The 72089-nt window shown below is 42.0% G+C and overlaps 1 long non-coding RNA gene and 5 gene segments (V, D, J or C); all 6 read left to right on the top strand.

The window, feature by feature from the left end:
• Nucleotides 1-26218: 26218 nt before the first annotated feature.
• Nucleotides 26219-27403, top strand: LOC134292375 (Ig heavy chain V region 914-like). The segment is given in 1 exon segment: nt 26219-27403. A coding segment is annotated over 1 exon segment (408 nt).
• A 1483-nt stretch (nt 27404-28886) lies between these two features.
• On the top strand, nt 28887-29919 carry LOC134299850 (Ig heavy chain V region-like). The segment is given in 2 exon segments: nt 28887-29214; nt 29331-29919. Coding segments are annotated over 2 exon segments (573 nt in total).
• An 8932-nt stretch (nt 29920-38851) lies between these two features.
• On the top strand, nt 38852-39656 carry LOC103280734 (Ig heavy chain V region 914-like). The segment is given in 2 exon segments: nt 38852-38972; nt 39212-39656. Coding segments are annotated over 2 exon segments (363 nt in total).
• Nucleotides 39657-42169: 2513 nt separating this feature from the next.
• LOC107983544 (immunoglobulin heavy variable 3-23-like) lies at nt 42170-45977 on the top strand. The segment is given in 3 exon segments: nt 42170-42474; nt 42659-43059; nt 45521-45977. Coding segments are annotated over 3 exon segments (684 nt in total).
• Nucleotides 45978-52608: 6631 nt separating this feature from the next.
• LOC103281845 (uncharacterized) lies at nt 52609-53733 on the top strand. Its single transcript, XR_010007090.1, has 2 exons — nt 52609-52986; nt 53269-53733. It is a non-coding gene; the product is annotated as an uncharacterized LOC103281845 (long non-coding RNA).
• Nucleotides 53734-57103: 3370 nt separating this feature from the next.
• Nucleotides 57104-57907, top strand: LOC100554593 (Ig heavy chain V region 1B43-like). The segment is given in 2 exon segments: nt 57104-57160; nt 57453-57907. Coding segments are annotated over 2 exon segments (489 nt in total).
• The last annotated feature ends 14182 nt before the right edge of the window (nt 57908-72089 follow it).

Below are 72089 nucleotides of genomic sequence, written 5' to 3'. Positions count from 1 at the left end.
TCCCCCAGCTTCACCATCTGGGAACGGCCCTCCAGGAAGGACCGAAGCCATAGCAAAACCGTGCCACCGAGTCCCATCCCGGCGAGCCTCCCCAGAAGGATACCATGGTCGATGGTATCGAAAGCCGCTGAGATGTCCAAGAGAACCAGCAGGGTCACACTCCCCCTGTCCAGCTCCCTGCGGAGGTCATCCACCAAGGCGACCAAAGCCGTCCCAGGACTGAAGCCAGACTGCGAGCGGTCCAGAAAATCAGTGTCATCGAGGAACTCCTGGAGCTGCGTGGCAACCACCCGCTCCAGAACCTTGCCCAAAAATGGGAGGTTGGAAATTGGTCTGTAGTTGTTACATACAGATGGATCTAAGGAGGTCTTTTTTAATAATGGTTTTACTACCGCCTGCTTAAAGCAGGATGGAACTGACCCCTGAACCAGGGAGGCATTTATAATAGCCACAAACCAATCCAACAACCCATCTTTGGCCAGCTTAACCAGCCAAGAAGGACAAGGATCCAGAGCGCAAGTGGTCGCCCTCACAGACCCAAGAATCCCCTCCACGTCATCAGGAAGGACAAGCTGGAAAGAATCCCATAAGATCGAACAGACAGGTACCTCGATTACCTCCGCTGGGACTACAGTTAAGCTGGAGTCCAACTCACGACGTATCTGAGCAACTTTGCCTGCAAAATGGTGCGCGAAATCGCTGCACCGAGTTGCCAAGTCACCAGGAAGCCCCTGGGTCTCAGGAGGCCACAGGAGCTCCCCAACAACTCGGAACAACTCCGATGGCCTGTTGGCTGCAGATGCTATGCGGGCAGTCGTGAAAGCTTTCCTGGCTGCTCGCAGAGCCACGGAGTAAGCCTTAATAGCGGCTTTAGCCCGTGCTTGGTCAGACACATCCCGAGATTTCCTCCAGATGCACTCTAGTCCCCTCCTCGCACGCTTCATCACAGCCAGCTCCTCAGTGAACCAAGGAGTCGACGTGACTCTACACAGCGAAAGGGGACGTTCGGGAGCGATCGTGTCAAGTGCCCTTGCCAACTCGCTGTTATAACGATCAGCCAGGACATCAACAGGATCGCCAGTCTCCAGAACAGGAAGATCCCCAAGAGACCTCAGGAGTCCATCCAGATCCATCAGCCTCCTGGGGCGGACCATCTTAATGGGTCCACCACCCCTGCGGAGGTTAGAAGCCACGGCGAAACTTAAACAGATCAGATGATGGTCAGACCATGACAATGGAAGAATATTTTGCTCTTCCACTCTGACTGTCCCACCGTACACAATAAAGACCAGGTCCAACGTGTGTCCCGCCTGATGTGTGGGCCCAGATATAACTTGAGTCAGCCCCATGGTCGTCATGGCAACCATGAAATCCTGAGCTGCACCTGTCAAAGTGGTCTCGGCATGAATGTTAAAGTCCCCCAAAACTATGAGTTGTTGGGAGACCAGGGCCGAATTGGAGACCACTTCTGCTAGCTCGGACAGAGCGACTGCTGGGTCGCAGGTTGGACGGTACACCAGCAGAATCCCCAAGCTGTCTCGGGCTCCCACCTTCAGGAAGACACACTCAAACCTCGAAGACTGCGGAACGGCGCATCTGATCAGGGCGATGGACTGCCGAAAGATCCCTGCGACTCCTCCTCCCCGCCCCCCAACCCTGGCCTGCTGATGCACCCCGAAACCTGGTGGACACAGATGGGTGAGATTCACACCACCCTGCTTGTCCAACCACGTCTTGGTGATGCACGCCAGATCCACCCCCTCATCCAGGATCAAATCCTGGATAACAGCTGTTTTACCGTTGACGGATCTGGCGTTCAAAAGCAGGACCTTAAGGCTGGGAGGTCTGTCCTGAAGACTACCACACCTATTCCTCTCCAGGGTCGCAAAAACTCTGTTGTGCTTCTCCCTGGGTCGAAAGTGACCGTTCTTCCTTCTCCCCCAAACCACCTCAATGAGACCCTGCCCGTGGAAACCCTCTTCCCCGTGGAGAGTTGACTGATTGAGGTTGCCCTTTAAAGGGGATAGTCAGCTGTCCTGAGATAGGAAATCACCAGCAATACTTGATTGTTTAAAGGAGGAGCCTATCTCCGCTGGTGTAAGAGGAAAGGAGTCATCTAACATATCATCATCTAGCGTGGGAAGGGGGCTAGGCACGAATGATGTCTGAGAGCGGGACTGAGAGGTAGAATAGACATGGCCTAAAATTGGGGGATCTTGTATACCAAGATTCAGCCTGATGTCCAAGGGCGAATCAATGGGTCTACTAATACACATGTGGTGCTGACCCAATCAAATCCAGTGTTGAAAAAAACCCATAAGCTGAACTATGCAACCAGTGGATTTGCTCTCGGCTACAGAATGCTGTGGGTCAGAAAAAAACCAGGCAAAGTATTAGAATGACTTGTTCGGTATCATAGGTCTGAGAGCAACCACGATTCCCCTCTAAGTATGGCACCAACTTCTATCTGCAAATAAACAACCTCTAAATAGAAGACACTGCAATCTATTATTGTGCACTGTACATAGTGAGAGGGATCCCAGAACACCTCAGACAAAATCTGTTGGCTGTTTGCACTGAGAAAAAGTCACCAAAGGGGGAAGAGGAAATCCACAAATGAGAGACTTTTAAGGAAGAAGAGATATACCAGTTATTCCCAAAGTGGGCGCTACCGCCCCCGGTGGGTGCTGCAGCAATCCAGGGGAGCGGTGTTAGCCACAGGTACATATATCTTTCTGTTTAATTGCTATTAAAATTTGTAAAAAAAAAATTAATTTCCAGGGCGCTGAGTAATATTTTTTCTGGAAAGGGGGCGATAGGCCAAATATGTTTGGGAACCACTGAGGTATACCAAAGGAGGGAAAGATTCATCCCTTTTATTCATCTTTTTACACTTTGCTTCAGGAGTTCATGTGGAAGACATTTGGGCTGAAATTATGGAACAAAATAAAAAAGAGGTCATTATAAACCCTTCTGAGAAATAAACAGAAGTAATGCAACAGGGGAAATAGTGGGAAGATTTTGCCTACTGGCGATGGAACCAAGCAGTCTGAGATGGAGGCAAATAATGGTATACAGTGTTCTCTCACTTATCGCTGGGGTTAGGTTCCAGGGCCACCCGCAATAAGTGAAAATCTGCGAAGTAGGGATGCTATATTTATTTTAATATTTATACATTATTTTAGTAGTTATACACTATTTTAAGTCTTTATCAACCAATTGTGTGTTGATAAATCACCTCCTTCTCCTCCTGTTGCTGCTGGGGTCCTTTTCTCTCCCTTTGGCTTCTCCTTCCTCCCTTCCTTAGGCTGTAAAATGTATTTTTTATGATTTATAATAATCTTTTAGAGTTTATTGAAAAACCGCAAAACAGCGAATTCGAGAAAAGTGAACTGCGAAGTAGTGAGGCAACACTGTATCAAGAATCTATTTTAGAAGCATTTAAATACTTAAATATTTTCCTCCTTCCAAATGAAGAACCTCTTATATTAAATTAGATCATTCCGAATCATCTTACTCCAAATCAATCTAGTCACAGGAAGGAATCATGTGGTACCCCATATAATATTGAAATGTAAGATTAGGGTGTATCTAAATTGACCACTTAATCCACAACCAGTCTGGAGCAGTAATAGCCTAAGGTGTGGGACTGTTCCAGACTTCACTCAAACTCCAAAACATTCCCTGTCTTTCGTTAGCATGGGGTTGAACATTTTAGTCCAATTTACCCCGTGAGAAGGACCAGAAGTCTCTAGGCTTCATGGAGACATCCAGAACTGACCTCTCAGCCACAGTCTGTTATTGAATCCATGTAAAAAAGCCCTTACCAGCCTAACCAATCTTGGGCAATGCTATGAGTAAGGAGGCGAAAGAAGAGGAAATTGCAACCCTTATGAAGTAGAGTCCATGCAAATCAACCAGACTGTTGCATCTACTAAAGCCTGATTTTATGTCAACATGTCGAATCTCTACTCACAGCCTTCTAAAGTTAGGAGAGGTCCCTCCAACACTCAAAATAACTCAGCTACATCTATCACAACCAAAGACATGATTCTCTGGTTGAAACTTCTGACTTTATTTGAAGCTTTCTTTGGTAATGTTTTTCTCACGAGGCACATCTACTTTTTTGCACTTTCCTGTACAGATTGCTCATGTTTGTTTGTTGTTTACAGGGTGTCTTTCACAGGTCTCGCTGGCAGAAAAGGGAAGAGAAGGCATTATCACCCCTGGAACTTCCCTTCGCCTTTCCTGCAAAGCCTCTGGATTCACTTTCACTGATTATGAAATGTATTGGTTCCGCCAGGCTAGAGGGAAAGGCCTGGAGTGGGTAGCTAAAGTTAGCAAACCTACAGGAAGTAGCCAGTGGTATAACTCCAAGGTCATGGGAAGGTTCACCATCTCTAGGGATAATCCCCAGACTTTAGTTAATCTTCAGATGAACAGTTTGAAGCCTGAAGACTCCGGCATGTATTATTGCACAAGAGGCACAGTGGTATGTGGTTTGTACAAAAACATCAGAGGTCCAATTGGAACAAATAAGAGCATTCCTCTGCTGCAGTTTTTGCAGCTGTGATTGGGCTACCACAGAATATGGGTGGTTACCATACAGGAGGAGAACATGGGAAGAAGGAGATCGGCCTACTGGCATTTCTTTTTCTCCTTCCATTTCTCTCTCTCCCTCTGAAATATAGATATCCAAGAGCTGCTAAGAATCCTCACAAACTATTTTTTTTATTTTTCACAGCATTTTAATTACATTTTAACAGAAACATGTGCACACACAAAAATCAATAGCAATACCTAACACATAAGTAAATTACACAGTAGTTTGAAATAAAGCTTTTCGTTTGTTCTACGAATTCAGAAAAAGTAGATGTTCCCCAGAGCTATCAGAGATTGCTAAAAATAAATGCATATTGAAAAATAATCTACACTTTTCCAGAGGCTATGGGTCCATCTACAATGTAGAATTAATACAATTTGATAATGTGTTATCTGTCATGGCTCAGTACTATGAAATCATGGGCAATTTGGTAAGGAGCTAGGACTCTTTGATAGAGAAGCATAAGGACCATGTAAAGCCACAATTCCATAGCATTAAGCCATTACGGTTAAAGTGGAGTTAAACTGGACTAATTCTAAAGTGTAGATGCTCACCCGGGTCCCAGAGGAAGGCAATAACAGAAAGAAATGTGGAAAGATTGCTGTATATCAGAAATGACTTGAAAGTACACAAAAAGAAAGGGTGTCCTATTGTGGGTTAGTTGAAGTACTTTGTCTACAACTTGCTTCCTTTTTCTTTTTAAGGTATTCCAAGGAATTTGACAACACTTCAAAATGATGCTGGAATTAATACATAGATGCATAATGCACAACAGATTCTGTGGCTCTGATTCTTTTGCAATATTCAGAATGAAGAAAAATAAATTTTCCATGCCATAAATCTGTTCCATGTATGGAATCAACATAGGAATGCAGAAATTTTATTCCATCACAAAGAACTTTATTTTTGAATCTTCTTTCCTGTCCAATATGAGCAACTGAGCATTCCCATCTTATTCACCTTGAAAAATATTGTTTATAATTTGACTTTCTGCAAATTGTGCAAATGTAGAAAATACTCAATTGTAAATGGCCTCTGTTGCTTTTTTATGGTTGAGGATATGCAAATATACAAATGACGTCCTGTTCAGATCAGTGATATACTGTCCCAGTCCCAACTACAACCATATACATAAGATTGGTGATAGTCTGTGATCATTTTGGCTTCATCTCTTTCACAGAAGAACAAGAAATGTTCCATTGGATCCATCTCCTTGTTTTTTTAACAGTTTGCCATGGTAGTATTTGCTTTTTCAAATAAAGAAAAGTGTGATGTTTTCAAGTGCCTGAAAATTCAAGCTTGTTTTTCCCTTCCAGATGCGCAGTCAGAGATCCGTCTGGAAGAGTCTGGAGGGGGTTTGAAGAAACCTGGGGGCTCTGCCCACCTTTCCTGTCGAACCACTGGGTTCCCCTTCAGCAGCTATTGGATGGAGTGGGTGAGACAAGGTCCTGGGAAGGGCCTGGAATGGGTCGCACGGATGCATCCAACAGATTCAGCCTACATTTACTACTCAAATGCAGTGAGAGGCCGCTTCATCATCTCCCGGGATAATACAAACAGTTTACTGTATCTGCAAATGAACAGCCTGAAACCTGAAGACACTGCTGTGTACTATTGTGCAAGGGACACAGTGAGAAAAGGGGATGTGGAACCAAGTAAAAACCTTCCTTCCAGTGCACAGTCATTCTACTTTGATTCCTCCCTGTTGTGTCTGAAGAAAGGAGTTGTTTCTCAGTAGGGATGTATACACAGAATGATCTGGCATGGCTATGCTCCATTAAGCCCAGCTGGTGCATCTTGACCTGGAGGTCCTTGGCCCCAATTTGTTGTGAGGAGATACCAACATCAAGGGTGTTCTAACAGTTTAATCCCAAGGGTTTGCAAGAGTTCTCCTCTCGTAGCCTCAATTCTGTTGGTTTGTTTGGTTGGTAGCATGTTGCATGTTGCAAGTAGCTTCTGGTTGTGAGAGAATCAGCTGTCTATAAAGACGTTGCCCAGGGGATGCCCGGATATGTCGCAATCCTGCGGGGAGACTTCTCTCATGTCCCCCTGTCATGGCATTGACATCTCCAGCCCAACCCCTGTTCAGATATCAGCCAGCACGCCAATACCTTAAATCAAAAGATAGTTCTCTAAGATCTACAGAAATACTCACAGGAACACCACAGCAAACAAGGGTCCAAAAGTGGCAGGCTAAAACCCAAAACGTCAATCAGTGGTTGATGAGAAACTCCCTCCCGGGCACACAGAAGACTAGATAACTTGGAAGGCACTGTAGAGACTGAGCTCTGGCACCACAAGATGCAGAGCCATCCTTAAGAAATGGGGCTGCAATGTAGAGTCCATGGCATGCGAGTGTAGAGAAGAGCAAACCACAGACCACATATTACAATGCAGCCTGAGCCCTGCCACATGCACAATGGAAGACCTTCTTATAGCAACACCAGAGGCACTCCAAGTGGCCAGGTACTGGTCAAAGGACATTTATGTAATATAATGCCAAGTTTTTTAATTTTGTATTTTCAAATACATTACAATTTGTACCCCCGGTTAGCTTTTGTCATGATGAACAAAATAGCTTCATTTCCAGAGCAACTCTTTCATAAGAGAGGCAAAGGTTAGTAAAGCTGACAGAAAAAAATCTCAATCAAGAAGATTCTGAACCAGTGCCCTCCTTAAAAAAGGTTGCATGAAGGGGGCAGGCTGGTATCCATTAAAAAAATTGTCTAGCAATCTTGTCTTTTTCTTCATTTTCTCATTTTATGAAAAGATGAGAAAGTAATTGAGAAATCATGGGAGAAGTTTGCATTGTGTTATAGTTTAGGGTAAGGACTATGGAAATCTCAGCCAGAGAGGTCTTCAGCTTTCCTAAATTACGAGGGCTATTCACAAAGTAAATAGCCCGCTAAATTCTGCTGCTTGCATTCTCAACCCTTCTCGCAGCTGCACAGTGTCGCCAAAACGCTGCATTGCTAGCCACGCCCCCATTGTTGGAAACAAGTGGATGAGAATGCAAGCAGCAGAATTTAGTGGGGAAGGAGTTGCAAAGCTCATTCATCGCTATGGTAAGTGCCTAGATTTGAATGATGACTACATGAGATGTGGTATTTGGGTGTGACTTTCAATTGCATATGGTAAATGTTTTCTCCTATACTTTGCTCATTTTTAATTCCAAAATGTAACCTACTTTGTGGATAGCCCTCGTACATTTCCCAGAATTCTGCAGGTGGCAGCCACACAGTAGGAAATAACATTCTTTACTTGCTTCATGGCTGCAAGGCCAGGCACATATCATATCAAAGCAGCCTATGAAGCATGTATCTACAAGAATATCCTTTTAGACAAAGCCAGCTGGCTCTATTCACATGAGGCTTCCCATGCTGGCAAATGTAAATGGGGAAGCCACACGCACCACGCATGCTCCTCGCTTTTCCCTGTGTGATTGCCCTCCCGGCAGGCAATGTAAGGGGAGGCAAGGTATGGGTCACCGGATTCCCCACGTCTCGCGGCAAAGAGGAGCACTGCCAGTCATGAGGAGCACTGCCAGTCATGTGAAGTGAAGTTGTTAGGAGACCACAATCAAAACACAAGTCATCAGTGTGATGCAGCATTACAGTATCAAGACTGAGAGAAGTCATAATTTCTCTCTCTTCTCCTTTAGTCAGAGCTCGCCTGGAATAATGTGTCTAGATCTTAGCATGACAATTCAGGGAAGATGTTAACAAACCTGAATGTGTCAGAAGAAGGGGCTCAGAATGGTCAAAGATCTGGAAGCCAAGCCCAATAAGGAACATCTGGGAAAGCGTGGGGTATTTAGCTTGGATAATAGATGTTTGAGAGAGGTCATGAAAGCTATATATATATATATTACCTTTCCTGGTCTATAGAGCAGTAGAGACTTCCTTAATATGACATTTATATATATATATATATATATATATATATATATATATGACATTTATTAATATGACATATATATATAGCAGGAGGACATTTTTGCTCCCTGGCTTCAGGTAGGATTTGGCTAAGATTTGGCTAAAATTTTAAACTGAGTTTGGGCTTGGCTCCTGTGGTCAAAGTCTAACTGTTGTGTGACTGTTGTGTTGAAAGAGAGCCAGGTACTTAAGTTGATTGACAGCAGGCATTGTCCCCTGTTAATTGAGTTTCTGGGAAAGCTTTATTTGCCAGTGTGAGTTTCTGCCAGAGCCTGATCCCAGAAGGGCAGTTGGTTCTCGCAGAAGCAGAGGAAGCAGGAGGACATTTTTGCTCCCTGGCTTCAGGTAGGATTTGGCTAAGATTTGGCTAAAATTTTAAACTGAGTTTGGGCTTGGCTCCTGTGGTCAAAGTCTAACTGTTGTGTGACTGTTGTGTTGAAAGAGAGCCAGGTACTTAAGTTGATTGACAGCAGGCATTGTCCCCTGTTAATTGAGTTTCTGGGAAAGCTTTATTTGCCAGTGTGAGTTTCTGCCAGAGCCTGATCCCAGAAGGGCAGTTGGTTCTCGCAGAAGCAGAGGAAGCAGGAGGACATTTTTGCTCCCTGGCTTCAGGTAGGATTTGGCTAAGATTTGGCTAAAATTTTAAACTGAGTTTGGGCTTGGCTCCTGTGGTCAAAGTCTAACTGTTGTGTGACTGTTGTGTTGAAAGAGAGCCAGGTACTTAAGTTGATTGACAGCAGGCATTGTCCCCTGTTAATTGAGTTTCTGGGAAAGCTTTATTTGCCAGTGTGAGTTTCTGCCAGAGCCTGATCCCAGAAGGGCAGTTGGTTCTCGCAGAAGCAGAGGAAGCAGGAGGACATTTTTGCTCCCTGGCTTCAGGTAGGATTTGGCTAAGATTTGGCTAAAATTTTAAACTGAGTTTGGGCTTGGCTCCTGTGGTCAAAGTCTAACTGTTGTGTGACTGTTGTGTTGAAAGAGAGCCAGGTACTTAAGTTGATTGACAGCAGGCATTGTCCCCTGTTAATTGAGTTTCTGGGAAAGCTTTATTTGCCAGTGTGAGTTTCTGCCAGAGCCTGATCCCAGAAGGGCAGTTGGTTCTCGCAGAAGCAGAGGAAGCAGGAGGACATTTTTGCTCCCTGGCTTCAGGTAGGATTTGGCTAAGATTTGGCTAAAATTTTAAACTGAGTTTGGGCTTGGCTCCTGTGGTCAAAGTCTAACTGTTGTGTGACTGTTGTGTTGAAAGAGAGCCAGGTACTTAAGTTGATTGACAGCAGGCATTGTCCCCTGTTAATTGAGTTTCTGGGAAAGCTTTATTTGCCAGTGTGAGTTTCTGCCAGAGCCTGATCCCAGAAGGGCAGTTGGTTCTCGCAGAAGCAGAGGAAGCAGGAGGACATTTTTGCTCCCTGGCTTCAGGTAGGATTTGGCTAAGATTTGGCTAAAATTTTAAACTGAGTTTGGGCTTGGCTCCTGTGGTCAAAGTCTAACTGTTGTGTGACTGTTGTGTTGAAAGAGAGCCAGGTACTTAAGTTGATTGACAGCAGGCATTGTCCCCTGTTAATTGAGTTTCTGGGAAAGCTTTATTTGCCAGTGTGAGTTTCTGCCAGAGCCTGATCCCAGAAGGGCAGTTGGTTCTCGCAGAAGCAGAGGAAGCAGGAGGACATTTTTGCTCCCTGGCTTCAGGTAGGATTTGGCTAAGATTTGGCTAAAATTTTAAACTGAGTTTGGGCTTGGCTCCTGTGGTCAAAGTCTAACTGTTGTGTGACTGTTGTGTTGAAAGAGAGCCAGGTACTTAAGTTGATTGACAGCAGGCATTGTCCCCTGTTAATTGAGTTTCTGGGAAAGCTTTATTTGCCAGTGTGAGTTTCTGCCAGAGCCTGATCCCAGAAGGGCAGTTGGTTCTCGCAGAAGCAGAGGAAGCAGGAGGACATTTTTGCTCCCTGGCTTCAGGTAGGATTTGGCTAAGATTTGGCTAAAATTTTAAACTGAGTTTGGGCTTGGCTCCTGTGGTCAAAGTCTAACTGTTGTGTGACTGTTGTGTTGAAAGAGAGCCAGGTACTTAAGTTGATTGACAGCAGGCATTGTCCCCTGTTAATTGAGTTTCTGGGAAAGCTTTATTTGCCAGTGTGAGTTTCTGCCAGAGCCTGATCCCAGAAGGGCAGTTGGTTCTCGCAGAAGCAGAGGAAGCAGGAGGACATTTTTGCTCCCTGGCTTCAGGTAGGATTTGGCTAAGATTTGGCTAAAATTTTAAACTGAGTTTGGGCTTGGCTCCTGTGGTCAAAGTCTAACTGTTGTGTGACTGTTGTGTTGAAAGAGAGCCAGGTACTTAAGTTGATTGACAGCAGGCATTGTCCCCTGTTAATTGAGTTTCTGGGAAAGCTTTATTTGCCAGTGTGAGTTTCTGCCAGAGCCTGATCCCAGAAGGGCAGTTGGTTCTCGCAGAAGCAGAGGAAGCAGGAGGACATTTTTGCTCCCTGGCTTCAGGTAGGATTTGGCTAAGATTTGGCTAAAATTTTAAACTGAGTTTGGGCTTGGCTCCTGTGGTCAAAGTCTAACTGTTGTGTGACTGTTGTGTTGAAAGAGAGCCAGGTACTTAAGTTGATTGACAGCAGGCATTGTCCCCTGTTAATTGAGTTTCTGGGAAAGCTTTATTTGCCAGTGTGAGTTTCTGCCAGAGCCTGATCCCAGAAGGGCAGTTGGTTCTCGCAGAAGCAGAGGAAGCAGGAGGACATTTTTGCTCCCTGGCTTCAGGTAGGATTTGGCTAAGATTTGGCTAAAATTTTAAACTGAGTTTGGGCTTGGCTCCTGTGGTCAAAGTCTAACTGTTGTGTGACTGTTGTGTTGAAAGAGAGCCAGGTACTTAAGTTGATTGACAGCAGGCATTGTCCCCTGTTAATTGAGTTTCTGGGAAAGCTTTATTTGCCAGTGTGAGTTTCTGCCAGAGCCTGATCCCAGAAGGGCAGTTGGTTCTCGCAGAAGCAGAGGAAGCAGGAGGACATTTTTGCTCCCTGGCTTCAGGTAGGATTTGGCTAAGATTTGGCTAAAATTTTAAACTGAGTTTGGGCTTGGCTCCTGTGGTCAAAGTCTAACTGTTGTGTGACTGTTGTGTTGAAAGAGAGCCAGGTACTTAAGTTGATTGACAGCAGGCATTGTCCCCTGTTAATTGAGTTTCTGGGAAAGCTTTATTTGCCAGTGTGAGTTTCTGCCAGAGCCTGATCCCAGAAGGGCAGTTGGTTCTCGCAGAAGCAGAGGAAGCAGGAGGACATTTTTGCTCCCTGGCTTCAGGTAGGATTTGGCTAAGATTTGGCTAAAATTTTAAACTGAGTTTGGGCTTGGCTCCTGTGGTCAAAGTCTAACTGTTGTGTGACTGTTGTGTTGAAAGAGAGCCAGGTACTTAAGTTGATTGACAGCAGGCATTGTCCCCTGTTAATTGAGTTTCTGGGAAAGCTTTATTTGCCAGTGTGAGTTTCTGCCAGAGCCTGATCCCAGAAGGGCAGTTGGTTCTCGCAGAAGCAGAGGAAGCAGGAGGACATTTTTGCTCCCTGGCTTCAGGTAGGATTTGGCTAAGATTTGGCTAAAATTTTAAACTGAGTTTGGGCTTGGCTCCTGTGGTCAAAGTCTAACTGTTGTGTGACTGTTGTGTTGAAAGAGAGCCAGGTACTTAAGTTGATTGACAGCAGGCATTGTCCCCTGTTAATTGAGTTTCTGGGAAAGCTTTATTTGCCAGTGTGAGTTTCTGCCAGAGCCTGATCCCAGAAGGGCAGTTGGTTCTCGCAGAAGCAGAGGAAGCAGGAGGACATTTTTGCTCCCTGGCTTCAGGTAGGATTTGGCTAAGATTTGGCTAAAATTTTAAACTGAGTTTGGGCTTGGCTCCTGTGGTCAAAGTCTAACTGTTGTGTGACTGTTGTGTTGAAAGAGAGCCAGGTACTTAAGTTGATTGACAGCAGGCATTGTCCCCTGTTAATTGAGTTTCTGGGAAAGCTTTATTTGCCAGTGTGAGTTTCTGCCAGAGCCTGATCCCAGAAGGGCAGTTGGTTCTCGCAGAAGCAGAGGAAGCAGGAGGACATTTTTGCTCCCTGGCTTCAGGTAGGATTTGGCTAAGATTTGGCTAAAATTTTAAACTGAGTTTGGGCTTGGCTCCTGTGGTCAAAGTCTAACTGTTGTGTGACTGTTGTGTTGAAAGAGAGCCAGGTACTTAAGTTGATTGACAGCAGGCATTGTCCCCTGTTAATTGAGTTTCTGGGAAAGCTTTATTTGCCAGTGTGAGTTTCTGCCAGAGCCTGATCCCAGAAGGGCAGTTGGTTCTCGCAGAAGCAGAGGAAGCAGGAGGACATTTTTGCTCCCTGGCTTCAGGTAGGATTTGGCTAAGATTTGGCTAAAATTTTAAACTGAGTTTGGGCTTGGCTCCTGTGGTCAAAGTCTAACTGTTGTGTGACTGTTGTGTTGAAAGAGAGCCAGGTACTTAAGTTGATTGACAGCAGGCATTGTCCCCTGTTAATTGAGTTTCTGGGAAAGCTTTATTTGCCAGTGTGAGTTTCTGCCAGAGCCTGATCCCAGAAGGGCAGTTGGTTCTCGCAGAAGCAGAGGAAGCAGGAGGACATTTTTGCTCCCTGGCTTCAGGTAGGATTTGGCTAAGATTTGGCTAAAATTTTAAACTGAGTTTGGGCTTGGCTCCTGTGGTCAAAGTCTAACTGTTGTGTGACTGTTGTGTTGAAAGAGAGCCAGGTACTTAAGTTGATTGACAGCAGGCATTGTCCCCTGTTAATTGAGTTTCTGGGAAAGCTTTATTTGCCAGTGTGAGTTTCTGCCAGAGCCTGATCCCAGAAGGGCAGTTGGTTCTCGCAGAAGCAGAGGAAGCAGGAGGACATTTTTGCTCCCTGGCTTCAGGTAGGATTTGGCTAAGATTTGGCTAAAATTTTAAACTGAGTTTGGGCTTGGCTCCTGTGGTCAAAGTCTAACTGTTGTGTGACTGTTGTGTTGAAAGAGAGCCAGGTACTTAAGTTGATTGACAGCAGGCATTGTCCCCTGTTAATTGAGTTTCTGGGAAAGCTTTATTTGCCAGTGTGAGTTTCTGCCAGAGCCTGATCCCAGAAGGGCAGTTGGTTCTCGCAGAAGCAGAGGAAGCAGGAGGACATTTTTGCTCCCTGGCTTCAGGTAGGATTTGGCTAAGATTTGGCTAAAATTTTAAACTGAGTTTGGGCTTGGCTCCTGTGGTCAAAGTCTAACTGTTGTGTGACTGTTGTGTTGAAAGAGAGCCAGGTACTTAAGTTGATTGACAGCAGGCATTGTCCCCTGTTAATTGAGTTTCTGGGAAAGCTTTATTTGCCAGTGTGAGTTTCTGCCAGAGCCTGATCCCAGAAGGGCAGTTGGTTCTCGCAGAAGCAGAGGAAGCAGGAGGACATTTTTGCTCCCTGGCTTCAGGTAGGATTTGGCTAAGATTTGGCTAAAATTTTAAACTGAGTTTGGGCTTGGCTCCTGTGGTCAAAGTCTAACTGTTGTGTGACTGTTGTGTTGAAAGAGAGCCAGGTACTTAAGTTGATTGACAGCAGGCATTGTCCCCTGTTAATTGAGTTTCTGGGAAAGCTTTATTTGCCAGTGTGAGTTTCTGCCAGAGCCTGATCCCAGAAGGGCAGTTGGTTCTCGCAGAAGCAGAGGAAGCAGGAGGACATTTTTGCTCCCTGGCTTCAGGTAGGATTTGGCTAAGATTTGGCTAAAATTTTAAACTGAGTTTGGGCTTGGCTCCTGTGGTCAAAGTCTAACTGTTGTGTGACTGTTGTGTTGAAAGAGAGCCAGGTACTTAAGTTGATTGACAGCAGGCATTGTCCCCTGTTAATTGAGTTTCTGGGAAAGCTTTATTTGCCAGTGTGAGTTTCTGCCAGAGCCTGATCCCAGAAGGGCAGTTGGTTCTCGCAGAAGCAGAGGAAGCAGGAGGACATTTTTGCTCCCTGGCTTCAGGTAGGATTTGGCTAAGATTTGGCTAAAATTTTAAACTGAGTTTGGGCTTGGCTCCTGTGGTCAAAGTCTAACTGTTGTGTGACTGTTGTGTTGAAAGAGAGCCAGGTACTTAAGTTGATTGACAGCAGGCATTGTCCCCTGTTAATTGAGTTTCTGGGAAAGCTTTATTTGCCAGTGTAGCGCGCGCCTGACGGCGCGCGCGAAAAGGCACCTTTACTAACTATCCTTTGCAGTACATACAGGAAACAAAGCAACATAAACAAATACACAAAGACGTGGTTTGTTGCAGTCTGCACAGAAAGTGCGTGCATATTACTTAACTGTACAAAGATCCCACTTGGCCACCACGCTCACCAAGAGATGCAACAAAAGCAAAACATTCCCATCACATGCACCAGCTGTGGCATGTTCCGCTTTTTCACACAAAAACTAGACAACTACATCTGCTCCAAATGCAAACAGATGACTCTGATGGAGCAGAGGATCCAACAGCTCGAGCACCGTATTAAGACCCTTAAGGACATTCAGGCACTCGAGCTCTTCTTGGACACTGCACAACACGCTGCTGTAGATCAGCAGCCTGCATCACACCAACACCACCAAGACCATGATCAGGAACCTTATGGGGAGATCAACTCAAAGGTAGACAACCCTCAGGCTTGGAAGGAGGTCACCCATAGAAGGAGACGCAGGACCAGGCAGCCTCCACAGAACTCCTCTGCTCAGCTGCATTTACACAACAGATTTGAAATTCTTACATCATTAACATACAATCAGGAAACACATCTTGTGGAGGACCACAGTTTCTTAGATACCACTCAGTGGACCATCCTGGATCAATGCGCAGGGGATAGCCCTGACAGGGACAGTGCATCACCACAGTCACACTTATGTAATCATGCAAATGCTCCATCCCCAATCATAGACCAGGAGCAACAGGAACATCCTTGGGAGAGTAATGGGCTCTCGGATGTATCTCAATGGATTGTCATTGATGAATGCACTGGGGATGTTGAGGAGGAGGACAACACTTTACACCTACATGATTCACTTCAACAGGAACACTCTTCAGGGGACATACACACTGTCTTGCACAAAAGGGACCCTGTCAATCCTCAAAGGAAACAGGTCTTGGTAGTAGGTGACTCCCTCCTTAGAGGAACGGAAGCCATCATTTCCAGACCGGATGGGATGGCTCGAGAAACATGCTGCCTCCCGGGGGCAAAAATACACCATATCACTCAGAGGCTCAGCAGGCTCCTAAAGCCCCATCACCCTCCCCACCTTATGTTGATTCATGTAGGTACCAATGACACCGCTAGGCATACTTTTCAAAAGATCACAAATGATTTTCGAGCTCTGGGAACAAAGCTAAAACTGTATAATGTACATGTGATCTTTTCATCCCTCCTCCCCGTTGTAGGACATGGCTCTACAAGGGCCGGAAAAATAGTACAGGTCAATAACTGGCTCAGAAAATGGTGTCAAGAGGAGCATTTTGGCTCTACTCTTCCAAGAGGATGGACTACTGGCAAGCGATGGGGTGCATCTCACACAAGTAGGAAAACATCTTTTTGCACACAGACTCACAAACCTCATCAGGCGCACTTTAAACTAAATCCACTGGGGGAGGGGAACAACAGCCTGGCGAACACTATATTACCCACGACCACAGGGAACCGCCGTAAGGCTAAACGGAGGGCTGCACAAACACAGCAAGGACCAAGTACAGAGAGCACAATAATCCCAAATAAACAGTTCGAGGGGAGGTCACAGGGGCTTACATGTCTTTACACTAATGCTCAGAGCATGGGAAATAAGCAAGACGAACTCCAACTCCTAGCACAGCACCACACATACGATGTCATAGGCATCACTGAAACCTGGTGGGATGACTCCCATCACTGGAATTTAACCATTGAGGGCTATAACCTCTTTCACATAAATAGAACAAAGGGGAGAGGAGGGGGAGTAGCTTTATATGTCAAAAACAGTTACGTTGCAGAAGAAATGCAAGACTGTAATCCGGGAAACCAGCTTGAAAGCATCTGGATAAGAATCAAGGGAACCAGGACTCAAAAAGATCTTGTCGTGGGTGTCTACTACAGACCTCCGAATCAGGATGAAGGACTTGATGAAGCCTTCTGTCAACAGCTGACCAAACAGGCACAAAGAAGAGATATAGTAGTCATGGGCGATTTCAATTATCCCGATATCTGCTGGAAAACAAACTCAGCCAAGAGTACAAAGTCCAACAAATTCCTCACTTGCCTTGCAGATAATTTTATGGTCCAGAAGGTAGAAGAGGCAACAAGGGGATCAGCAACTCTTGATCTAATCTTAACAAATGTGGAAGACCTGATCAATACAGTTGAAGTGGTTGGATCCTTAGGGGCAAGTGACCATGTGCTCCTGCAGTTTGCAATACAAAGGAATGCTGAAACTAAGACAAGTCAAACACGCATTCTGGACTTTAAGAGAGCTGACTTCCAAAAAATGAAGGAATTACTGAGCGGCATTCCATGGACGCCGATATTAAAAAACAAGGGAGTTAAGGATGGATGGGAGTTTTTCAAAAGTGAAATACTCAAGGCGCAAATGCAAACAGTGCCAACAAAGAAGAAAAATAAGACAAGTGCAAAGAAGCCAGAATGGATGTCCAAAGAACTTCTAACTGAGCTAAAGCTCAAAAGTGACATGCACAAGAAGTGGAAAAGGGGAGAAATCACCAAAGAAGAATTCAAACGTATAGCCAACTCCTGTAGGGAAAAGGTTCGCAAGGCTAAAGCGCAAAATGAGCTCAGGCTTGCCAGGGACATAAAAAACAACAAAAAAGGTTTTTTTGCTTATGTTGGTAGAAAAAGGAAGAAAAAGGAGGCGATAGGGCCACTGCAAGGAGTAGATGGGGTGATGGTGACAGGGGATAGGGAAAAGGCAGAACTGCTTAATGCCTTCTTTGCCTCGGTCTTCTCACAAAAAGAAAGCCATCTTCAACCTCAGCAACATGGAATGGACGAAGGATTGGGGGAAATCCAACCCCAAATAGGGAAACAAGTTGTCCAGGAACACCTGGCCACTCTAAACGAATTCAAGTCCCCAGGGCCAGATCAGCTACATCCAAGAGTATTGAAGGAACTAGCGGAAGTTATTTCAGAACCACTGGCAATCATCTTCGAGAGTTCTTGGAGAACAGGAGAAGTCCCAGCAGATTGGAGGAGGGCGAATGTGGTCCCTATCTTCAAGAAGGGAAAAAAGAACGACCCAAACAATTACCGTCCGGTCAGCCTCACATCAATACCAGGCAAGATTCTGGAAAAGATCATTAAGGAAGTGGTCTGCAAACACTTAGAAACAAATGCGGTCATTGCTAATAGTCAACACGGATTTACCAAAAACAAGTCATGCCAGACTAATCTGATCTCTTTTTTCGATAGAGTTACGAGTTGGGTCGATACAGGGAATGCCGTGGATGTAGCATATCTAGATTTCAGTAAGGCCTTCGACAAAGTCCCCCACGACCTTCTGGCAAACAAACTAGTAAAATGTGGGCTAGACAAAACTACGGTTAGGTGGATCTGTAATTGGCTAAGCGAACGAACCCAAAGGGTGCTCACCAATGCGTCGTCTTCATCATGGAAAGAAGTGACAAGTGGAGTGCCGCAGGGCTCCGTCCTGGGCCCGGTTCTGTTCAACATCTTTATTAACGACTTAGACGAAGGGTTAGAAGGCACGATCATCAAGTTTGCAGATGACACCAAACTCGGAGGGATAGCTAACACTCCAGAAGACAGGAGCAGAATTCAAAACGATCTTGACAGACTAGAGAGATGGGCCGAAACTAACAAAATGAAGTTCAACAGGGACAAATGCAAGATACTTCACTTCGGCAGAAAAAATGGAAATCAAAGATACAGAATGGGGGACGCCTGGCTTGACAGCAGTGTGTGCGAAAAAGATCTTGGAGTCCTCGTGGACAACAAGTTAAACATGAGCCTACAATGTGATGCGGCAGCTAAAAAAGCCAATGGGATTTTGGCCTGCATCAATAGGGGAATAACGTCTAGATCCAGGGAAGTCATGCTCCCCCTCTATTCTGCCTTGGTCAGACCACACCTGGAATACTGTGTCCAGTTTTGGGCACCGCAGATGAAGGGAGATGCTGACAAGCTGGAAAGCGTCCAGAGGAGGGCAACTAAAATGATTAAGGGTCTGGAGAACAAGCCCTATGAGGAGAGGCTTAAAGAGCTGGGCATGTTTAGCCTGCAGAAGAGAAGGCTGAGAGGAGACATGATAGCCATGTACAAATATGTGAGGGGAAGTCATAGGGAGGAGGGAGCAAGCTTATTTTCTGCTGCCCTGCAGACTAGGACACGGAACAATGGCTTCAAACTACAGGAAAGGAGATTCCACCTGAACATCAGGAAGAACTTCCTCACTGTGAGGGCTGTTCGGCAGTGGAACTCTCTCCCCCGGGCCGTGGTGGAGGCTCCTTCTTTGGAGGCTTTTAAGCAGAGGCTGGATGGCCATCTGTCGGGGGTGCTTTGAATGCGATTTCCTGCTTCTTAGCGGGGGGTTGGACTAGATGGCCCTTGAGGTCTCTTCCAACTCTACTATTCTATGATTCTATGATTCTATGATTCTATGATTCTATATATATATGTCATATTAAGGAAGTCTCTACTGCTCTATAGACCAGGAAAGGTAACAATAGGGAATTGTTAGGGAACAATTGAGAGTTGAATGCTGATTCTGGGAAGAAAGGGGTGAACATGTTTTGTGAGGAAAAGATTGCAAACCACGAATTGCCTTCAAGAACAACACAATTTTTTCCTTGCAGCAGGAAGCAAATTGATCAACAGCTTTAGGTGTTTTCATTCACTCTCACATTAAGCGGTGGAGATTTATTCCTTCTCAAATAAGTAATCTTCACAAAATGCAAAATGAAATATTGCACCTGCAATTTTTTAAAAGCCAAGTTCAGAATGAAGATGGCCATATTCTTTTCCCTTCCATGTAACTGTAAAAAAAATGGGTAGCCTTTGCGAGAGAAAAAGAGAACTCAATTTTAGCATCAATATACAGATTCAAGTACAACTTGATTCTGAAAATGTAAATAGGCCACATTTTATTTGCCTCACATAGATTTTTCCACCCAATAAAATGTCCTCCATTTCCCAAAATGTAAGAAAAGAACTAAAAATTTCAGAAATACCTGTAATGATCTTGATAATGTGCTTGAAATCCTCCATTTCATCTTAGAAAATACACTTTTGTGAATGACAGGATAATCACATTCAACAAAAGAATCCCCATGCAGTAATTGAAAAAAATGTCTGAAAATACAGTGAAGAAATGGAAAGAGCACAGGAAAAAATGCAAGGGACACCACAACTTGTGGTGGAAGGGAGCTCACCAGGAAAAAAATAGCTTTATCTGTTTATAAAATAGATCTGGGATCATGGTTGTGGGGGGCTTTTTCTTCTGAAACAATCCTGGCCCTGTGTTTGCTGAAGGGTTTATGCAAATGCAAGAAAGCCTCCCCTTCCTTCTTAAACCCAAAACATATCTGTCCAGAGACAGACTTTCCTGGTGCAGTGCAGAGTATCTAAGATCCTATCCGTCCTTCTGCAATGCAAATCCTCTAGTCAATACTCATTGCCTTGGCTGCCTCCTCCCCATGTATGTTGGGATTCCACTTTGGGATAACTTTATGATAAATTGGAGTGATATTGTGGTTGTGGGTGCTTTGAGTTTCTGTTTCTTACGAAGCTTTTTTCTCCCTTCTTCCTTTTTCCAGATGCTCTCTCAGAAGTGCTGCTCACCCAGTCAGATTTGATGTTAACAACACCTGGAGAATCCCATAAGATGACCTGTGCCACCAGTGGATTCGCCCTTAGTGGCACCTGGATGATCTGGGTGAGACAGAAACCAGGCAAAGGATTAGAATGGCTTCTTTGGTATTCTGATACTTCGAGCAACAATTATTCCCCTGCAATCCAAGGGCGATTCACAGCCTCTAAGGATACCACCAACTTCTATCTGCAAATGAACAACCTCAAAGTAGACGACACCGCCATCTATTACTGTGCAAGATACACAGTGAAAGGGATCCCAGCAGACCTAGGACAAAATCCCTTGGCTGCTTACACTGAGAAGAAAGTCACCAGAGGGGGCAGAGGAAATCCACAAATGAAAGATTTGTAATGCAGAAGAGATATACCAAAGGAGGGAAAGATTCATCATTTTATGAATCTTTTTTCACTTTGCTCCAGGAGTGCATATGTGAAGCATTTAGGCTGAAATGCTCGAACAAAATAAAAAGAGATTGTTATAAACACTTCTAAGAAGTAATCAGAAGTAAACAGGAAATAGTGGGAAGAATTTCGCCTACTGGAGATGGAACCAAGCAGTCTGGGATGGATGGAAGGAATTAGATCATTCCAAATAATCTTATTCCAAAGATATTACTTAAATGTAAGATTAGGGTTTTTATACATTGACAACTTTATCCACAACCAGTCTGGAGCAGTAATAACCCAAGGTGTAGGGTTGTTCCAGACTTCACTCCTACTCCAAAACATTCCCTAACGTTCGTTAGCATCGAGTTGAACATTTTAATCCAGTTTACCCCATGAGAAGGACCAGAAGTCTCTAGACTTCATGGAGACATCCAGGAGTGACCTCAGCCACAGTCTGTTATTGAGTCCATGTAGAAAAAGCCCTTACCAGCCTAACCAATCTTGAGTCAGGAGGTGAAAGGAGAGGGATTTGCAATCCTTAAGAAGTAGAGTCCATGCAAATCCACCAAACATAGCTAACAATTACACAGTAGTTTGAAAAGAAGCTTTTCCTTTGCTCTACATACAAATTTAGAATGAAGCAGTTATTCCCCAGAAATGTCAGGGAATGCTAAAAATAAATGCATAATGAAAAATAATCTACACATTTCCTGAGTCTATTTGTCGATCTACAATGAATAATTAATGCAATTTGATGTTATCTGTCATGGCTCAACACTATGAAATCATGGGTAACTTGGCGAGGTGCTAGGACTCATTGGCAAAGAAGCGCAAAGACCATGTAAAACCACAGTTCCTGTGATTCTGTAGCATTGAGAAATTGCCATTAAAGTGGAGTCAAACTGCACTAATTCTGCAGTATAGATGCAGTATTGGTCTCAAAGGAAGGCAATAGCAAAGCCCCTTTGGACAAGAAAGCAATGTGGAAAGGTTGCCATATATCAGAAGTGACTTGAAAGTACACAAGAAGAAAGGATGTCCTATTGTGAGTTCGTTGAAGTATTTTGGCTACAATTGGCTTCCTTTCTCTTTTTAAGATATTGTAAGGAATTTGACAGCACTTCAAACTGATGCTGAGATTAATGCATAGATATTAATGCCGAAGAAGCAATCCTGCTCAATGCACAATGGGTTCTGTGCCTCTGATTCTTTTGCAATATTAAGAACAAAGAAAAATAAACTATCAATTCCCAAAATCTGTCCCATGTATGAAATCAACAGAGGGACAATGCAGAAATTTTCTTCTATCGCTAAGCAGCTATCATTAGTTTAAGATGGACTTGAATCTTCCTTCCTATCCAATATAATCAACTGAGCATTTCCATCTTATTCATTTTTATAAATATTGTTTATAACTTGACCTTCTGCAAATTGTGCAAATGTAGAAAAATACTCAATTGTAAACGGCCTCTGTTGCTTTTTTATGGTTGAGGATATGCAAATATACAAATGACGTCCCATTCAGATCAGTGATATAGTGTCCCTGCCCCAACCACAACCATATACATAATATTGGTGATAGTCTGTGATCATTTTGGCCTCGTCTCTTTCGCAGAAAAAGAAGAAATGTTCCACTGGATCCATCTCCTTGTCTTTTTAACAGTTTGCCATGGTAGCTTTTGTTTTTTCAAATAAAGAAAATTCTGTTGTTTTCAATTGCCTTAAAAAATTCAAGCTTGTTTTTCCCTTCCAGATGCGCAGTCAGAGATCCGGTTAGAAGAGTCTGGAGGGGGTCTGAAGAAACCTGGGGGCTCTGCCCACCTTTCCTGTCGAACCACTGGGTTCCCCTTCAGCGGCTATTGGATGTCATGGGTGAGACAAGGTCCTGGGAAGGGCCTGGAATGGGTCGCACGGATGCATCCAACAGATTCAGCCCACATTTACTACTCAAATGCAGTGAGAGGCCGCTTCATCATCTCCCGGGATAATACAAACAGTTTACTGTATCTGCAAATGAACGGCCTGAAACCTGAAGACACTGCTGTGTACTATTGTGCAAGGGACACAGTGAGAAAAGGGGATGTGAAGCCAAGTAAAAACCTTCCTTCCAGTACACAGTCTTTCTACTCTGATTCCTCCCTGTTGTGTCTGAAGAAAGGAGTTGTTTCTCAGTGGGGATGTATGCAAGAATGATCTGGCATGGCTATGCTCCATTAAGCCCAGCTGGTGCATCTTGACCTGGAGGTCCTTGGCCCCAATTTGTTGTGAGGAGATACCAACATCAAGGGTCTTGTAACAGTTTATTCCCAAGGGTTTGCAAGAGTTCTCCTCTCATAGCCTCATTTCCAGGGCAGCTTTTTCATAAGAGGGGCCAAGGTGAGTCAAGCTGACAGAATAGGAGTCCATCAAGAAGATCCTGAACCAGTGCCTTCCTCGAAAAAGGTTGCATAAAGGGAACAGGCTGGTATACATTAAAAATATTGTCTAACAATCTTGACTTTTCTTCATCTTCTCATTTTAATAAAAGACAAGAAAATAATTGAGAAATTATGGGAGAAGTACGCATTGTGTTGTAGTTTAAGGTAAGGACTTTGGAAATCTCAGCCAGAGAAGTCCTCAGCTTCCCTAAATTACATTTCCCAGAATTCTGCAAGTGGCAGCCACATGATAGGAAAGCAGGAGCCCCCATTTTAAATCACTGATGTGATTTTCGGCCTCGTCATACATACCACAGTGGAGCTGTTCTTAATGGAGGAGGCGAAGGTGGTCATTTCACCTTGCTTCCTTTCAACAAGTAAGTGCAGCTTCCCTCCACGGAATGCTTCCAGTGTTGCCAGCTCCAGGCCTGAGCAGCAGAGGGAAGCCGCACACACTGTGTACACACCTCACTTTCCTCCGCAGGATCACCAGGCCAATCGGTGAAAGAGGGTGAGGCAAAATAACCACCTCTGCCTCCTCCATTAAGAACAGTGCTGCTGTCACATGTGTGGAGAGGTCAAAAGTCCCTCTTCGCTTGGCAACTGGGAAGTAAAGAGGAACAGTGGGCCAAATCTGTCACCCCACACGCAACTCCCTCTCTGTGATGCTTCCCCATCACATGGGGAAAGCGGCACCCTCCTGGTGAGGCTCCAATAGAGCCAGCACAACATGGGAAATCTCCCATTCTGGGGTGAAAGCATCCGGCATCACTTTCAACCTGATAGGGAGCAAGGCCTCTGCCAGAAGTCATGCAATGTTGTGTGATGTCTAGCGTGGATCTCTGTTCTCCAGATGGGGTGAAAGCATCCTAAGACACTAATTTCACCCTGTATGATAAGGTCATAGGAGTGCATCTATACCATAGAACTTATGCAATGGTGCTCCTTTAAATGCCATGGCTCAATGCTATGGAATCATAGGAGTTGTTGTTCTTCAAAGTCTTCAGCCTTCTTTGCCAAAGAGTGCTAGTGCCTCACCAAATTGCAAATTGCAGGATTCCAAAGCACTAAACCAGGGTAGTTAAAGGGCTGATAAACTGTATCAATTCTACAGTGTAGATGCACCCTAATTTTGGTTTATAGTTTGGGAAACATACATTCAAAGAGTTATTACAAGCATGGCATAGGGAAAGGTGAGCTACAGAAGGTTGACGGAAGGCAGATGCAGAGGAAATGGGAAGCATACTCAGCCAATTGACCAGAAGGTTCTTTTTGCAGCACAGTAAATATATATATATATATATATATATATATATATATATATATATATATAAAAGAGTGATGGCATCACGGCGACCCACAAAACAACAAAACTACAGGCCCCCCAACCTTGAAATTTGACAACACAACCCATCATCCACGGCTCTAGGTTGATACAACAAAAAGAAAAGAAAAATAAAGTCCTAATTAGAGAGAGAGGAATAATTGCTTTTATCCAATTGCTGCCAGTTTGAAGGCTAAGCTCCACCCACTTAATCTCCTAGCAACTTACTCAGCCCAGGGGACAGGCACAGTTAGGCCTCACTTAGACCTCTTCCACAGATTATCAGATTTTAACTGGATTATATGGCAGTGTAGACTCAAGGCCCTTCCAAACAGCTATATAACCCATTTAGAATCTTATATTATCTGCTTTGAACTGGATTATCTTGACTCCACACTGCCATATAATCCACTTCAGTGTGCATACTAAACATAAAGACAACCATACAACAGACATTCAATACCACACTACCTCAACAATTTCTCACCAACACCACCAGAAAATGCCACAGCAACGGGTGGCCGGGTACAGCTAGTGACTTCATAAAACAAAACAGCAGGACAAAGGATGACATCTTTATTGATCCCATAATGGAAGATTTAACCAAGTCCCGTATAATGAATGATTTTGTATCTGTGGAGCAGCAGAGGTAGAAGATATCACACATGTAATATTTAACTGTATATTATACAAAAGACACTGGGACCCTTATATAAAAACTAAATTTTTATTGGCTGGCCAGAATGCTAAAAAAACATACAAAATGGCCCTTTTTCTATTTAAAACAACTCAGTTGAGAACTGCATATTTGGAGTCGATTGGGGTAAATTGTAGGGGTGACCACAAGAATATCCTTGTGGACAAAGCTTAGAGTAGCTGGTGGAAAACTAAGGGCAGAAACAAGATGATCACCATTTCTAACTGCTGTTTTGTCCTGAATCTTTTTCTTCTTCTGCTTCTCACAAGAGGGCACCATTGAAGTACAGAAGAAAAATAAATAGGCAACCCACACGCATGAAAGAAATCAACATTGGTTAGGCAAGCATGCATTCAGCTGCTGAGCAGTTATTTCCACAGTTATTTTGTTGACAGTGACTAATGATCTAATTCCTTAAGAATCTGGGGAATAACACAATTCACAGTGAAAAGTGGAGGTAGCATTAACTCTCATCCTTGCTTATTTACACACCTTCTAAAAAATATGGAGAGTGGGTAGAACTGCCATGAATGCATTTACTGATACAGCTTACTTATGAATTATCTAACTTATGAATTATCTAAACTCTTTGTGGCCTCTTTGCTCTTTGTTTCAAGCTACCATTGATGGAAATCAATTCCTTCTATTGCTGAGCAGATAAGTTTTGTTGAATTCACAGTTACATCTTCCTTCCAATAAAGAACCTTAGATTTAATATTTTCCCTATTCCTTACTGTAATTCTCATTTCCCAAAATTCATCGAGTTGCTGAAGCCTTGCTCTCCTTTATTTGGCAGGGTATGCAAATACGCAAGTACCTTCCGGTTCAGATTTGGAATATAATCCTCCTACTCAACCAAGCTGGTAGACACAGCACTGTGTTCCTTTATTCACTCCCTGTTTTATTATTCTCAAAGCAAAAGAAGTGCAGATATGATAGTTTGGCTTCATTTCATTTTCATTTGCACAATTTTCCAAGGTATTTTTAATTTCATTTTAAGTTTAAAAATGAGTATTACAGTTCATCCTTAGTCTGACTGAAGTATAATTGTATGTATTTTCTTTTGTCTTCTTTTTTTTTAGATGTTAAATCAGAAGTGAAATTGGAAGAGTCTGAAGGGGGTGTAAAAAGGCCTGGAGACTCCCTTTCACTGTCTTGTAAAGCTTCTGGTTTTACCTTCAGCAGCTTCTACATGGATTGGGTGAGACAGGCTCCTGGAAAGGACCTGGAGTGGATTGCAGAGATAGGTACCTCCTCAAGTCCCCTTCGCTACTCGGATGCAGTGAAAGGACGATTCATCATCTCCAGGGATGATTCGAACAGTCTGCTATATTTGCAAATGAACAGCCTGAAAAAAGAAGACTCTGCAATATATTACTGTGTAAGACACACAGTGAAGGAAACTGAATATGAAGCTAACCAAAAAGTCTCATGTGACTGTCAAAGCTCTCCCCTCTGATCCATCTATACTATAACAAATAAGGAAAGCAAAACATGACAAGGCATTTATATGCAGAAGTAGCTTGGCCTTAGAGTGCTAACTCTACTGCACAGGAACATTGAATATGCACCTGGATGAAATATAATTTTTGTTAATTGTTAAAAGAATAATTCCTGTATTAAATGGTCATTTTGAAATGTTGGTTCAGTAACACAGCAGAGATGGGAGAGGGAAGTTGATAGGAAAAAGAATAGGCTGGAAATCTGAAGAGCTAGGTTTCCACAGCAATGGGACATTCTGACCCACGTTTCAGCCTTTAAAAATGGTCAAAAGACAAGATAAAACTGTTGCAAGCTGAGAAAAACTGACTTCATTTGGCAGGGAATGACCAAATGGACAAGAGCCGAGGGTGGAGCCGGGGGTGGAAAGGAGGTGGAACTGGGAGGGGCAAGATAGAGCAATGTTAGCATAGAACATGTAACCAAGATAAACTTATATATATGGACACCCATCTTGGAAATGGGTATGGCATTTTGGCCTTTACAGAGCCCACCATGGCTTGCTTCTGCAGAAATAAAGTTTCTATGTTATAATCTCCTTGTTTCTGGTCTAAACTGGGGGGAAAGACCAGGAATCCATTTAAAGGAAGGCCTGCCATTTCATATTGTGCAAAGCGAACAGGGATGTGAGAAATTCTCAGTGTTTCCCTTTGAAACATCCTACTGGAAGCCCTCTATCAGCTGATCTGTTCAGTGGGATGAGGTCCTTAGAAAGCTCTGATCCAGAGTGATCAGGCTTCTGAACCTGAATGAGACCCCCCCCCCCCCAAACTGTCTTTTGCCTGTTTGGAGTCTTACAACCTCATCTGATAGGGCTAGATTTGGCAACAAACACCAATCTAGCCCCAGTCACCGACCGAGCCAGCCAACTCCATTCACATGAAGCTTCCAGTGTTGCCAAATGTAATTGGCGAAGCCGCACACTCCACACTTTCCCCCATGTGATCGCCCCCAGTGGGCAATGCAAGGGCAGGCGAGGCATGGATCGCTAGATTCCCCATGCCTCACAGCAAAGAGGAGCACCACCGGACATGTGAAGAGGTTGTTAGCAGACCACAATCTGAGCACAAGTCAACAGTGTGATGCAACATTAATAGGGGTACAGTATCAAGACTGAGTGAAGTCATAATCCCTCTCTCTTCTCTTTAGTCAGAGCTCACCTGGAATAATGTATCTTAGCATCATAATTCAGGGAAGATGTTAATAAACCTGAATGTGTCAGAAGAAGGGGCTCAGAATGGTCAAAACTCTGGAGGACAAGCCCTATAAGGAGCATCTCAGGAAGCTTGTGGTATTTAGCTTGGATAATAGATGTTTGAGAGAGGTCATGATAGCTATTTAAATATTTTTTTGAATATCATACTAAGGAAGTCTCTATCGACCAGGAAAAGTAACAACGAGAAGAGTTGTTTGACAATAGAATATGCTTCCTCAGAGTCCAGTGGAATCTCCTTTTCCAAGTACAAAATTCAAAGCAAAAATAAACATTTTATTTAATGTTGACTAGTTTTAGAATTTGAGTATTATTTTTAAGGAACATGCCTGAAGAATTAATAATTTTTTCCAAAATATCCAAAATGAGAGCAATTGAGAATTGAATGCTGGTCTGGGAAGAAAGGGGTGGACATGTTTTGTGAGGAAAAGGTTTTGAACCATGAATTGCCTTCAAGAACAACACCATTTGTTGCTTACAGCAGGAAACAAATTCATCAAAAAGCTTTAGGTGTTTTCATTCACTCTAACATTAAGCGATGGAGATTTATTCCTTCTCAAATAAGAAATCTTCACAAAATGCAAAATAAAATATTGCACCTGCATTTTTTTAAATACCAGAAAGTTCAGAATGAAGCTGAACATATTCTTTTCCCTTCCACGTAACTGTTAAAAAAAAAAAGGGGGGGGGTAGCCTTTGCAAGAGAGAAAGGGAACCCAATTTCAGTATCAATATACAGAGATTCAAGTACATCTTGTCCCTGAAAAAGATAAATAGGTCATTTTTAATTGCCTCACATAGATTTTTCCACCCAATAAAATGTCCTCCATTTCCAAAATTTATGAAAAGAACTAAAAATCTCAGAAATAACTGGAACAGTCTTGGGAATGTCCTAGAAATCCTCTATTTCATCTTAGAAAATTTACATGTGTGGGTGACAAGATAATCACATTCAACAAAAGAACCCCAATGAAGTCATTGAAAAAGTCTGAAAATACAGTGAAGAAATGGATGGAGCACAGGAAAAAATGCAAGGAACACCACAACTTGTGATGCAAGGGAGCTCACCAAGAAAAAAAAATAACTTTACATGTTTATAAAACAAATCTGGGATCTTGGTTGTGGGGGCTTTTTATTCTGTATCAGTCCTGCCCCTATGTTGGCTGATGTGTTTATGCAAAGGCAAGAAGGCCTCCCCTTCCTTCTTAAACCCAGAACATACCTTACCAGAGACAGACTTCTCTGTTGCAGCACACAGCAACTAAGACCAATCTGTCCTGTTGCAATGCAATTCCTCTGGTCAATACTCATTGCCCTGGCTGCCTCCTTCCCATGTATGTTGGGATTCCACTTTGGGATAACTTTATTATACATTGAAGTGATGCTGTGCTTGTGGTTGTATTGCGTTTCTCTAGCTTAAGTAGATCTCCTTCCTTCCTGCTTCTTCCAGGTGTCCTCTCACAAGTGGTGCTGACCCAGTCAGATCCTGTGATGAAGAAACCTGGAGAATCCCATAAGATGACCTGTGCCACCAGTGGATTCACTCTTAGCAGCACCTGGATGGGCTGGGTGAGACAGAAAGCAGGCAAAGGATTGGAATGGCTTGTTTGGTATTATAGTACTGGGAACAAGCACTATTCCCCTACAATCCAAGGGCGATTCACAGCCTCTAAGGACACCACCAACTTCTATCTGCAAATGAACAACCTCAAAGTAGATGACACTGGAGTCTATTACTGTGCAAGAGACACAGTGAAAGGGATCCCAGCAGACCTCTGACAAAATCCCTTGGCTGCTTGCACTGATTAGAAAGTCACCAGAGGGGGCAGAGGAAATCCACAAATGAGAGACTTGTAATGCAGAAGAGATACACCAAAGGAAGTCAAGATTCTTCATTTTATTAATCTTATTTTACTTTGTTTCAGGAGTTCATGTGTGAATCATTTGGGCCGAAATGGTGGGACAAAATAAAAAGAGATTGTTATAAACCCTTCTGAGAAGTAATCAGAAGTAAACGGGTAATAGTGGGAAGAATTTCACCTACTCGAGATGGAACCAAGCAGTCTGGGATAGAAGGAAGGAATGGTGTATCAAGTATGCATTTTAGAAATATTAAAATTCTTAAATATTCTCCTTCTAAATTAAGGACTTCTTATACTAAATTAGATCATTCTGAATCATCTTATTCCAAATCAATTTGGTCACAGGAAGGAATCATGTGGCACCCCATATATCACTGAAATGTAAGATTAGGATGTATCTAAATTGACCACTTAATCCACAACCAGTCTGGAGGAGTAATAGCCCAAGGTGTGGGGCTGTTCCAGACTTCACCCAAACTCCAAAACTCTCCCCGGGGCCGTGGTGGAGGCTCCTTCCTTGGAGGCTTTTAAGCAGAGGCTGGATGGCCATCTGTCGGGGGTGCTTTGAATGCGATTTCCTGCTTCTTAGCAGGGGGTTGGACTAGATGGCCCATGTGGTCTCTTCCAACTCTACTATTCTATGATTCTATGATTCTATGATTTCCTGACTTTCTAGCATAGGGTTGAACATTTTAATCCAATTTACCCCATGGGAAGGACCAGAAGTCTCTAGACTTCATGGAGACATCCAGGAGTGACCTCTCAGCCACAGTCTGTTACTGAGTCCATGTAGAGAAGCCCTTACCAGCTTAACCAATAGCATTGCTATGAGTCAGGAAGTGAAAGGAGAGGGATTTGCAACCCTTATGAAGTAGAGTCCATGCAAATCAATCAGACTGTTGCATCTACTAAAGGTTGATTTTATGTCAACATGTGGAAGCTCCAACTACTCACAGCCTTCTAAAGTTAGGAGAGGTCTCTCCATCACTGAAAATAACTCAACTGCATCGCACACAACCAAAGACATGATTCTCTGGTTGAAACTTCTCACCTTATTTGAAGCTTTCTTTGGTAATGTTTCCCTCATGAGGCTCATCAACTTTTTTGCACTTTCCTGTACAGATTGCTCATGTTTGTTTGTTGTTTACAGGGTGCCTTTCACAGGTCTTGCTGGTAAAAAAGGGAGGAGAAGGCATTGTCACCCCTGGAAGTTCCCTTCACCTCTCCTGCAAAGCCTTTGGATTCACTTTTACTGACTATGAAATGCATTGGGTCCGCCAGGCTAAAGGGAAAGGCCTGGAGTGGGTGGCTGGCGTTAGCAAACCTACAGGAAGTAGCCAATGGTATAACCCCAAGGTCACGGGAAGATTCAACATCTCTAGAGATAATCCTCAGACTTCAGTTAATCTTCAAATGAACAACTTGAAGCCTGAAGACTCCGGCATGTATTATTGCACAAGAGGCACAATGGTGCCTTCTGCCTTCTGGCTTGTACAAAAACATCCGAGGTCCCATTGGAACAAATAAGAGCATTACCCTGTTGCAGTTTTTGCAGCTGTGATCGGGCTACCACAGAATACTGGTTACCATAAATACAGGAAGAGAACATGGGAAGCAGGAGATCCGCCTCTTGGCATTTCTTTGTCTTTCCACCTCTCTCTCTCTCTCCCTCTGACATGTAGAGATACACAAAAGCCCTCGAGGATCCCCACAAATAAAGTTTTTCTTTTATTTTTTTCACAGTACTTTATATTTTTAACAGAAAAACATACACACACAAAAACCAAAAATACATAGACATATTGAGACACATAGTTAACAATTACACATCAAACTACACACAGTAGTTTGAAAATAAGTTTTTCCTTTGCTCTACATACAAATTTAGAGGAAAGCAGATGTTCCCCAGAGCTGTCAGGGAATGCTAAAAATAAATGCATGCTGAAAAATAATCTACACATTTCCAAAGGCTATGGGTCCATCTACAATGTAGAATTAATACAATTGGATGTTATCTGTCATTGCTCAATACTATGAAATCATGGGTAATTTGGTGAGGCACTAGGACTCTTCGGCAGAGAAGCATAAAGACCACATAAAACCACAATTCCCATGATTTCATAGTATTGAGCCATTGCCGTCAAAGTGAAGTCAAACTGCACTAATTCTGCAGTATAGATGCTCCCCAGGTCTCAAAGGAAGATAATAGCAAACCTTCCCTGGACAGGAAAACAATGTGGAAAGGTTGCTGTAAATCAGAACTGACATGAAAGTACACAAGGAGAAAGTCTGTCCTATTGTGAGGAAGTATTTTGGCTAGGCTACAACTTGCTTGCTTTTTAAGATATTCCAAGGAATTTGGTAACACTTCAAATTGTTTTTCACAACTTCAAGTCTGATTTAAAAGGAGGTTTAAGAAAGAAGTGCTCAATTTGTAGCTACAATAAATGGGATGTGGGCCAAAATGAGTGGTGTTGGAAATATGTAGAGATATTCCCTGGTCACATTCCAATTATAATATTATGACAGAGGTGAAAAAATGGCATGAGATATTGGATCAAAATTCCATTTTCAGTACTATTTTGGGAGAAAAGTGGAATATCAATCAATCAAGAAATTATGGGAGCTTGTAGTCTCCACACAGCCATAATAGGATTTATTTCCCTGCTACTAATCCCAGAACACCAGGTTCACTTTTCCCAGGTAACTCAAAACTTAATTTATCCTTTGAAAGAGGGAAAGATACTTTCTTTGAAGTAAGACATGAAATGGACACTGAGAAATATGCACAGATATATTAAAGGTGAAGAAGTCATTCTGCTCAATTCACAGCAATATGATCAGTGCCTCTGGTTCTTTTGCAATATTAAGAACCAAGAGAAATAAGCTCTTCATGTCCAAAATCTGTCCATGTATGAAATCAACAGAGGGACAATGCAGGAATTTTCTTCCATCACTAAGCACTTATCTTAGTTTAAGATGGACTTGAATCTTCCTTCCTGTCCAATACGATCAATTGAGTATTCCCATCTTATTCATCTTTATTAATATTGTTTATAAGTTGACCTTCTGCAAATTGTGCAAATGTAGAAAAATATACTGGGATATCAACAGCCTCTGTTGCTTTTTTATGATTGAGGATATGCAAATATATAAATGACGTCCCGTTCAGATCAGTAATATACTGTCCCTGCCCCAACTACAAACATATACACAAAATTGGTGATAGTCTGTGATCATTTTGGCTTCATCTCTTTCACAGAAAAACAAGAAATGTTCCATTGGATCAATCTCCTTGTCTTTTTAACATTTTGCCATGGTAGCTTTTGTTTTTTCAAATAAAGAAAATTGTGATGTTTTCAACTGCTTGAAAAATTCATGCTTGTTTTTCCCTTCCAGATGCCCAGTCAGAGATCCGGTTGGAAGAGTCTGGAGGGGGTTTGAAGAAACCTGGGGGCTCTGCCCACCTTTCCTGTCAAATCACTGGGTTCACAGGCTATTACATGTCATGGGTGAGACAAGCTCCTGGAAAGGGCCTGGAATGGGTCGCACAGATGCATCCAACAGATTCAGCCTACATTTACTACTCAAATGCAGTGAGGGGCCGCTTCATCATCTCCCGAGATAATGCAAACAATATACTATATCTGCAAATGAACAGCCTGAAACCTGAAGACACTGCTGTGTACTATTGTGCAAGGGACACAGTGAGAAAAGGGGATGTGAAGCCAAGTAAAAACCTTCCTTCCAGTGCGCAGTCGTTCTACTCTAATTCCTCCCTGCTGTGTCTGAAGGAAGGAGCCAGCACAACAAGGGAAGCCTCCTGTGTTGGAGTCAAAGTGTCTGGCAGTACTTTCACCCATTGAAGGTGGGGCCTCCACTAGAAGACACATGACACCATGTGATGTCTGGTGTGGGCCCGCTATCCTCCAGACAGGATGAAAGTGTCCTAGGGATGCCATGGCTCCATGCTATGGAATCATAGGAGTTGTAGTTTTTCAAGGTCTTCAGCCTTCTTTGCCAAAGAGTTCTGGTGGTGCTTCACCAAACTACAAATCCCAAGATTCTAAAGCACCGAACCAGGGAAATTAAATTGCTGTCAAACTGCATTAATTCTACAGTGTAGATGCACCATAATTTTGGTCTATAGTTTGGGAAACATACACTGCAGAAGATGTATTAGAAACATTGGCATAGGGGAAAAGTGAGCTAAGGAAGGTTGAAGGAAGGTAGATGCAGAGGGAATGGGAAACTTCCATTTCTAGAACATTCCATCCATCCCCAGATTCGAGGGAGGTATCTAAGGTACTTAATCTATACTGTGATAGGGCTCAGTGCCTGGAGTAGTTTCTTTAAAGTTTGGGGGATGGAAATCTGGAGGAAACCTGCTGCCCAACTGTCGTGGAGGCACTAGTTGGAACAATGGCATTCTCCTCTCCCACTGCTTAACCCATCCTTCCAATTCCCAATAAAGCAAAGAGCACTCATCAGTCGGAAGGTTCCTTTTGTGACACAGTAAATGATTTCATAAAACAATACATAAGCAGGACCAAGGATGGCATCTTTACTGATCCCATGCACCTGCCTTCTCCATCCACATCTGGACTTGAAAGAACAAGGCAAAGCGTATCCTATTGTAAATCTACCCAAGGAAATCAAGAGCCTGATCTGTGGTGTAGAAATGTTAATAGAGGTTCATTACAGCTGTATACCTCTCTCCACATTATCTGCAATATCACACAAATAAGAAAACAATCTACAACATTCTTTAGTTGCTTCATGGTTGCAAGGCCAGGCACGCCTCACATCAAACTAGCCAATGAAAGCATATATCTACAAGAATATCCAGAATACCTGGTGGAGAACTAAGGGCAGAAACAAGATGATCACCATTTCTAACTCATTCAGGATCTGCTGTTCTGTCATAAACCTTTTCTTCCTTCTGCTTCTCGCAAGAGGGCACCATTGAGATACAGAAGAAAAAGATATAGGCAACCCCCTGCACATGAAAGAAATCAACATCAGTTGGGCAAGCCTGTATTCAGCTGCTGATCTGGTTATTTCCACAGTTATTTCGTTGGCAGTGATTAATGAACTAACTCCTTAAGATTCTGTGGCTTACAACAATTCACTGTGTAAAGCGGAGGCAGCTTTAACTCTCACCTTTACTTTTATATATATATATATTTAAAATATGTAGAGTGGGTAGAATGACCATGATCCATCTTACTTAAATTATCTAAACTTTTCATAGCCTCTTTGCTCTTTGTTTCAAGCTACCATGCATGGAAATCAGTTCCTTCTATTGCTGAAAAAGACATGTTTTGTTAAATTCACAGTTACATCTTCCTTCCAATAAAGTACCCTGGATTTAATATTTTTCCCTATTCCTTACTGTAATTCTTCTCATTCCTCATATAAAGCCTTGTCCTCCTGCTTTATTTGATAAGAGATGCAAATATGCAATTACTTTCCAGTTCAGAGCTGGCATATACTCCTCCTATTCAACCAGGCTGGTAGACACAACACTTTGTGCCTTGATTACTCCCTGTTTTATTATTCTCAAAGCAAAAGAAGTGTGGAAATTATATTTTGGCTTCACTTTGTTTTGTTTTTTTCACACTTTTCTGAGGTATTTTTTATTTCATTTAAAGTAAAAATTGTATTACATTTCATCAACCCATTGTACTTCATTTTATTTTCAATGAAGTACAATGGGTTTTGTTTTTTCCTGTTCTAGATGTCCAGTTGGAGATATAGTTGGAAGTGTCTGGGTGTGTGTGTAAAAAGGCCTGGAGATTCCCTTTTCCTCTCTTGTAAAGCCTCTGGCTTCACATCAGCTACTACAAGGATTGGGTTAGGCAAACTCCTGGAAAAGGTCAGGAATGAGTTGCAGAGATAGGTTCATCCTTAAGTCCATTTGCTACTCAGATGCAGTGAGAGGATGCTTCACCATCTCCACGGATGTTTTGAATAGTCTGCTATCTTTGCAAATGAACAGCCTGAAAACAAAGGACTCTGAAGTGTGTTGTCGAAGGTTTTCATGGCCAGAATCACTGGGTTGCTGAGAGGTGAAATAATAATTATGAAATAATAATTAATATTATTTAATTAATAACAGCTGACTGATTTAACACAGTTGGATTAAATTAGCAACAGTTAAAACTGATGCACATTAAGGGTTCTCTTTATAAGTATCCCATGACTTTGCTTATTCCAGTATAAATCCCTTAACGCACATTGTTGTGTGAGGTCAATGCAGGTATCAACTAAACACCGCTCTGCCAAGTTGACTTCAACATGCATTAAGTGGTCAGTGTAGATGTGCCCTGAGTTGTCATAATTCACAAGCAAATGGAAAGTCTTCCATTTTGCAAAAAGATGGTATTCTGGATTCTCATGTGGTCTTAATGCTGACCTCTCATTTTGGCTGATGGATTTATGCAAAGCCAAGAAGGGGTTCATTTCCTTCTTAAACCCTCAAAGCTTCCCCATCTCACACACACCTCTTAGCAAAGGACGCAGCGGTCTTTTGATATCTAGTTGGCACCCTACCATGCTTCCTTTACTGCATATATTCCTTGCATCCTGCTCATGTATGATGTGGTTTGATTTTTAGAGATCCTGAACTGAGAGTTTGTTATTAGCTGGGTTTCTCATTGATGTTTCTCCTGACCTCAATATCTTGTCCTTTTCTTTCTTTTAACAGGTGTCTTTGGGGAAGTGGTACTAACTCAGTCGGACTCAGTCTTGAAAAAACCAGGAGAATCCCATAAATTGGTCTGTGGCACAAGTGGACTCATGCTTAGTAGCACCTGGATGAACTGGGTGAGAAAGAAACCAAGCGGAGGCTTGGAATGGCTTGTACACTATTACAGCACCACTTCTGGGCACAGCTCTTATTCTTCTGCCATCAAAGGGCGATTTGAGGCCTCTAAGGATAGCACCAACTTCTATCTGCTAATGAATGATCTCAGAGAAGATGACACAGCCATGTATTACTGTGCAAGATGCACAGTGAGAGAGATCCTCTGAGACTTTAGGCAAAAAAAAACCCATTAAATTAATCCAGATGTCAACACAGAGAGTGCTCCAGAAAGTCACAAGTCATAGACTTTGTCAAGCAGAACAGAAATAATTCAACAGTTATCCATACTTCATGTCAATCCTTTGGCACAAACCTAGCCTATTGAAGTTTGTTCCACTAATTTTTTTTCTGAACTATCAGTATTTTTGTATGGACTAAAGAGAATTCCTTTGCCTATGCAACTGTCTTAATATTTGTATTTCCTAATTGCCTTCATCTTTATGAAACTGCGCAAACAACAACCAGGGGAGCCTTTTGGCTTTCTCCTTTAACTGGCCTCTGTATGACTGAAAACATTATCTGGGTCCACACAAAGTATACAGTTATAATGATATAATTCCACTTTAACCACCAGCTGAAAATGAGTCAACAGTGTGATGCGGCAGATAAAAATGCCAATGTGATTCTTGGCAGCATTAACAGTACAGTATCGGGGCTGAGGGAAGTCTCTTCTACTTTGGTCAGAACTCACTTGAAATAATGTGTCTAGATCCAGACATTACAATTCAAGAAAGATATTGTCAAGCCTGAATGTGTCAGGAGAAGAGGATCAGAATGATCAAGTCTATAAGCCAATCCCTATAAGGAGCAGCTTAGGCAACTGGAGAGGTTTAGCTTGGAGAATAGATGTTTGAGAGGGGACATGATAGCTATATTTAAATATTTGGGGAAAATGTTATATTGAAGAGGTCTCTACTGCTCTAGAAACCAGGAAAAGTAACATTAAGAAGAGCTATTTGACAGCAGAATACGTTGTCTCAGAGTCCAGTGGAGTCTCCTTCTCTAGAGGTTTTTGAACTGAGAGCAGATGGCCATCTGCCAGGAGTGCTTGGATTGGGTGATCCTGCATGGCAGAATGTAGTTGCACTGAATGGCCCCTGTGGACTCTTCAAATTCTATGATTCTATGGCTCTAAATTGGAAACAATAGACTTCAATGCTCACCTAGAAGATGGAAACACAATCATTTAGAACAATGATGTTTTATGTGTAACCATCAAACAACACGTCCAGTTTTCAGGGTGCTATGTTGATCATAAAGGTCTGCTTGAAAACCTGTATATGAACCAGTCTCCCACAGGAATCTGATCTCAACTCTGGATGATACCTGTTCAGTTCATTATTGGGTGGAACATTTATTCAAATTGTTTAATTGGTTATTTGGGGGGAGGGGGATGTTCCAAATTATTAAAACTTCTTGGGGAACTCTGGCATCTTAGGCTGTCCATTGCCTCTGAATTTCAGATCAGAAAAAAGTATCCCCCCCCCTTTTTTTTTTGAATCACAAAAGTTATCCTTGACAAACAACGTGCCACATTTTTAAAAAATCATGGCTCCCTGTGGTGTTCCTGCCATAAAGTCTAAAAATGAAAACATTGGATGAAGTTTTGCATCTTTTTAGATCTGCAAATTCAAAAGAGAGGCCAAGTTCAGCATGGAGATGACCACATTGTACTTGCCTGCCATTAAGCTGTAAAATGGGGAGAGGTCAAGAGAGAAAATGAGGGAGTGGCAACCCAGTTTTAGTATCGATATATTGCATATCTTCTGTTTTCAAATATTATTGCCAGTAGTTCTGAAATTACTTCGCTATTTCCTTGAATACAAACACCTTAAGATTTCCTATTCTCTCCTTACAAAAGAGAAGCTTCTTCTTGTTGTTGCCTCTCCTTTTTTTGAGATAAGGATTGAAAAAGGATCAGGGGTAGTGAAAATACACCCAAGTCAATTGCAGCATAAGTTAATATGGGTTAATAAAGGCATCTGTGATGGACATTCACTGTTCCTGCCACTCATCTACCAAGAACAGAGAACAGCAAGCTTCTTCCACTTCTTTGCACCTCTACCTTTCTGAAGTCACTTAAATTTAACCAGATTCCTTGAAATGATCTCAATTTCTCTCCATAAATAGTAATACCCCTAGCAAGCAACCCTATGTCACTGTACAAAGAGATCCATGCTGCTTTTTAAGCCCAGGGGGGTATGCAAATTCACTAACAAATTCCTGTTCAAACCCCTCATATACTATTCCCCCATGAGCTATGCCCATACTCTGTGACCTCTTTCTGCTTCATCTCTCTCTAAACAAAAAAGCACTATGACTTTAGGACTTTATATCATTTTGGTTTTAGCCATTTCCCAAGGTAACCGTTGAAATTAATATTCTTATTAATATATAACAATGCCTGAAATATAGTTATGGATATTTACTTCTTAGATATCCAGATCTAGAGTAAAAGGAGGCTTAGCTTCTCGTTTTCTTTTTATTGATTTTCAAAGATATTTTCCCCTTTTAAATAGAAATAGTATATTTTACTTATTTGTTTGTCTGAAGCATAATTTCAGGTCTGGTTTTTTTTTTTTTGTTTTTTTTTCCTTTCAGAAGTCCGGTCAGCAATCCAGTTGGAAGAATCTGGAGGGGATACAAAAAAGCCGGGAGAGTCCGTCCGTCTCAGCTGCGAAGGTTCTGGCTTCACCTTCAGCAGCTACTGGATGAGCTGGGTGAGACAAGCTCCTGGGAAAGGTCTCGAATGGGTTGCCTATATCCACCCAACCTCAGCTTCCACTTATTATCCAGATGTGGTGAAAGGGCGCTTCACCATCTCCAGAGACAATTCAAACAACATGCTCTATTTGCAAATGAACAGTCTAAAACCAGAAGACACTGCTACATATTACTGTGCAAGAGACACAGTGTGAGGAAGTGAATGTGAAGCCAAGCAAAAATTGCTAGACTACAAAAGGATGAAATAGGGTGCATTATGGCAATGCAATCCACTTACACAAGTCTGACGATATATTGCTGAGATTTTGTGTATTCTTAGCAGAAATGGATGATAATCTTGTTCAGCTTCTATAAACCTTCCAAATTTTGTATATATTGCTACATGTGTTCCACAGAAATGACTTTTTAATGTGGTAGAAAGTGGCATGCTAATCTGGTCTGACTTGTATTATTATTATTCCCATTTATTATCTCTTTGATTGATATGTAAAACAGCTACAATTTGAATATCCCTTAATCAAAAAGCTGGGGATTTTTTTTCAGTTTTGTATTTCCATATATGTATATCATGGAAATGTGTACCAAGTCGAGATACAAAATTCATTTCTGTTTCGCATACACTGTATACACATTGCCTAAAGGCACTTTTATAAATAGTATTATAATAATTTGGGGCATGAAACAAAACACTTGTGTACATTGAACACATCAGAAAGCAATATCTCAGACACCCCTGTGGACAATTTCAGATTTTGGAGAATTTCAGCTCTCAGGATTACAGATAAGGGATGCTTCTCCTGTGTGCTCAGCCTGGTTTTTGGTGCTAAATTAAGATTGTCATTTCCTTTTTTCTATCCGCACCTTTAACCATTAGATGGCAGGCAAGTATCATACACTCCTCCCCAATCTAGGAATGCACAATATTTTCTCTAGTATCGGGCTTCAACATTTTAGATGGCTGTACTTCCCAAAGGGGCCACCCATTTCCCATTAGTGAGCATCATAAAGAATATAAAAGTAGGCATGTATAGAATTTCTTCTACCTCTGGAACAATGCCATTGTTTCCTTTCCCAAGTACCAACGTTGGTGTAAAATAAGAATTAAAGATTAAACTGCATGCTAATCTGTTTTAGTGAGACCCATCCATTCCATTGTGACACAACTGACATTTTCCTGTGGCCTGTATTATTTGCTCAGCTGTGTCACTGGTGCAATGCTAGACATGCTGTAATGGCAGTATTACCAAATATATATATTCAGGTAGAAGTCAATTTCATGTATAAGTTAAGGGAAGGTTTGGGGGACCAAAATTATGGATTTTAATATGACTTATAGATAAGTCAATGGGAAATTGTCACATTCCTCCAGTGACAGTTGTCATTTTCCTACCTAGGCATTCAAAAAGGTCAAAAGTGCCATAATTTAGAGATTTCTGGAGATCAGTCCTTCTTTTAGGATAAGCTATTCTACCCAGAAAAAGAGGGTTTTTGTTGTTGTTATGAAGTGTATTGGCCAGTTGATAAGTCAGCCCAGGTTTTTGAAGTTTTTATTAAAATCTCTAGACTTATACAGGAGTATATGCAAAATGTGCCCGGGACCAATAACTAGAAGTTATGGTAACACACAGTGTTAGATCCCGAGTAGCATTTAGGAAAGATTTAAAAACATGGCTATTCCGGTGTGCCTTCGGAGAGTAACTGTTCTTTTGTTACTCCCCTCCACATTTATCCTCTAGACTGTTTCACTATCTGATGTCCCTGTCCCCCGAGGTTTTTATTCTGATCCCTTTCTCACCCCGAGTTTTTAACTTAGTGTTCATGCGGCCCGCCCTTGTTATATTGCTTTCTTGATTTTGTGTTGTACTGCATATTTTCATCTATTGTATTGGTTAATTGTACTATGATATGTTGTTTTTTATATTTTGTTATATTGTATTGTCCTGGGCAAGGCCCCATGTAAGCCGCCCCGTCCCCGTTGGGGAGATGGTGGCGGGGTATAAATAAAGTTTTATTATTATTATTATTATTACATCATCTTAGACAATAGAGACAGTTCTTGATACATGCTGTGCTGGTCACATAAACTTCAGATAAGAATTATCATGTATGTGTTACATAAATGTTCATGTGTAGTTTGTTGCCGTCAGTGTAATTCTGGAATTCTATAAAATACTGATGCTTGGAATAAACCCTGCCTATCTCAATCAATGATGTGAATATGTTGGACTGAAAGCTATAATGGTATTGGTATATTCTTGTCCAAAGTTCTTTCTTGCTGTTTGTTTATCAATCTGCTCAGTTTAAACGCTCATCTCACTTCCATGTTTCATCTAGGGGTTACAATGGTGACATTTCAGGTCCTATCCAACGCCACTACAATCTAGAGCTTCTTTGGTTGTTTTGCTGCTGAGCTGCCTAATGTATGTCACAGCTGCCAAGCTAAGAGACTCTTTGTCTGCTATATCAGCAAGAATGGCTAGTTTATGGGGCTTATCTGGAGGTTGAAGGAAAAGGTCAAAGGCAGAAATCCAATGACCAACACCTGCCTGAAACCAAAAATTTCTGGTTTGCACCTACTTGTTTTTTCCATTAAAAATATTAATCACCTTAGTTTTTAGGCACAATAAAACATTGGCTTGCTGTGAGTTTTTCGGGCTATATGGCCATGTTCCGGTAGCATTCTCTTCTGATGTTTTGCCTGCATCTGTGGCTGGCATCTTTAGAGGTTCTACCTTGCTAACCTTGATATTTTGATCATATCATGAGAAGACATGACTCACTAAAAAAGTCAGTCATGCTTGGTAAGGTAGAAGACAGGAGGAAAATGGAGGATTGCATTCCAGATGTGTTGAGGATTGGTGACTTGGTATCTCTCATTCATAGGGTCATAATAAGTTGAAGTCTTATGCAGACTCAAAAGGAAATGGAAGTGCCAAATTCAAGCGCTGTTCTTTTATCCTGATGTGTATGTAAATACAGAAGTAGCTTCCTGTTTAAATTAGAATTCAGCTCCTCTTGACCCAGCGACACCCAATCTGGTGTGTCTCTAACCACTTTGCAGTCAATCCCTTGCAAGTCCACAGAAAGAAAGAAAAAGATGTTTTGGCTTCAGTTTGCTTTCTTTTTAACCACCTTTAGAGGTACATTTTCACTTGTCACCCTGAATTCCCAGAAATTATTTATTCTAACTTAAATGGGAAGAGTTAAGTCATGACATGGTTATTAACTGAAATGTGGGAAGGCAGTAAAGTAACCAAGCAAGCAATTGGGGGAATTAATTTTGAATTAATAAAACAAAGTCTGTTTCATGTGTCTTTATTTCAGGTATCCCATCAGAGGCCCAACTGGTGGAATCTGGAGGAGGTGTAAGAAGGCCTGGTGAATCCCTCCAGCTTTCTTGTCTTGCCTCTGGAATTACTTTCAGCAGCTATGGAATGAACTGGGTGAGGCAAGCTCCAGCAAAAGGCTTGGAATGGGTGGCATATATTAGCTCAAGCTCGGGTACCATTTACTATTTGGACCAAGTGAAGGGACGATTCACAATCTCCAGAGACAACTCAAAAAATCTGCTCTATTTGCAAATGAACAACCTGAAACCCGAGGACAGTGCCGTTTATTACTGTGCAAGAGACACAGTGAGCAAAGTGAACCAGAAGCTCTCTAAAAACTCTCTTCTAGCACTAGCAGCTGTCCAAATTCATTCAAGTGAACTTGGAGAGCTTCCAGTTTAAATATCATTGAAAAAGAGAAGGAAATGATTTAAATGATAGTCTAGGTATATAGCCTTTATTGGTGATTCCTCAATTGTTATGGAATAGGATCATCATGCAATAAAATTTACATACCTATCTGGTAAAAAGTGATCCAATCTCTTTTGGCTTCCAGAAAAACTCTTCAAAACATACTCAACAGCACGATTTCTCTGAGGCATTTCTAAAATCACTATGATTTGTGTGTCTGGCCCAATCCCCTAAAGATTTCCAGAAGACAGCAGTCCATAACCAATCTTAGAACTGTTTTTAAATTACCCCTTCTTCCATAGAGAACAGAGAGTAGGTGCACGTGAAACTCTGTCAATTACATTTCTGATATTTTCCACTTTAAATCTCTTTGAAATGGGAATGTTGGAAACTCACCTATGAGACAAGGCATCAAGTGTAACTGTCATATAATCTTAAGAAGGGTATTGACAAAGGCAGACACAGTCCAAGTCTATTTGCCTCAAGTCGTTGCAAAAGGGTCTCCATTTTGAGACAGGGTTTCCCACTAGGATATTGTGGTTACTGACATTCTTTTTTTGGTTACTCCCTATGATTTATGAAGAAAGAGCTCAGAAATGCCCTAAATTTGATATCTTTCTTATTCCACTTGTGTAGTACCAGATAAACAAACTTCTCATCTCTTCTCAGCTTATATATGTTTTCTGTCCCAGCCCAAATAACCCAATAAACGACTGTATACATAGACATCATCTGATGCATATATAAAAATCAAATAGACTATATCATAGAAAGCAGAAGATGTAGAAGCTCAATTCTCCCTGCAAAAACAAGTTCAGGAGGAGATTGTGGCATAAACCATGAAATATTAAAAGCAAAAATTAGTGTAAAGCTAAAGAACATAAAACCAGCCATCATGCTGAAATTCAACCTGATGAACATTCCCAAAGAATGTAATGATCTAATTAAAAATAGATCTACATGATCAAAAGGAGCATAGTGTCAAGATCAAGGGGTGTAATGGTGTCCCTTTATTCTGCTTTGGTGAGACCTCACTTGGAATACTGTGTCCAGTTCTGTGCACCAAATTTTAAGAGAGAGATTGACAAACTGGAATGTGTCCATAGGCAGGCAACCAAAATAGTCTAAGTTCTGGAAACCACGTCTATGGGTGGCGGCTGAAAGAGCTATGTTTAACCTGAAGAAGAAAAGGTTGAGAGGAGACATGATAGCCATGTATAAATATTTGAAGGATGACATAAGGAAAGGGGAAGAGGCTTGTTTTCTGCTGTTCTGGAAACTAGGACTTGGATCAATAGATTCAAATTACAGGGAAGGAGATTCCACCTGAACATTAGGAAGAACATCCTGATTGTGAGAGCTGTCAAACAGTGGAACTCTCTGCCTCAGAGTATGATGGAAGCTCCTTTTTTTTGAGACTTTTAAACAGTGACTAGATAACCATCTGTCAGGGATGCTTTGATTGTATTTTTCCTTCATGGCAGGGGGTTGGATAGACAGCCAATGTGGTGTCTTCCAACTTCATTGTTCTATGATTCTGTGATTCTGTGATTCTATTAAGCCTAATTGATCTCAAGCTAGAAGAACTCTGAACTGAAGCTGGGGACATTTGTCCTTAATTTTTTCATGGATCCTGAACATCCTCACTGAGAAAGACCCCTAAAAAAGAGGTGTCATTCTCTTCCACTTAACATGGAGTAATGACTCTTTTTTCTGGCTATTGTAGTACCCTGATGCCCAGTTCTGTGTCTTCTTTTAAAAACTAGATTTACATTCCAGTGTGTTCATTGAGGACTTTTGCCTCTCCTTTCTGAAAAGTTCTTGATTTGTTACTACCAGACTACTGTGCAAGCTATTCTCTTAGCACAACTATGTATTTTTAAAATTGAGATATGCAAATAGGGAAGGAGGCTTGTTTGCTCTGCAGACCATATATAACTCAAGTTCTCACCATTGAAAATTCAGACACCCCTGCAGATTCCTTATGCAGAGAAGATTTACTCTGAAAGATTCAGTGAACCTTCCTCACGAAATCAACACAAATGTATTCCTGGTATCGTTTCATTGTTCTGTCAGCCATTTTGGAAGGTATCTTCTCCTCCACTAACATTGTTTTGAGGATCTATTTACACCAGGCCTGCACAACCGGTGTCCCTCCAGATGTTTTGGACTTCAGCTCCCAGAATTCCTGACTATAGGACAAGACTAAGACTTCTGGAAGGTGGAGGTTGTGCAAGCCTGATCTATACTGTTGAATTAATGCAGTTTGACACCACTTTATTTTGCCATGACTTCAAGCTATGGAATCCTGGGATTTCCAAAGCATAGAAGAAAAATGAGATTTCTGTTCTCTACACCATCTTTCTTTTCTCTTGCAGGTGTCCAGCTTCAGGTTGTTATAATCCAATCAAAGGCTGAAGTGAAGCGACCAGGAGAGTCAACCTGACTGACCTGCACCATGGACATAGCAGACCAATGGTGGATGTCTTGGCTTCGACAAAAACCTGGGCAGACTCTCGAGTGGCTGATCAGCTACTGGAAACCTTCTGTCACCAATTATTACTCTCCCACCATCCGGGGTCACTTCACAGCCTCAAAAGAGGGCTCAGATTTCTACTTGGAAATGAAGAACTTGAGGGAAGAGGACACCGCTTTGTATTACTGCACAAGGAGGGAGGCACTGTGAATAACTCTACAGCCAAAAGGTCCAGGAAGGAACCACAAGTGCCATGATGCCTTTGGACCACCAGGAGGCATTGATGGAACATAACTGTATTGTAACCTTCAGATAGAACATTTCTTCTCTTGAAGAGCATATAATAATGAGCTTCAGGCTGATTGCAATTTAGTCTGACAAATGTTCTCTCTCCAAATTTTAAATGAAAAAAATCACCTTATCTTGGCTGTTCCTGTTGCCACTGCCAGACAGCCACAGAGCTCCCAGAGAACTGGCCACCACAAGACATCTTTAATGACAAAGCAAAGGCACCCTAGTGATAAACAAGAAGGGAAGCTCTCCAGAGCTCCATGGCCATCTGCCATAGTGACAGGAGAGTGAGATCCATCCCCTTTTCCTTCGTCACATAGTGCAAGGGAAAGAGGATATCAGTGCCAAGCCATTTTGACAGTGGACCAGTTAATATTACAAGCAGTCCAGCTGTCCACACACATCACAAAGTTCCCTGGTTTTGGATAACATGGGGTAAAAGAGGATGAACCCATCCAGGAGTGACAACTTGGCCAAATCAGGGGTTTGGCCCAAAGTAGAGACAAGCCCTTACATAGTCTTGCAGCAGGCTATAGCTCTATGAATAAAAGCAATTGACTACAGTTCAAATAGTTAACTATGAAATAAAATGTAAAATGCCTCTGTTTACACATTTTATGATCTAATATTTAAATTGTGTCCTGACAGAAGACATAGCAGAGACAGAGAGCATTCAGCATAAAATATTTTATTTAATTTGAATTCTTTTCTTAGATAAAAACACCACTACTTAATAATGGATTTCAAAGGGATGGTTAATTCAAATTTATGACTCTACTAATAGAAAGGCATTTTAAACCCTGCTGTGCCTATCTTAATGCACTTTATATGCATTTGCCTACACACATGATATTAATTCCGAGTTCATGTAACTGTAACTGTATTTGCTTACTTTCCCACTTAAGCACGCCACTGCCTCTTACATTTGCTCCTATATTCTCATTCCTGCTACCCCACCTCTAACTTGCGGAATAAGAGAAACTTTCTTGGTTGTTCAGTCACCTGGTAAATTGCCACCAAAAAAAGAAATGAAATCAACTTTGGACATTATGTTGGGATTGATTTTTTAAAAGCATATCTTTAATTTTTGGTTATTTATTTATTTATTCTTACATCAGTATAAATTAAAATGATTTTATTTATACAGAATGGAACAAGTATAGCTGAGTCAATTGGCCATGAATATTTTATCTGGAGGAATATGTATATTTGACAACCTTAGAAGAAAAGCTCAATCATTCATCTCATTATTTGCATCTATAAATTTCCAAATTCAGTCATAGACATTTCTATAGTATAGTACTATAGAAACCTTTGTTTGAAGACCAAGACTGACTGTGGCAGTCATGGTAAACAATGCTGAGCCAGAGAGAAGTCAATAGTTTGATTCAAGATGAAGCAGCTTCCCTATGTGAATATGGATCTGCAACAGAAATTAATTTTATGCTATTTTGTAAATTGCCATGAAAAGTGATCAAAATTACTTTTTGCCATTTTTATTGAATATTGGGAAATGTCTGCATTGGTCATCCATAAACCATTTCATTCATGAAATAAGGATTAAATGTCATACCAACCGAAGAAATACTTTTACTCTGGATGAAAGGAGCCAAACATGTGGTTGGAGCTTTGCTCACATATGCTTTTTATGTAAATAGCTCCTTGGAGAAATTTACCTAGAGTTAAGATATGCAAATAATGCTCATCCTTCGTTCTCTTTTCTATGGGAGTGTAAATATGTGTTCCAAAGGCAAGGTTGGACTCAACAGACCAACACATTTTCTCATTCTCCTTCCTCCTTGCATCCAAAAAGAAGAATGCAACTTTTCTTTCTCTCTTTCGGCCTCTTAGCCATTTCTCCGTGTAAGTGCTTCTCTGGGAATAGTTATTATTTACAATGGATTTCATTTTGCCTTCGCAACTGGTTAGTCCTGTAGTAACCAACCTGTCTTCTCTCCCTTTCTAGGCATCCATTCCCAAGTGACCTTGGGCCAGGACAGTTCAGTGAGACTAAGGCCTTCAGAGACCCTCCGGCTCACCTGCAAAGTCTCTGGGATGTCTCTCACAACAAGTGGATATGCAGTGAGCTGGATTCGTCAGCCCACAGGGAAAGGATTGGAATGGCTGTGTCTCATCTATTGGGATGATGATACACGCTATTCAAACTCCCTGAAAACCCGCCTCACCATTTCCAGAGATGTTTCCAAGAGTGAAGTTTATTTAGAGATGAGTGGTATGGAAACAAAAGACACTGGCAGATATTACTGTGCCAGAAGAAGCACAGCATGCAAAATCAATGGGGAACCTATACAACTACCAGCTTCATGGTGACTGGTTAAATAACGGTTGTTTCTTAATCAATTACTAGGAGGTATTCTTAGCAGCACTGTACAAGGGCAACCACCACAATGTCATAACGTAAGACTCCATGAACAAAAAACAGGAAATTGTCTGGTTGAACTATCTGGACTAATCCCAAATGTAGCCATGCTTCAGAGACTTCCCAAACAAATACTCCTGACCTCATTCTTTGCAGCTGTCAGAGGCATGTTTTTTTCAGATTTGTAGTCCATTCCACATCCAGTTGTAAGACTTAAGACTTAGTTTCACATGCTTTAAAAATAATGATTGTAATGTTCTATCACAGTCTAGGTTGCATAACTTTATGCATACATGACTATGTAGCAGAGTGCTTCTTGTTATGGTTGAGCCTTCGGGCTCCGGGGATGGCAGAAGGGGACGTAAGACTCCTCGAGAGTCGGATTCTTTTGAGGAACGTCAAAGAAAGCGGCTCCGGGATTTGTTTGCGGAACCCACAGATGAGGACTCGTTTGAGGGTTTTACTGAGGGCATGGAAGAAGAAATGTATAGCTCGGAGGAGGATGACATGGAATGGACTCGTGTGAGGGAGGGTTTGGATGCTGGGGAAGCAGGTAATGTTAACATAGGAGATGAATGGCGGGTTGCAGGATCGGACCCATGGACGGGCTGGAGGGATGGAGCGGGTTCCACAGCTGGGGATGCTGTGGGGCGTAGTCGAAGCTGCTTAAGCTCTGATGAGGATGATGATGGGGCTCCTGGAATTGGGTTAACAGCTGACAGCGATGATGAGTTTGATCTGGGATAAATGGGGGTTTGGGACCAATGTTTGTTTGCGTTGGGCAAGGTAATCTGGACGGACGCTTGGGCTTTGATTTTGGGAACTTCCTGAAGACGGGTGTGATTCGTGACTAGGATACGTAAGTTTGTCAAGGACACTGGGCACTGACGGCGGGAGGAATTGTGTGGGAGTTTCTATGTGCAACCTGTGCTTAATCTTGATAGCTTGGATCTCCGTCGTCTTTTTGACGAGCAATACCTTCGAACACTGGACTGACGCTGGACTGACTGACTTCGCTTCTGGATTTTCCCTACTGCTGGCCATCGGTGTGTTTACCTGACTCTTTGACGACTACGCTTGGCATTCGACCTCTGGACTGGATTGGGACCTCGCTGACTACTGTTACCCGTTTTACTGTGCCTGGACCTAGATATCGCTGGTTAATCGACTCCGGACTGAATCTTGACTACGTCTACACTTCTCGGACGCTGCAGAGAGGAATCTGCAGACAGGCTGTTGTTTCCTTTTCAACCTCCGTGTTTTTGAGTAACAGAGAGGGATCTGTTACCAGTTTGTTGCTTTCTTTCTATCTTTTGCTTATCCTTTTTTGTTTACGCCATTTGCCAAGCTTTAGTGAGAACTTTTGTTTAACCCGGATTATATTCCGGTTTAATCCGGTTTATTCCTTTTGAACCGCTTGAGTTCGAACTGAGTTGCTTTGCCACTTTTCACACTGAAGCCAAGTGTTGCCCAGGTTTTCTTTTGTTCTACGGGCCTTTTTACTTCTGTTTTGCTTAAATAAACTGAGTTTGTTTACATTACTGGCGTTCTGTCTCTGACACTTCTATTGCATTGGCATTGGTAGTCATCATCCCAACTACATTGACATTACACAGTTGGTGTCCTGATGTACATCGGTCCCACTGTGTACAATGCATTTGCTGTTTTCCTTACATGTTAGTGTAATAGCAGCTCTTTGCTGCATATGGATATTGTAAAATTGCTCAGTTCTGCAGATATTGGTCTACTTATAAAGCCATAAACCCCCAAGTGAGTTCTGACCAATATTCATTACATTCTCCAATTTACCTTAATCATGGGAGGTAGAATAGCACTGGCTGATGTATGCATAAAAATCTCTTGACAGCTGTATACATGGACCATTGCATATCCAAAACCGGCACTCCCTCTAAACAATGATTTGAGACATTTACAATAGAGTCTCACTTATCCAAGATAAACGGGCCGGCAAAACATTGGATAAGCAAAAACGTTGGATAATAAGGAGGGATTAAGAAAAAAGCCTATTAAAGATAAATTTACATTATGATTTTACAAATTAAGCATCAAAACATCATGTTTTACAACAAATTGACAGAAAAAGCAGTTCAATGCACAATAATGTTATGTAGTAATTACTGTATTTACAAATTTAGCACCAAAACATTGCAACATTTCCTACAAAAACATTGACTACTAAAAGGCAGACTTCATTGGATAATACAGAACATTGGATAAGTGAAGCTTGGATAAGTGAGACTCTACTGTAGTAAATTTGTTCATAAAGTTCTGACTTAAAGATGAATGAGAGGTCATATTCAGCATACCTCTATGTGAACAGATGCTCAGAATGAGGCACAACAGTTTCCCTAAGCCAACTTTATGGAATTTGTGGCCGATAGGTATCCATATTGCCCTGTCCTATGTCTAATTTAACCTTCTAGTTAACCTTCTTTGAATTCTCATGTAACAAACAAAAACTAATCGCCTTCTGTAATCTTGTCCAATTTAAATTAGTTCACCTTTGCTGTTAAAAGAAAATTCCACTTTTGGTGAAAAAACATTGACAGATCATTTCAACATGGATCAGATGAACCTATTCCCTTCAAGCTGGAATTATATTTCTTATTTCCCTTTGTAGTCATGAAGGAGTCAGTGTTGGATTACATCCCTAAAGACCAATGTTTCAATCCCTGCTTGGTTGTGGAAACCCACTTGGTGACCTTGGACAAGTCACTTTCTCTCAGGGTATATCTACTCTGGAGAGTTAGTGCTGTTTAACATAATTTTAATGCTATTGTTCAATGCTATGGAATCCTAGGATTTGTAGTTTGGTGCCAAGCACACTTTGGCAGGAAAGGACAAAAACATTGTAAAACTACAACTCCCAGAATTCCATAGCATTGAGCCATGGCAGTGAAAGTGGCATGATAGGTCTTTTTAAAAAAACATGATTTTCTACACAATATTTTCTGTGCGGAAAAATCTGTACAAAAGTACAAAAGACATGCACATTTTGCATACAATAAGTCCTGGACTGACTCTACCTTTTCTGAGAAAGGAAAAAAGAGACTTACTTCTCAAAGATGGGAGACATGACCCCAACAAGTAAGAAGCAACAGGTTTGAATATGTAAACCCAAGAAAGATACAGAGAGGGGAAACAAAGAGCAGAAGTCATCTCAACTCCCTTGTTCCAATTAATCACTTGTACAAGTGTAGATGTCTTTTTTCTTGCAACATTTATATTATTGAATGTGATCATAGTGTAATGCAACTGCTAGTATCTCAGAATTTATTCCATCCTTCCATGGCAAATAGGTCTCCTTTATTTTCATACTGAAAGATATGCAAATGAAACAGCAGTTTCCTCTTTAAATGCCAGGTCCATATTCACTTTCTCACATATACCCCTCTGCGGGATTCTTAGCTGGTTGTGGCTATTTTCAAGTCAATCCCTCTCAAATGAACAAGGAAACAATACTTTGGCTTCTGTTTGGTTGTCTTTCAGCAGTTCTTCATGGTAATTCTTCCTTAGGGTATCATTGTCAAGTAGAGAAGATCTTTGTTTTAGATGTTAAGAATGCAAGGTTTGTAATATCTCTTCCTTTCAGGCGTTCAGTCAGAAATCCACCTGAAGGAATCTGGAGGAGGGGTGAAAAAGCCCGGGGGATCCTTTCGCCTCTCTTGTCAAGCTTCTGGATTTCCCTTCAGCAATCACTGGATGAGCTGGGTGAGAGAGAAACCTGGAAAGGTATTTGAATGGATTGGGCAAATAAATCAAGATGGAAGCTCAAAATATTATGCAGCATCGGTGGATGGGCGCATCAGCATCTCCAGGAACAACCCTTCTAACATGCTGTACCTGGAAATGAATAGCCTAATAATGGAGGACAGTGCAGTATATTACTGTGCCAGGGACAGGAGCACACAGTGAGAAGAAGTGAACATAAAACCAGACCAAAGCAGAAATCAAGGATAAAGAGAGTTCAGTCAGCCTTCCACTTTTGTTGCTGTTGGCCTCTGAGTTTCCTTTACAGCAGAGCCCAACAAAACCATGAAACACATGAATATATGTTTCTTCTCTTTAGAAAACCCTGGCATATTTCCTGTCATTGGCAGTTAACAATGTTCAATCACTGGAGGGGCTGTTACAATGCAGAAATAATACAGTTTGATGCCCCTTAAAGTGCCATAGCTCAGTGCTCAAGGGAGCTGCAGTTTTCCAAATTCATTTAATTTCTCTGGACAAGAGTGTTGGTGCTACACCAACATGTAAAAGAGCTCCCAGTGCCGTAATGGGTAAAGCCTTGTACTGGCAGGACTGCTGACCGACAGGTCGGCAGTTCAAAACCGGAGAGAGGGGGTGAGCTCCCTCTGTCAGCTCCAGCTCCCCATGCAGGGACAGGACAGAAGCCTCCCATAAGGATGGTAAAACATCAAACATCTGGGCATCCCCAGGCAACATATTTGCAGACGGCCAATTCGTTCACACCAGAAGCAACTTGCAGTTTCTCAAGTCGCTCCTGACACACAAAAAAACATGTAAAAAGAAAAGGTAAGAGCATAGAGGTAACAGAAGGTGTGCGATTGAACTATATTTATAGCCCTTTTCTATGCCAAGCATAAAGCACACTCTGAATATACAAATTGTGGTCAGTTTGAGATCCTTTATAAACTGAACCTTGTTGTATTTTTGTGCACCACCTTGCACACAATGGATTCCTTGGTTGTAATTCTTTTGCTCTTTTCTATGCTTAAACCAGGTCAGTGTCCAAGCAGGAAGCTTTCTCACTTCTGTGAAAAAGAATTGTGTGGGTGGGAGGTATCTATTTGATTCTTTTACTAGTATTCAGGTATATTCTCTCCATTCCCCAGTAAGGGATTTAATTTGGAAAGTTTCCCATCCTCTCTTAATCCAGAACTGACAAATGGAAGAATTGGCAACTCAGATCAAATTTAATGTTTTTTTGGATAGCCACAAATAGTCAATATCAAGTATAGTCTGCAGTCTTTGTTTCATACCTTTTTTTTTTTTTTACTTGTAGGATCACCCTCTGAAATACAATTGACTCAATCTGATGGAGAAACATTGAAACCTGGAGAATCCCTCAAGCTGACTTGTGTTGTCTCTGGTGGCTATCAATGGCACTGGGCACGACTATCTTTAGGAAAGCGACTGGAATGGTTAGGGAGGGGATACTTCAGCGGCTCCACTTGGAGAACTGATTATGGCTCAGCTTTCAGGAGCAGGATCTCCATTACCTTTGATACCTCCAGAAATGAATATTATCTGCAGCTGAGTTCCATGACAACTGCAGATTCAGGCACCTATTACTGTGGAAGTGGCACAGTGACACAGCGTACATCCATCTTCTTTACAAAAAGGGAGAAATGTGATTCTCATAGATAGAGTGAGGCTCATCTCTATGTATCTGCTCCAGACCACAGATCAGGGTTGCAAGCAGATCCAAATTGAAATACATTTTAATAATAAATTACATTATATATCATTAAAACGGAAGGTGTGGCATCTACATACAAGAACTTCCCCTGTGCTCTCTCTTTTGCATCATGCTCATATGCTAAAGAACGTCATGAACCATCAAACAATGAATACCTATCCGTCCACATAACTCCAGATATGTTTCCTTCTGGAACAAACCATGAAAACACATGACTATATTTTTCCTCTCTTTATAAAAACCATGTATACTTCCTGTCACTAGCAGTTAATAATGTTCAGTTACTGGAGGGGCTGCTACAGTCTAGAAATAATGACTTTTGATGTACATTTTACTGCTATGGCTCAGTGCCAATGGGAGTTTTCCAAAATCATTTACTTTCTCTGCCCAAGACTGTTGGTGCCGCACCAAGCTACAAATCCCAGATACTATAGCTTTGAGCTATGACAGTTAAAGCGATGTTAAACTGCATTTACTCTGCAGTCTGAATCTACCTCAGTAAATCTCTGCAAGGTTTGAGCTTCAATTTTAGAGGAGCTGTCCAAGAGACTTGGGGACTGAAAAACAGGAATCCAAAAATGCCGTAAGGAGATGGCGGATTCAACTGGCTCTCTGCTCACAGTGAAAAGAAGACCTTTGTTAATCTGGAGTCCCTGGCCTTAGCCAGTAAACTGAGAAGGGGTTCGATTGACTCTGTGAATATCATTCCAACCCTTACAGTCACAACTATCATCCCTCTAGAAGCCTGGGGTAATCGAAAGGTACCCCTACTTGCATAGGAGTTGTCTAAAACCCAATGGATTGCTGTTCAAGGCACACACCTTATGCAAATATTGGCACCACTTCCTCTTTAAAAGAGCCATCCCTTCTTTACCCTCCCAACTCCATTAATATACCATCAGGATCACCTCAAGCCAACAATTTTTCCTCAAAGAAGCAGAGAGAGAAATTATGTTTTGGTTTTTATCTCTCTTCCTTCTGGCAGGTTTTGAAGGTACGGTTCTCTTTTCATATTAACAATGTTGTGTACCTTCAAGTCCAGAATTAGGGCCACACTATGCGGAATATATCACAGGGTTTTCTTGGGAGGATTTGTACAAAGGGGCTTTGATTTCCTCTGAGGGTTATAATACTTCACAAAATAACACAGTGGATTTCTATGACCAAGCACAGATTTTAAATATAGTCTTCAAACCATTACAATTGTGGTGTCTCCCTTATGATCTTATTACATCTTCTTGAGTGTTATTAGATCTATTCAAAATGCTTTTCTTTTCTTGTCAGATGTCCAGTCACAGATCCACCTGGTGAAGTCTGGCGGGGATGTAAGAAAACCTGGAATGTCTCTCCTCATCTCCTGCCAAACCTCAGGGTTCACCTTTGGAGATTACTGGATGAACTGGGTGCGACAGGCACCTGGGAAGGGCGCTTCACCATCTCCAGGGACAACCCTTCAAGCAAGTTACATCTGCAAATGAATGACCTGAAAGCAGAAGACACGGCTATGTATTACTGTGTGAGGGACACACTGTGAGGAAGCAGGCCAAAAACAGCAGGCCAAAAACATGCTTTGCTTTCAGCTTTCCAAGGAGATCCAGCAACAATGAGTTGAACAAAGCCACGTGGATCATTTATTTAATTGATATATCATCCTTCTTCCAGTTTGAGACCCAAGGTGGCTCACCTTAAAAGTACAATACAGTCTTTAAAAATGATTATTAAAGGTTAAAACACAATTAAAACTAACTACATTCTAAAATCACAGATTAAAACTTAACTGCCTCTTTCCCCAAAATAGATTCAGTACATAGGTCTGTGAGATTAATGAAAAAAATGTTTCAATGTTCATTACTAAATTAAGGGGGCCATGAATTGTTTCTAAAATATTGTTAGGGGTCTGGATCATAACTATAATGAAGTAATAAATTTATCGTTACTTTTTTCGTTATGTAATTGTGTAGGGCAGGCTGCTTCTGGGGCTCCTTTTTCCCTCATTTTTAGAGCTATCAGGATGACACTTGCTGCAATGGTAGTACACATTTACTTCTTGTTATCCTCCCCAAGTTTCAGAACATTCACTATTTCACTGATTTTGGAAAATTTTAAAAAAGTTTTTATGAACAACATTTAAAAAAAACTACATGAGCTATCTCCTTGAATTTTTATTTTCAATGATACAGCATAACCAAGGCATCATTCCCCCAAAGTTTCATAAAGATGTGCACATCCACTGATTTTTAGGGAATTTTAACCAACATAAACTTAACAGTACTATTTCACTGGAAGACCCCACTAGCCATCCAGTCCAACCCCCTTCTGCCAGGCAGGAAAAGCACAGTCAAATTGTCCCCAACAGATGCCCGTCCAGCCTTTGGAATAATAATATCAATAATAATAGGTAGTGTGCCAAGTTTGGTCATGGAAGTTCTATGTGCCAAGTTTGGTTCAATTCAATCATTGGTGGAGTTCAGAATGCTCTTTCAGTGTAGGTTAACTATAAATCCCAGCAACTTCAAATCCCAAACGATAAAATCAATCCCCCTTTCCAACCCCACCAGTATTCAAATTTGGACGTATTAGATATTTGTGCCAAATTTGGTCCAATGAATGAAAATGCAACCTGCATATTAAACACTTACATTATGATTCATAACAGTAGCAAAATTACAGTTATGAAGTAGCAATGAAAATAATTTTATGGTTGGAGGGGTGACCACAACATAAGGAACTGTATTAAGGGGTTGCACCATTAGGAAGGTTGGGAACCACTGGTCTAAACTAAAATCTGAAGCTGGTTCATCACTACCCTGACAAGTGGAAAACTACCAACTACTGCCCTACACAGCAAATCCCTCCAAATCATTCAAGTCAGTGAGCCAAGCTCAGTCCCACATGCTTCAGGGTGAACAATATTGCAAACATGGAGTGAGGTCTTTTCAACCTAAAAAATGGAATGAAGAAATGAACCACCTTCCCTACTCATTTTGTAGACCTTTCATAACAATTTCACTGGAATTCTCTTCTAGCCTTAGATTATTATACTTAATATATCAGAGTGATAGAGCCCATATTATTACTGACTTCCCTTGTGCTGCTCACTGTATGCAGAACTGAGCATATTCACATCCTCCTTATTTCCAGAACATATCTCACTAACATAGTGCCAAAATGACCCCAAGTTTCCATTGTGCGATTCAACTGTTGTATTGGTTTGTTTGATATACTTCCTTTCACCAAGTAGCATTGGGCCCTATCAGAGAAATGAAAGTACAAGCATGGAGGTAAGAGATGATATGTATTAGAGCTATAATTCATGGTCCTTTTTATACCAAGCATTAAGCACACGCTGAATATGCAAATTGTGGTCAGTTTGAGATCCTTTATAAACTGAAGTTTGTTGCATTTTGGTGCACCAACTTCTACAAAATGGATTCCTTGGTCATAATTCTCTTACTCTTTTCCATACTTAAGCCAGGTCAGTGCTCAAACAGGAAGCTTTCTCATTTCTGTACAAAAGAATTATGTGGACGGGGAATATCTATTTGATTATTTTGATATTCAGGTATACTCCCTCCTTCCCCGAGTCAGGGATTTCCTCTGAAAAGTTTCCCCTACTCTCACAATCGAGTACTCACAATGGTAGAACTACTCAGCTCAAATGTAGTGATTTTTTTTCTAGTTAGATAAGAAGTCAACATCAAGTATATAGTATGCAGTCTTCATAACTTCTAAGGTTCATCATAACAATATAATGTTTTTACTTGCAGGTTCACCCTCTGAAATACGGTTGACTCAATCTGATGGAGAAACACTGAAACCTGGAGAATCCCTCAAGCTGACTTGTGCTGTCTCTGGTGAATCCATTAGTAGTGGCGATTTTTGGAACTGGATCCGCCAACCCTCAGGAAAGGGGCTGGAATGGTTAGGGTGGGGATACTTCAGCCTCATCGATTACACTTGGGAAACTGATTATGGCTCAGCTTTCAGCAGCAGGATCAACATAACAGTTGATGACTCCAGAAATGAATATTATCTGCAGCTGAATTCCGTGACAACTGCAGACTCTGGCACCTATTACTGTGCAAGAGACACAGTGACACAGTGTAAATCCATCTTCTTTACAAAAAGGGAGAAGTGTGATTCTCATAGACACTGCAGAGCCTATCTCTATGTGTCTGCTCCAGAACAAGTTTGCATTCAGACCTAGTTTAAATCTGCAATTCCTTATTTATTATTAAAATGGAAAGCCAGGCATCTGCACACAAGAACTTCATTGTACTCTCTCTTTTCCATCCTTGCTCATATGCTAAAGAACATCAAGAACCATCAAACAATGAATACCTATCCATCCACAAGACTCCTGATATGATTCCTTCTGGAATAAACTATGAAACACATGACTATATTTTTCTCAATTTAGAAAAAACATGTATACTTCCTGTCATTGGCGGCTGATGTTTTATATATGTTTTAGCCAAAGTGGTTTAACTTTTAATTGTATGTTTAAATGTTTGCTTATTATTACTATATACAGCATTGAATGTCTGCCATTTTCATTTTTGGAAGCTGCCCTAAATCCCTTCGTGGCGAGAGGGTGGGTTAAAAATAAAGTTATTTATTTATTTGATAACATTCAGTCACTGGAGGGGCTGCTACAGTATGGAAATAATGACATTTGGTGCCCCTTTTACTGCTATGGATCAGTGCTCATGAGAGTTGTAGTTTTCTAAAATCATTCACCTTCTCTGACCAGGACTGTTGGTGCTGCACTAAACTACAAATCCCAGGATTACATGGAGACATGGCAGTTAAAGTGGTGTTAAACTGCATTCATACTACAGTCTGGCTGTACCTGACTTCAGCTAATCTCTTCAAGGTATGAGCTCAGATTTTAGTGGAGCTGTCCAAAAGATTTGGGGACTGACAAAAAGAACTCCAAAAATGCCATGAGCAGATGATACCCCTGCCCAGTAGGTGATGGATTCAACTGGTTCTCTGCACCATTAACAAGGTGTAAAGGAGTCCCCCAGTAAATCTGGAGTCCCTTGCTTCAGGAAACTGAGAAGGAGGTGGATTGACTCTGTTGATATCATTCTGACCTTTGTGGTCACAGCTATCATTCCTCTAGGAGCAGGGGGCAAGCTAAAGTATTGATATAGTACAATATAGTAATTTATTGCCAGTATTGTGCTATGCTAATAATATAATATTGTATGTAAATTTGATTTGTAAGCCACTCTGAGTCCCATTCGGGGTGAGAAGGGCAGGAAATAAATGTATTAAATAAATAAATAAATAAATAAATAAATAAATAAATAAAGGTACCCCCACTTGCATTTGAGTTGTCCAAAAACCTATGGATTGATGTACAATCTATCCACAAGTGATCACAGAAAATCTCCAAAGAAAACTTTGCATTGAATTATTTCCACAGCATTTGCAGAAAAATCTCGATAGGGGGCATTGAAAAGCCATGAACTAGAAACAGTCACAGCAGAAGAAACAGATCATGGTAATCATTTATTAAACTGTTCAGACTATTAACAGATGTCATTCTTTGCTTCGGCTCCAGCCTTTTGTGTTGCTACTATCTTGTTCCTAAAAGGTGGATCAGTTGTTTTTTGTTTTTTTTGTCCTCACCAATTGTCTCCATGAGCAGGATACTCTGTGTATTGAAGAATTCTGGAACAACTAGAACCTCCCCAGTTTATCGTCTCATGGTGGTATGTATCAGGTAAAAATTATACTTGTTATACAAAAGTCATTTTCGGGGGGTATTAATGCACTCAGATTGATTATCCCTCCCTCCCAATGTCTTCTCCAGCTACCTGGACATACAAGGTATGTCAAAGGAGAAAAATAATAATAATAATAATAATAATAATAATAATAATAATAATAATAATAATAATAACTTTATTTTTATACCCCGCCCCATCTCCCCGAAGGGACTCGGGGCGGCTTACATGGGGCCAGGCCCGATAAAACAAACAAATAACAGTAACAAAGCAATAAAACAATTATCCCAGTAAAAAACATCAACATCAATAAAAACAATCATTAAAATCAACACGCAGGATACAGTGTTAAAAACAGGAGACTAATTCGTAGATCCCAGGCGAAATGCAGAGTGTTACGAAATGGGAAAAGGAAATCTCAAGTTGAATGGACAATAAAGTGCGGTATAATAGGGCAAGACAACAACAATGGGACTATTATGGAATGGACAGATAGATCAATCCAGCAACAACTAAACATCGAAGGCCTTTTGAAAGAGCCAGGTTTTTAAGCTCTTCCGGAAGGAGAGGAGGGTAGGGGCCTGCCTGATCTCTCTAGGTAGAGAGTTCCAAAGCCGGGGGGCCACGACGGAGAAGGCCCTCTCTCTCGTCCCCACCAACCGCGACTGTGAGGGTGGTGGGAGCGAGATAAGGGCCTCCCCCGACGAGCGAAGAGAACGTGTGGGTTCATAGAGGGAGATGCGGTCTCTAAGGTAGGTGGGTCCCAAACCGTTTAGGGCTTTGTAGGTGATAACCTGCACCTTGAATTGGACCCGGAAAGTAAATGGCAGCCAGTGAAGCTCCTTAAACAGAGGCGTTGAACGCGCCCTGTAATTCGCTCCGGTTAGAAGCCTGGCTGCCGAACGCTGTACTAGTTGTAATTTCCAGGCCGTCTTCAAAGGCAGCCCCACATAGAGCGCATTGCAATAGTCCAGTCTAGAGGTAACTAAGGCATGGACCACCATGGTCAGATCAGACTTCTCGAGGTACGGTCGCAGCTGGCGCACAAGTTTTAGTTGTGCAAAGGCCCTCCCGGCCACGGCCGACACCTGAGCCTCAAGCGTCAGCCCTGAATCCAGGAGGACCCCCAAGCTGCGGACCTGCGCCTTCAGGGGGAGTGCGACCCCGTCAAGCACAGGTTGCCACCCAATACCCCGATCAGATGTATGACTGACCTGGAGGACCTCTGTCTTGTCGGGATTAAGTCTCAGTTTGTTCACCCTCATCCAGGCCAACACAGCGGCCAGACACTGGTCCAGAATCCGAGGGGCTTCCTTGGATTTAGGTGGAAAAGAGTAGTAGAGTTGGGTGTCATCCGCGTAGAGATGGCACCGTACTCCAAAACTCTGGATGACCTCTCCCAGCGGTTTCATGTAGATGTTAAAAAGCATGGGGGACAAAATAGAACCTTGCGGGACCCCACAGGTCAATGGCCAGGGGTCCGAGCAGGTGTCCCCCAGCTTCACCAACTGGGAACGACCCTCCAGAAAGGACTGGAGCCACTGGAGTGCAGTACCCCCAAGGCCCATCCCAGAGAGCCGCCCCAGAAGGATACCATGGTCGATGGTATCGAAAGCCGCTGAGATGTCCAAGAGAACCAGCAGGGTCACACTCCCCTTGTCCAGCTCCCTGTGGAGGTCATCCACGAAGGCGACCAAAGCCGTCTCGGTACTGAACCCAGGCCTGAAGCCAGACTGTGATTGGTCCAGAAAATCCGTATCTTCCAAGAATCCCTGGAGCTGAGAGGCAACCACCCGCTCCAAGACCTTGCCCAAGAATGGTAGGTTAGAGATTGGCCTGTAGTTACAAGGATTGGTTGGATCTAATGAGGCCTTCTTCAAAATAGGCCTTACCACGGCTTGTTTTAGGCTGGATGGAAATTTGCCCTGCCCCAAAGAGGCATTAATTATTGCCACAAACCAATCAACTAACCCACCACTGGCCTGTTTTAAAAGCCAAGATGGGCAGGGATCTAGGGCACAGGTAGTCGCCCTCACCGCTCCAAGAATCTTGTCCACATCATCAGGTTGCACAAACTGAAACGAATCCCACAAGATCGAACAGACAGATGCCTCGGTTACCTCACCTGGCAATGCTTCAAGACTGGCGTCCAAGTCGGAACGAATCTGAGCGACTTTGTCTGCAAAATGGTGAGCGAACTCGCTACACCGAGTTGCCGAGGAGTCAGGTACCCCCCCCCACCCTGAGAAGGGTGGAGGAGCTCCCCAACAACTCGGAACAACTCAGAAGATCTATTTGTTGCAGACGCGATGCGGGCAGTCGTGAAAACCTTCCTGGCTGCCCGCAACGCCGCAGAATAAGCCCTAATAGCGGCTTTAGACCGTGCTTGGTCAGAAACGTCGCGAGTTCTCCGCCAGCGCCACTCTAGTCTCCTTCTCTCATGTTTCATCTCCGCCAGCTCCCCAGTGAACCAGGGAGCCGGGGCAACTCCACGCAGTGAGAGGGGACGTTCGGGAGCGATCATGTCAATAGCCCTGGACAACTCGGTATTGTAACACTTAGTAATTTTTGATGGGATCTCTTGCTACGTTGAGATACCCATTCTCATTCAAGATGAGAAAATATGTGAATATTTCTCACCCTCTAATTCAGTGCTTTCCAAACTGTGTGCTGGGATACAATAGAGTGTTGCCCGTAATCCACAGGTGTGTCACCTTAAAAATGCTCCCCTCTGCCCCCAAATGAAAACAATCGATGCCTTGCCAACAGGCAGCCATGCAAACTCTGTTCAACAACCTTCAGAAAAGGAGACTCCGCTGGACTCCTAGGTAGTCTATACTTCACCTGAGTTGGTAGAGACTTCCAAAGGGCATCTAGTCCAGCCCTCTTCTGTCACAAAGGAAGCACAGTCAAAGCACCCTGGATAGCCATCCAGCCACCATTTAACAACCTCCAAAGAGGTTTTTGTAATTACTATTCACTACAAAAGTGGAGTGCTGGTGCTGCTCAAAAATAGGTACTGTTATAACTTTTATAATTTGCAGAATTTGTTAACTGAGTTTCAGTAATAGATGGGTTTCTAATTAAGAAAAGACAAATCTTTAGACAATTATGTTTGTGATGAACCAAATCGAGCAGAATGAATAGAGTACACAGGATTACCATAAGAAATGTAAAGAAAATTCCAAAAATCCTTTCTACAGTGAAGATTATATAAAAGTATTATATATTTATTTATTACATCACTTCTACCCCGCCCTTCTCACCCATCAGGGGACTCAGGGCGGCTTACAATATAAACATACATATCAAAAAACAGTTTTCATCAAATTTAAAAATCCATTGAGATTAAAAATCACAATAAAATTAAGATATAAATTAAAATATACATAATTATACATTTAAATATACATATAAGGCGCTTTCCAAGTCCAGGTGGGGTATGTCAATAGGTCATATATTCATATCTCTTTTTTGCTGCTACTCATGCTCAAATGCCTGGTCCCATAACCACGTTTTTGTTCTCTTTCGGAAAGACAGGAGGGAGGGAGCCTGCCTGACTTCAATGGGGAGGGCGTTCCATAGGCGGGGAGCCACTACTGAAAAGGCCCTGTCTCTCATCCCCGCCAGCCGCACCTGTGAGGCTGACGGGACTGCGAGCAGGGCCCCACCTGATGATCTTAAGCTTCGAGGTGGGTCGTAGCGGGAGACACGTTCGGACAGATGTTATGTGTGAGTGTGTGTATATGTATGTGTGTGTGTGTGTATATATATATACACACAGTAGAGTCTCGCTTATCCAACCTTCGCTTATCCAACGTTCTGTATTATCCAACACAGTCTGCCTTTTAGTAGTCAATGTTTTGGTAGTCAATATTTTCAATACATTGCGATGTTCCGGTCCTAAATTTGTAAATATAGTAATTACTACATAACATTACAGTATATTGAACTGCTTTTTTTGTCAAGACATGATGTTTTGGTGCTTAATTTGTAAAACCATAATGTAATTTGATGTTTAATATGCTTTTCCTTAATCTCTCCTTATTATCGAACATTTATGCTTATCCAACATTCTGCCTGCCCATTTATGTTGGATAAGCAAGACTCTACTGTGTGTGTGTGTGTGTGTGTGTGTGTGTGTGTGTGTGTGTGTGTGTGTGTGTGTATGGAGAGAGGGGGGGAGGGGGAGAGAGAGAGAGAGTATGGACTTCTTCTGAGGGGTTGGTTTAACCTCCAGTTCCTAGCGAAACTGAATTACCGTGTCACAAAAGGATGTATGTCTTAAAAAGAGTGTCACCAACATGAAACAATTTAAAAGTGCTGCTCTAATGAAAATGCTATCACTGAAGATGAGAAAATACGTATTTCACACTCTCTAATAAGTATGTGTACATGTATAAATAACGTAGACCATTGTCTCCAGAGTACTCCCCTAAAAGCAATGCAATATGAGAGTTGCATATTGACCTGGCTCCAGAATTTGAACATTTTTTAGGCATAGTCCCACATAGAGCAAAAGTGAACCAGTGTCATTCCACTGAAATATGTGGTTGTTTAATATGCTACTTTTCTACAAGTAGCAAGAGACCTTTTTATGTAAAAATAATAGGTTAGAGCAGAGGTAACGGAAAGTGCATGATGGAGATATATTTACATCTCTTTTCATGCCAAGCATCCAATGCGCTCTTAGCATGCAAATCACAGCCAGTTTGATATCCTTTATAAGCTGAAGCTTGTTGCATTTTGGTACACCAGCTTGCACACAATGGGTCCCTTCATCGTAATTTTCTTGCTCTTTTTCATGCTTAAGCCAGGTCAGTGTTCAAATAGGAAGCTATCTCACTTACTTAGAAAAGAAATAGGTGGGGAGTAGGTATGTATCTGATTCTTTTGATATTCGGGTACACTCCCTCCTTCCTCCAGTCAGGGATTTCACCTGAAAGGTTTCCTGTGCTTTTTGAATCCAGAACTGACAATGGAAGAATGCACAACTCAGCTCAAATTTAGTAATTCTTTTCTAGTTAGACTTTTTTAAAGTCAACATCAAGTATAGTATGCAGTCTCTTCCAAGGTTCATCATAACAATATACTTTGTTTTACTTGTAGGATCACCCTCTGAAATACGGTTGATTCAATCTGATAGAGAAACACTGAAACCTGGAGAATCTCTCAAGCTGACTTGCGCTGCCTCTGGTGAAGCCATTCGGAAAGGCGCTGGTTGGAACTGGGTCCGAGAACCCCCAGGGAAGCGGCTAGAATGGTTAGGGTGGGGATTCTTCAACGGTCCAACCTGGATAACCCATTATGGGTCAGCTTTCAGGGGCAGGCTCTCTGTTACGCTTGATGCGTCCAGAAATGAATATTATCTGCAACAGAGTTCCATGACAACTGCAGACTCAGGCATCTATTACTGCGCAAGAGGCACAGCGGCACAGTGACACAGCCTCTTTACAAAAAGGGAGAAATGGGATTCTCATAGACACTGTGGAGCCAATCTCTATGTTTCTGCTCCAGAACACACGTTTGCATCCAGATATAGAGTAATTCCATAATGGCTTTTTTATTATCAAAATGGGAGTCCTGGTGTCTGTCTACATACATGAACCTAGTTGTACTCTGTCTTTTCCATCCTTGCTCATATGCTAAAGAACATCAAGAACCATCAAACAATGAATACCTATCCATCCACATGACTTCTGATATGATTCCTTTTGGAATAAACTATGGAACACATGACTATATTTTTCCTCAATTTAGAAAAACCATGTATACTTCCTGTCACTAGCAGTTCATATTGTTCAGTCACTTGAGGGGCTGCTCCAGTGTAGAAATAATGCAGTGTGGTGCCGCTTTAACTGCTATGGCTCAATGCTCAAGGGAGTTGCAGTTTTCCAAAATTATTTACTTTCTCTGATCAAGACTGTTGGTGCCACACCAAACAACAAATTCCAGGATTCAATAGCCATGACAGTTAAAGTGGTGTTAAACTTCATTGATGCTACAGTGTGGATGTACTTGACCTGGGGATACTTCCTCAGTTCCACCAGGAGAACCCAATATGGGTCAGCATTCAGGAGTAGGATCTCCACTACGGTTCATGCTTCCAGGAATTAAGGGTGTGCACAATTTCATTTTTGTGTACTTGATTTGGAGGATTCGTGGGATTCAGCTGCCAAATCCAGGAAAATGAGCTTGGTGAGGGGCTGCCAAAGCCTTAAATGGATAAGTTTCGCATTAAGAAAATAATTTTTTTTGACAATGATGTTTATGATGAACCACATGGAGCAGCTATAGAGGAAACTACACAGGATCAACATAAGAAGCAAAAGGGAAAAAATTCCAAAGCTTGCTTCTACAGTAAAAATTATATGAAATGTATATATTATATATAATTATCTAGTTGTATAAGTATATAAGGTAAGGTAAAGGTTTTCCCCTGACGTTAAGTCCAGTCATGTCTGACTCTGGGGGTTGGTGCTCATCTCCATTTCTAAGCCGAAGAGCCGAAGTTGTCCGTAAAGACACCTCCAAGGTCATGTGGCCGGCATGACTGCATGGAGCGCTGTTACCTTCCCACCAGAGTGGTACCTATTGATCTACTCACATTGCCATGTTTTTGAACTGCTAGGTGGCAGGAGCTGGAGCTAACAGCGGCCGCTCACGCCACTCCCAGGGTTTGAACCTGGCATCTTTCGGTCTCCAGCTCAGTACTTTTACACACTCTGCCACCGGGGCTCCTGTATAGGCATATAGAGATATATATTATATGAAACTCTTCCAAGGAGTTGGTTTAACCTCCGTTTGCTAGTGAAAGTTAATTACCATGTCGCAAAAGAAGGCCTTTCCAAAAAACATGTCACCACATAAACATTTTGAAAGCTCTGCTCTAATGAGTATGCTATCATTGAAAATGAGGAAATATGTGTGTATTTCTCATCCCCTAATGAGAAAATAAATCCAGCAATGTTGCCTTGATGTCAAACATTGTGTCTAGACTACTCCCCCAAAAGCAAAGCAATCTTTTTGGGCACTGACTATTTGAAAAACCGCATCTCCATATATCAAACACCATGAGTGTTGCAGTCCTGCTCTTGGTCCCACCCTTGTCTCAAACACGGCTGGTAGGAACAAGAGAGGAGCCCTTCTCCATAATCGCTCTCCACCTCTGGAACTCCCTCCCTAAAGAACGAAAATGGTCCCCTCTCTCCTTTCCTTCAAAACATTCCTAAAAACCTATTTATATTTCTGCACTTTAGTGTATGGAGAGGAGGAGGATTAGTACATCTTAATTACATACTCTTGTTTAGATACTGGAAATCTATTTCAGCCCTGTTGGCCGCAGTAAACCACTCCATATTTTAATGCATTTTAGATGCTCAGTTTTTTATTGTGTTGGTAACTGTGTGTAGTATGATATATTGTATTTAAATTCTTTTTTGTTATTTTTGGCTAGTTATTATAACTTTATCTTGATGTTTTTTATTTATTGTGTTGATTGATTGGTTGTTTGTCTGCTTTATTATGGCACTGAATATTTGCAACTTTTGTTGGAAACCGCCCTGAGTCCCCTTGGGGAGGTAGGGCAGGTTACAAATAAAATTTTACTATTATAATCTGAGGGTTGCATATTGACCCGGCTCCAGTATTAGAACTTTTTTTTCAAGCTCAGTCCTACATAGAGTAAAATGAATCAATGTCATTCCACTGAAATACATGGTTGTTTAATATGCTACTTTTCTCCCAGCAGCATGGGATCTTTTATGTAGAAAGGTAAGAGCACAGGGTTAAAAGAAGGTGTATGATGCAGCAATATTTATAGCCATTTTATGCCAAGCCTCAAGCACACTCTGAATATGCAAATTTCATCCGGTTTGGTATCCCTTATATGCTGAAGCTTATTGCATTTTGGTGCACCAACTTGCACGCAATGGAATCCTTGGCCTTAGTTCTCTTGCTCTTTTCTATGCTTAAGCCAGGTCAGTGCTCAAACAGGAAGCCTTCTCACTTTTGTAGAAAAGAATCATGTGGGTGAGAGGTATCTGATTCTTTTGATATTCAGGTACACACCCTCCATTCCGCAGTCAAGGATTTCACCTGAAAGGTTTCTCCTACTTTCTGAATCCAGAAGTGACCATGAAAGAATGAACAACTCAGCTCATATTTAGTCATTTTTTTCTAGTTAGACATGAAAAAGTCGACATCAAGTATAGTATGCAGTCTCTGTTTCATAACTTCCAAGATTCATAATAATAATATTTTTTTTCACTTGTAGGATCACCCTCTGAAATATGGTTGACTCAATCTGATGGAGAAATATTGAAACCTGGAGAATCCCTCAAGCTGACTTGTGCTGTCTCTGGTGATTCCATTAGAAGAAGTGGCTATGGTTGGAATTGGGTCCGACAACCTCGAGGAAAGGGGCTGGAATGGTTAGGGAGGGGATACTTCAGCGGCTCCACTTGGAGAACTGATTATGGCTCACCTTTCAGCAGCAGGATCTCCATTACAGTTGCTTCCTCCAGAAGGGAATATTCTCTGCAACTGAGTTCCATGACAACTGCAGATTCAGGCACCTATTACTGTGGAAGACGCACAGTGACACAGCGTAAATCCATCTTCTTTACAAAAAGGGAGAAACGAGATTCTCATAGACACTGTGGAATATATCTATATGTGTTTGCTCCAAAAAACAGATCAAGCTTGCATCCAGATCTAGATTAAATCCGTAATGGCTTATTTATTATTCAAATGTGAGGCCTGGCATCTGCATACAAGGACTTCGTTCTACTTTCTATTTTACATCCTTGCTCATATGCTAAAGAACATCAAGAGAATCATCAAGCATACCCATCCATCCACATGATTCCTGATGTGATTCCTTATGTAATAAACCATGAAACACATGACTAAATTTTTCCTCTCTTTAGAAAAGCTATTTATACTTCTTGTTATTGGTTGTTGATAACGTTCAGTCACTGGAGGGGCTGCTACAGTGCAGAAATAATGTGGTGTGATGCCCCTTTAACTTCTATGTGTTGCCCCTTTAACTTCTATGGCTCAGTACTCAAGGGAGTTAGTTTTCCAAAATCTTTTACCTCTCTGACCAAGACTGTTGGTGCCACACCAAACGACAAATCCCAGGATTCCATAGCACTGAGCCATGGCAGTTAAAGTGATATTAAATTGCAGTCTGGATGTACCTGAACTGGGAATACTTCCTCAGTTCTCAATATGGGTCACCTTTCAAGAGCAGGATCTCCATCACGGTTGATGCTTCCAAGAATTAGGGGTGTGCACAATTTTGTTTTTGTGTGCTTTATTAGGAGGATTTGGCTGCTGAATCCAGGAAAACGGGCCTGGTGGGAGGCAGCCGAAGTCTTGGTCGATATGAATCAAAGCTGCTGGATCTTTTCGACTAATGGGAGCTAATGGGGGCTAATGGGCTGAGCGGCACTCTATACTTGGTACTTCAATTCCCAAAAATCCCTCTTGTGTGTGGTAAAAGTTATGGTAAAAATTTAATTTTTTCCCAAAAATCACTAGATTGGTGAAACATTCTGAAACTTGGCAGGTTTGCAGTTTTAAATGTGGCCTACAATTAAGGTAATTTTCATGCTGATAGACCTAAAAAAAAGAAATGAGCCTCTAAAGTTTCCACATTGGCGTCAATGGACTTAATCTTTCTGGAACAAAAACAGAACCCCTCTCCTGATTTCAGGAACTTCCAAGTAAACAGGTAAATAGAACAGGGGGGGGGGGGGGGGCAGCCAAAAATGAGACTGAAATGGCATGAGTTTATACCAAATCACACACCCTTACCAGGAATGAATATTATCTGCAGCTGAGTTCCATGACAACTGCGCACTTGGGCATATATTACTGTACGAGAGACACAGTGACACAGCATAAATCTTCTTTACAAAAAAAGAAATATGATTTTGTACAGAGACATTATTCCAATGTAGACCAGGAAGAGCTGTAATTGGGGGATTAAACAAATTCACACATAGTTGATTTGCATTGAGAATGTTTATTATGCAAGAAATAACATTTAAATAAAAATAAATATTAAAAAATTAAAATGATCTAGCATGTTATAGTGGTTTGACTACAACTCTGAAGACTAAGGCGCAAATCCCCACTCAGGTGTGTGAAACCACATTCTCACTATGGACAAATCACACACCTCCAGCCTCTGGGGAAGGTAACAGCAACTCTCTCTGATCAAGTCATGCCAAGAAAACCCTCTGATATGTTACTTTAGGGTCACAATAAGTAGAAAACAACTTGGAAGTACACAATAGAAATAAAATCCTGAGGAGGAAATGCTTTTATTTACACATTTATACTGTGCAAAATCCCAGTATAATTTGAGCAATTTGGGCATTTTTTTTTCTCCACTGCACAAAAGTCTTCAAAAATTGCATTTTCACCCTGTCTCACATGATGTGAAGAGTCAAACCTAACATTCAAAATCTATCATGCCAATATGTTCCAACTAAATATAAAATTGGACACTTTTCCTCAAAATAGACTCGGCACCATGAAAAATGCTTTTAAAATTAAAAGTAAAAATTCAAACCATTTTTTTACTTTACGGACATGGAGAACATCAACAACTGCCCTACACAGCAAATCAGTCCAAATTATTCAAGCCAATGAGCCAAGTTCAGTGCCGCAGACTTTAGGGTGGACCATATTGGAAACATGGGGTGGGGGCTCTTCATCCTGCAGAAGTGGAATAAGGTAAGGTGCCTCCTTCCCTCCTCATACTGTAGAATTCTGGTAACAGATACAAATTGTAAATTCTCTTCTGTCCAGAGATGATCATTCATGGAATTTGTTGCATCTCAAGGGAACTGAGCCCATATTAATACTGACTTCTCTTGCATGGCCCACTTTATGCAAAACCAAGGACATTTTCATGTCCTACTTATTTCCTGAAAGTGTCTCTTGTTCCGTCCCCCAGGACGATGGTTTGCCTTACCTATTGGTCGTTTGTTTGTTTTCCCTCCTTTGCATTTTGTTTGAGCCTCTGGCTGCAAAAGCCTAGGAAAAGTGGCTTGGAATCTGCAAGAGCTGGCTGCAGTTTTCTTTGCAGTGATTGGTCAAAGAGTGCAACATCTTAGGACCGCCCTTTTTACCAGGGTCTAGTCTCCATTTTGGAGCTTCATTCTGGCTATAGTCTTCCAACGTGTTGGAGCTGTGCAAAGCTAACTGGGACAAATCATCCTCAAAACCAGGCCAATCTAAGCCTATCCAAATTAGATAAGTATTGAATTATATTGATCTGGAATAGGAAATCTAGTTATAGGAGCAGGGTTATTCTGTCGCTTCTAGAACTAATCTTTGCTGTAAAGATAGGGAAGGAAAGAGTTTCTCCTTCTAATATAGGCAGCGTGATTAGGGTATAGTGGTTTTATAATCACCTTTGCTTTCTGGAACCAGGGATAGTTCTGTACCTAAAACCTATAGAAATTTGTTTCATTTTCTGCAACTTTAAGATCTGTGCCAGGTTTACAACCTTGTATGAATAAACATCCTTTTTTGAAGTTATCCAGACTCAGTCGTTCAATATCTATAGGACAGCTTATAGGGATTTGCAGTTCGCCCGGATAAAGGACAGCACGTTTCAGTTTTATAGTTTTTTATTGTCCGGCGGACGGCACAGTTTTGAGGTAGATCAGCGGTTTTTCCGCTTGAGCTAGCTTGCACGGCTTATAGTTTTTTATAGTTTAGGAAGTTTAGTTTAGGCCGCGGCTTTTCCGCCTGAGCTCAGTCTGCATACCTAAAGACTCTACCAGCGTCTGAGGCAGTGGAGCCCGCTCTCAGACCTGAAGGAGTCAAATAGTGGGGCTCTTTTTCCTTGCTATTTGGCTCGCGTGTGCGCACGTGGCCCAGTGGCTTTCTGGGTTTGCACAGGCTGTGCAGTTCCCAGCAACGTCCAGGGCTCCCTCGGCGGTAGACCTCGATCCGCGGAGCACCGGCGACAGTTCTTTGGCTGGCTCTGAGGCGTGAAGCACACCAGAACCAGGCTAGAACCTGGACAGGCCTGGCAACGCTGCTGCGAGTTCGGCCGGAGCACTCGGCCGGCTTCGACCTGCCTCATCGTCCTGCGGTGGTGACCTGCCTCATCGTCCTGCGGTGGTGACCTGCCTCATCGTCCTGCGGTGGTGACCTGCCTCATCGCCTGGCGGTGGTGACCTGCCTCATCGTCCTGCGGTGGTGACCTGCCTCATCGTCCTGCGGTGGTGACCTGCCTCATCGTCCTGCGGTGGTGACCTGCCTCATCGCCTGGCGGTGGTGACCTGCCTCATCGTCCTGCGGTGGTGACCTGCCTCATCGTCCTGCGGTGGTGACCTGCTTCATCTTCCTGCGGTGGTGACCTCCCTTCACAGCGGGGAGGAGGCGTCTTTTCTCTCCTCCTTTCCAAAGCCAGCCTCGGTGCTCCTTCGGCGGCAGGCCTCGAGCCGCAGAGCACGAGGTGCTTGAAAATTTGGCGAAGTCGCCATTTTGGCAGTTTACGTCACTCGGGCAAGGGAGGTATCAAGTGGCAAGTTGCTGTCAGTTGGCATTTTGCAGCTTGCCTACCAAAGTTTGGCGCCAAAGGTCACAATCTTTGTAAAGTATAGTTACTTAGTGATATATATTGCTATGGTTAAG

Source organism: Anolis carolinensis, chromosome 6 (genome assembly GCF_035594765.1).
Source record: "Anolis carolinensis isolate JA03-04 chromosome 6, rAnoCar3.1.pri, whole genome shotgun sequence".
Taxonomy (NCBI): Eukaryota; Metazoa; Chordata; class Lepidosauria; order Squamata; family Dactyloidae; genus Anolis; species Anolis carolinensis.
The sequence above is the reverse complement of the archived record's forward strand: the minus strand, read 5'-3'. Positions and strand labels throughout refer to the sequence as shown.